The sequence below is a fragment of the Haliotis asinina genome, chromosome 9 (assembly GCF_037392515.1).
Source record: "Haliotis asinina isolate JCU_RB_2024 chromosome 9, JCU_Hal_asi_v2, whole genome shotgun sequence".
Taxonomy (NCBI): Eukaryota; Metazoa; Mollusca; class Gastropoda; order Lepetellida; family Haliotidae; genus Haliotis; species Haliotis asinina.
The window spans coordinates 33207070-33279158 of record NC_090288.1 but is presented as its reverse complement, the minus strand read 5'-3'; the positions used below and the strand labels follow the sequence as shown (position 1 = coordinate 33279158).

Sequence of the window (72089 nt, the reverse complement as noted above, 5' to 3'; positions counted from 1 at the left end):
GTTGGAGTATTGCGGCGTAAAACCATACTCACTCGTTCACTCGTTTAATGCTATGGGCCAGGGTGTGGTGCTGCCAAACATGGTCCAAGTGAGTCGTGATTCGAACTGGTGTCTTTCTAGCGTGCCTAAAGGCGCAAGTTTGAACTGAAGCACCTAGGGCGACGTGGAACCGATGGAATCCCATTATAAACAGGTTCGTCGACGATTATGATGATGGTGAAGATGATGGTGAAGATGATGGTGAAGATGATGGTGAAGATGGTGGTGAAGATGGTGGTGATTGTCCAAACTATACCAATATTCACGAGAAGGATTGCAATAGTATCATGGGCATGTGTTTCCGAATCTCTGTCTGATCACTGATCACCAGTTGTGTGGCTCATAAGATTCGTATCAGTACGCGAATGCTCGATGCTTACAAACGTATTGAATACGAATGAGATATTTACGTTTTGTTTATATATAACTGCAAGAAAATTTATGACAGTGATTTTCAGAAAGTTTCAGATGCTTATGGATTACGCACCTGTTTATCGTTTGATGAAGCAGGAACCCTAATCGGATCATTTGATATGTGTATGCTACCCATCAAGTATTGGAATGTCCAATAATTGTCATGCATATCATATATTGTTGCACGTTTCCTTACATGTGGAGACCCGTGAAGGTCCCGTGGTACTAACGGGCCTAACTTAGGCGACTAACGAGGTAGGGTGGTCAGCCTCAGACACATGTCATCGGTTCCCAATTACGCAGATGGATGCTCATGTTGTTTGTCACTGGATTGGCTCGTCCAGACTCGATTATTTACAGACCGCGGCATAAAACTAAACTCACTCACTCACCTTACATTTAAAGGTACCATTGTCTACATGTACAAAGGAATCCTGTCAGTCCATCTGGGGTCATCTCAATCTATGGCATTTATAGAAATATGTCATGGATATGGTCCATTCATTAAAAATGAGGCACCCTTCTCAGAAATAATTTGAGTCGTTGGGTGTTCTGACAACATCGCGTTACTATCACAATCATGGTTAACGTTTTCACATTTTCTGGTAGGCATTCAGAAGAAAGTACTAAGCATAACACTTTGCTTGTCACCATTAATGGTGACACTATGTCATACTATGACCTTTCCATTGCGCCTTCACAGCTCCTCACTCAGTGGCACTTGTTTGTTTAATTGACATTCTGTAAGTAGTTTGTTTCAACAGTAGACCGGGTCTTAGACGTATTTTGTACGCATCCGTTAGCAGAGCATTTCACAATTGATTTTCCAGTAAAAAAACATACTCACTCTTGAGATAGATGTGCATTCGAATCTATGGTTGAATATCTTTTGTAGCAATAACTCCATTGATCAAAGAATGAAGTTTGTAATATGGTATGGTGCCCCAGAAAAGGTGTGTAAACAAATTGTTTCACAGAACTGAATCTAGTTCTTTTCTGCAATTCCTAGAAAGTCAAGCAAAGATTTTTAATCCATTTTGACGAAACCACATGGCACTCAAATTGGGGCACCAAGCCCCTAAACATTTCAGTCAAGTTCCGGCGCATTTCGACATGTTTTAACTATTTTTGACAGTCGTCCATAAATGTTTAAATGAAAGTCGTTGTAGAAGCTGAGTGTAATAACAGAAGACGGGATACTCTGTGGATGTCAGTACCTTTATGTTCTGGTGCGTCGATTCGCTGGGATTCCCATACCGGTGTTAGAAACTATATCTCAGTGCCGCCGCTGTAATGAAACGTTCTTTGTGGGTAAATGATCTCACCAACGTTTTCAGTATAGATAGCATACCGTCGCAGCCACAATACAGACAACGTCATTTTTACAACATCCCACCTTCCTTTTTACTTTAGTCGGTCAGAGTCTGCCACGCTAGTAATCAATATCACCTGTAACGACCTATGTCGTCGGAGTACGACTGTACGTCGTCGGTGTAGAGTTGTACGCCGCTGACCGCGTCGTCGTGCCTGAGTCAATGCGTCAGCTAGTGGGCCTGAGTCAATGCGTCAGCTAGTGGGCACAACCGTCGTCTCTTTGCGAGAACTAAGGATTTTAAAGAAACACATAAAAATTTGAGATGACCCCCGACTCGAAATGCTTCACAGTGGATTATACCGTGAAGATTTTCGATTCGGGGGTCATTTCAAATTTTATATATTTATTTAAAATCTTTTATCCTCTCAATGACATGCTTTCCTCCTGTTGTCCGCTACTGAAACCGGCACATAATATAACCTGTTCGGGAATACCATAACATGCTAATGGTTGTCACATTCATCCCTTTCATATCCTCAACTTCAGGCGAAAATATGTTTCTCAAATCTTCACGTTAAGACTATTTTTAGACATTTCATTTAGTTGTAGTTTTCATGTACTTTTCCATGTGGTTATCGATGTTTTTTCATGGGAGGTTAGAGAACTCTGAATTGGGAAAAACACGTTAGGACAGATTCACCCAATCACATTTGGCCATGCTTATATACGCGGAAATTTCTAATGATTATCGTAATTCTTAAATATATTTCTTTTCCAATTATATACAAATTGAACTCATTGAAAGGATTCGTTTTTGAATGATTGAATCAGCCGATGGTTGATTTCCATTCTGAGGTGTGTTATTGGCAGTATAACCATCTGTTGTGAATTTTAACGGCGTTGTGCGTGTTCGCGGCTACAACTATCACCCAGTTACAGACTTCACTGAACAACGTTCTGTTGTCCTACTCCTTCCGGGTCGATTTGCGAAACGAAATGGTTCAGTCAGTAAATTACGTCACATGCAAACAACTTAACACTTGACTATAAATCTGTATTTGAATGTTCCCATAGTTCTCACCGTAAAATCAAGCGCTTGTATCCACTAGTAGGGAGTTATAAGGGCAGGATGAGTGAGTGAGCGAGTGAGTGAGTGAGTGTGTGAGTGAGTGAGTGAGTGAGTGAGTGAAGGAAGCTGGTTTTACGCTGCAGAGAGGAGTGAAAAAACATGATTACTCAGTAGACATGTGAACTAAATCTAGAAAACAAAACAATTCCAAAATAAATGAATTGTTAATTGTTCAAAAGTGAAACACGCGTTCAGTCCTATTCTATAATTTAAACTCTCTCATCATCACAGGTGTATGACAGAGATGTATATAAGTGTCTTCGGACGTTGTCCATTCCCGAGACGCACCAAGATCTACTTTCTCAAAACTCTTGCCAAAATGCTGACGCACGCACAGTGTTGGTTGAGATTACTGAAACATAACATCTACGATATACTGCTGCGGTTGGCGTCTAGTCTCGCCTGGCAGTAATGATGTAGTTAAGGGTATCTGTGCTCTGTCGTCAGTCTAGAAATAATCACGACCCTCCATTAAGCCACTGTCATATTCCATGATTATCTCAGCTTGAAATTAGATTTATAAGTATTTAATCAATATGCCCATGGTATGGTGAAGGTTAGGGTGACGTTACTAGTCATTGGAGAAGTGTTACAGTCGGCTTGTCCTAAATGCCTTCACAATCCTTTTTTTCCCCTGTCGTCCATTACCTTCTCCAATCAGAGTGATGCATTAAAACACACATCACCCGCCTCATTGTAACAGGCCGTAGACATAATAGTACAGACTGTAACGGCAGGTGCGTTTTCATTGACCTTTCATATGACGTCGAGACGTTAACGGTGGGACGACTGCAGGCCATCAGGCCGTAGAAAAACAAGGGATATTAAGTCATCTTGATATTGCCTCCGCGAGGCTCACGGGCTTAAACATGCACTTGTCGTCCTAACATGTTCTTAATTCACCTATGAAAAACTTTTGCGTTAGTAATGAATTTATTTTTTTATGTTATGGATTACGGATTTGAGTCTCTCGTGGTAAGTGAGACGTGTTTTTGTTCCTGCAATATCAAGACAGAGGACCAGGAATTAGGTTATTACATCGTACTGACTGCTTGCTGGTATTTGTGTACTAGCAGAATTTTGGCTCTATTTACTTTCAGAATGGGTGAATCATAAAACTGTCTTGAATATCGTTGAAAAAGCACGCTTCCAAAACAATTACTGTTTATGCAAATTATTCATTTATTCAAACAAAATACCATGCTAAGCGTCCATTTCTACATACAAGTTTCTGGGTCGCTCATTTGTCCTCATGTGTGCTCATTTATCTGTTTCACAAGAATTTCCAAATAGCATATGCGAAATTAATTTTGCTCTGAAGGCATTTTTAGAATTCGGAGATTCAGCAAAGAACACACGATGCAAGAATCTCCATCGGAGCGTCGCATTACTTGAAAAAATAAGTTGTTCGTCCATAAAGTGTGTGGCCCCTCTTCAGAAGACTCGTTTTTGCCCTTTCCAGTGACAACCAGAATATCAGGTTGACACCCGGTGTCGAAGGTGAAAGGACCCACTGAAATACTTCGAACTATCAACTGTCACGACAGCAAACTGATGACGAAACAAGTAGACAATCGTAAGTTCGAAACTTGTGAACAACGTACGAACATGTTTGTAACTAAGAGTAAAGTTCATACGTACACTTTCGCCTTTACCCACCCACTCACTCAGTCACTCTCAAATCGCAGACAGCGATTCAGTGGAGAGCAGGTACAAAGTGTTCCTTATTAATCCCTGAGTCTGATGTGTCAAAAACCAAATTTCCATCATTTTAAAGTCCTTTCCTCTAGTACTGTAGGAAATAGGGAGAAAAACTTTTTATTTCACGTTTGTCTCTACAATTTATGTAGTTGATATGTGAAAGTGTGAAATGTCTATTAAAATAAGTTCAGCCTAACTGCAGTTCCAGTGGCTGGGAGATAGGAAACTTGAAAAAAGGACTTAACTGAAGAGAGATTAGTGCAGAAATGAGCAATGCAGATTTTTTCAAAATCCAAAGCGACTTATTTGGAGCAAACCATGGCTTTATGTAAAATAATGTGCGATGATATTGTATTACAAAAACATTTTCGAAATGTCCATTTTGAAATTAGACTCTCTTCATTATTAGCGATAGCTGTCATAAGAAATAATCTTTCACGCCGAAACTATTAAGGATGTAGCTACCATGGAGTCTCACAATCACTATAAGGGGTTGTGGGGTCGCCTAGTGGTTAAAGCGTTCGCTCGTCACGCCGAGAACCCGGGTTCGATTCCCCACATAGGTAGAATATGCGAAGCCTATTTCTCGTGTCCCCTCCGTGATGTAGCTGGAATATTGCTAAAAGCCACATAAAACCCAGCTCACTCACTCACTCACTATAAAAAGAATCAAGTAGGAGGGGTCGTGTCAAAAGAAAAATCAGGACGGGTGAAGCAGACGATTGGTTTCGGCTTGGGGGATAAAGATATCAGCTAAGTTATGGTAATTCCACACGGGAATTACAGTTGGGAGGTACACGGCAGGTCCTAACATGTGTAACAATATCCAGTCCTGTCGATCTTAGGGTACTCGTGTATATTTTGAGATATTAATAAACAGATGCGACATAGTCAACAAACATGAGAAAGCACGAAGTGTCTTTGAGATGACCCCTTGCACCTGTAGGCGGCGCATGCATGTCATGCCAAGAGTCGACTTTCCAGTCGTCATACCTGGCTGAGCAACCTAATTGCCATCCATGGTCTCGATTGTTTTCAACAGCCCGATTTTACGTGTGAGTATGCTTTTCTGGATATAGATGATATCATATGAGTGCCCATGTCAAACTATGTTTACTACACACGTGCCGAAATGTTGATATTTTCCGAGAGTGAGTGAGTTTAGTTTTACGCCACACTCAGCAATATTCCAGTTATATGGCGGCGGTCTGTAAATAGTCGACACTGGACCACACACTCCTGTGACCAACATCATGAGCATCGATCTGCGCAATTGGGAACCGATGACATGTGTCAACCAAGTCGGCGAGGCTGACCACCCGATCCCGTTAGTCGCCTCTTACGACAAGCCTCGCCGCTATTTCCCGAGAGAGAGGGATGATTTAGGAACGAGTGTCGAAAGCATAGTATGTCATGGGCATGAATATTATATTCTGTCTATTACCGAAGTCGTTAAATTGAGAAAAATAAACCCAAATATACTTTCAAACATGGGCTGGCTTAGCGCCGTCGGCGCATGTAGAAGGCAACGTCACAGACGAACAGTGACGTCATGGCATTGTTCATGACGTCACGTTACCTTGACAAAGTGATATTTTGCCCAAGGGCATCGTATGGAAAATATGAACCCCGATATGTTCGCCCTCGTAGGTACTAAAACCTCTCACACTTCCCACTAAATGTTATATCGACATATCCCATTTGCAGTGGTGTAAATTTTAGGGATATACAGAGAAACAGCTTAAAACGTTTTTTCGACAGTACTTTAATATACGTAGTGCAGGCTATACTTAGAGGATAAATGTCACCTAGTAATCGTGTACTGGACTCTTCTAATCACTATCTGGAGTTTTATAGTGTCACGAAAGAGACATGTACAGAAGATTTCACAACACTCCTAATATCAGTGATTTTGAAAAATTACTTCAGACATCTTTCTAAGATAAAAACAGAGCACACCATCAGAAGCTGAGAAGAATTTCTGCTGAAACTACGTGAATATGTTGACAAGTGACATTTATGCAAATATTTGAATAATGAATGTACTGCAGACATGCAGAATATATTGGCAAAGCTAGAGCAATATATTTGTGTTTGAAATATGATTTTCAATATCTTAGAGAGTCTTAGATGACATTGATCGCATGTATGTGTTATTAGTCAGTAATGAACTCTCTGGACTAACGTAAGTATAAGTAACTGAATACTCATCCCTATATTAACTAGTAAATGATTATTTCATGTTATACCATAGTATACATCATATATCAAACATTTCTTTATGAAGAATCTAAAGTATCGAAATTTATTGATGGGTATTTTCTGGTGACTTTCGTGAAGCAAAATTGTCAGAAAACTTTTTTAGGAAGCTGGATCTGATGATTTTATGTGCTTGGTCCTTTGGAAAAATATATCAACAACGGCAATGGTCGGTTGTTAGAGGCCACTGCGAATTTTAATGATGGTTAATGATGGTTGGACACACTCACACTGCAAACAAACCGACAGTGACCCTTATGGAGATCACACTCTCATAAACTTCAACATAGTGTTCTGCGCGTGGCATCATGCGTGGTCAGAACACATAACTCAATAATACGTAATATCAAACATTAGTAATATTTTTTATGAAATAAATATTCTATTGCTGAATCACTACAGGTTAGGATAGGGAACCAGGGATTTCTTGCCACATTGATAATATATTACACATAAACTAATAGTGCAAAAGAATACGTGATGATTATAATCGTAACAAACAGATTACATCTGGTGCAGGCTGAATGAGTGGGTGAATGTATTTTTACGCCGGTTTTAGTTACATTCCAGCAATATTTGGGGCCACCAGAAATGGGCATCACACATTGTAGACATGTGGGGAATCGAACCGTGACGATGTACAGCATGACGAGCGAACGCTTTAACCACAAGGCTACACCACTGTCCCAGTGCGAGGAGAGGTAGCTGGGAAAAGTACATGAACCTGCCACTGAAAATTAGCGATCACACCAGGTGTTTGTGAAAAGGGCACCATGGCCTGACTTACCGGCAACACCACTATTCACTCTCCCTATAGTGGTACTCACAACCCGATGACACACAGTCGTAATGGCATGCTAGTTCTAAAACAAACCCGATTAGCAGGTTATCAATGGCCAGTAACTCCAAAGTCTAATTTTGAATTACGACTGCTGCGTACAAGTGCAGCGATTCCGCTCCCTACAATTAAGAAAAATGTTAAGGAAATAGATTTGTTTTACAACGCGTTGGGGGTCAGTTTTAATGTCTCTACCTAAACACATTTTTTCGTTGACTCAGCATACTTAGATGCGCAACAGAGCTTATGATGAATCTCGGCGACGCCTGTTCACAAGCAGAAACATCGGCCCAGTTCAAGTAAATGTAAAATGTCTTTGCACAGAACAGCCAGACATAACTGTCCTTGGTACGACTTGGCGTGAAGGTCCAAACAGCTAAGGAACTATTTGAATGGGATACTGAAATGGTTTGCATGTGTCCTGGCTAACGAAATGACGTTAATTAGTTAGTTTGGTTGCTTCGGTTGCTCTTTGTTTGTTTGTTTGTTTGTTTGTTTGTTTGTTTGTTTGTTTGTTTTGAGTATTTTATCTGACTTTCTTTCTTTCTTTCATTTTCACTTCTTCCTTAATCATTCATCCATTCAGTCTTTCATTAATGAGGTAGCATGTCCGTTAGGTAACATCAGAAACGATATAACCGGCAGTCTAAGTACACTAAGGATTAGTATTATTCATTCACAGTGCTATACTGAGTCTAACAAACCCTAGTAGAGGAATAGAGGATCTCATCTGCAAACCTTCTGGACTGACCAATCTGAACACAGCTTGCCAAATCGAGAAAGTTAGCATTCGCATACACCATTTGAACTTTTACCTGGAAAACTTTGTACATGTATTCGAACAATTCCTAATGCTATTTTCCTCACGATCCGTGATACAGATTGTTGTCATTTTGTCAGTTCCGACGAAACCCCTTGTCTGATTGGTTAGATCCGTCCGGTCGTCACGCATTTGATTGGAAGGTCAAAGGTCGCTCAAAGGATGGCTGACACGACCTTCTACTTGAGTTTGTTAGATTCAGTTTAGGAGTGTAACGAACAACTCTGAGACTAAGTTTAATTAGACTGTCATAACCGGGAATCGGGTGGCCAGGTTCTAGTGCATGGGAGACTCTGACGTCACACTTTCATGAGACACAATTGATCTCCAGTGCCTAGACACGATTATCAATGAACCAGAAGTCTCCTACTTACAGGCCGCCATGAGGTGTCCAACATTAAGCAGCAATTACTCTCTTATTCACTTAGTCTTTCATTGTACACCTTTTCACAGGAAGATCAATGAATTTAATTATATCAAATGAAAGTATGACACCGTTTTGGTCTCGTTTTAAACATACCCACGTTCTCCTTGTTTTCTTCTTATAGGATTATGCGACTAAAGCGACAATGGAACAGACGGTTTGCTGTGTGTTGAAAACCTCAAATATATGGGTGCTAACAGATCTGAGCCATAATTAACATAACAATCTAAAGATCCAGGCAGTGTAAAGGAATGCAGCAAGAATGCACATCCTTATAGTTAAAATGTTCCCTTCTCATGAGGAAAGCAAGGGTTCGACTCCATTCATGGTTTTAATCTGTCATGACTATTTTGGATTAACTGATAATAATGCCTGCGTTATTTTGTTCGTTTATTTGTTTGTTTGTCTTATGCCGCACTCAACAATATTCCAGTTACATTGCGGTGGTCGGTAAATAGTCGTTTCGGGGCCAGACAATCCAGTTAACAACGGCATAAGTATTGATCTACTCAATTTGAATAGGATGACATTCTTCAACCAAGATACCAAGAGTGGGCACTCGATCCCGTTACTCACCCCTAAGGACAAGCATTGGTTGCTGAGGACCAATTCCAACTCGGATCTTCACAGGTAATGTACTCAGCAGGTAATATACTGGTAAAATTAAACCTAAATTCACTGTTGATTTTGTCTTATTCATGAACGTACATACGGTCCTTTTCATATGCAGATATGATTTTAATGGTAGTCAGTGGCTTACGTAATACCTGCCACTTACATTCTCTGTAATGTAACGCATTACTTTACAAAGTTTCCAAAACCTCCCCGTCTTTCTGCAGTCAAATAAAGCCACTGCACAACATCATTGTCGGTCGTCACAGTAATAACCAGCCCTGACACTACATACTTGAGACGGATGAACATGTTGATGACATTGTTGTTTAGTATGTGTCAAGATTAAACGTGCAGATTTGTGTCCATGTTATATACAATGTACATGCAATGACATTGATAATAAAGGAACTAATTGGCAATTGGTGAATTACGTACATTTCCGTCTTCTCCCATTTCGGTTCATAAGGGAACAGTCTCACATACGAACTCTCACGATGTTCAACCGAATGTTTATTTCATTGTCCATATTAGTTGGAGACCACGATTTAATATTTTTATAATTATTATTATATGTTACCACTGCAACCGTGCTTTGTACACTAACGCGAAGACTAATTATTTCTTAAGAAGGAACTTTTCTATGCAACATGCACATGATAATGTCATCAGCAAATGCATGAGACATTTTTCTTCAAAGACGTGTGAGGTTGGCTATGAGCCAGTCTCAGCATGGCGATATGAAACCAAACAGTACTCCCCGGTTCATGGTTGGACGCAACGGGCATCATTCGCGCTGATATCGCATGTGCGGCACTAATCATATGTTTGCTACACCATGCCCAATTTCACCTGAAATGTCAAAGTTTCTAAAGTTAGACATTCTGACAGCTGTAGCGTTGTGTCTCGATTAGTCGTCCTCATGGACATACAACCACGCTTCTCACAACAAACTACCTGAAGTACATTGACTACGCTGTGTGAACCAAGGTAGAAGACTGCGAAACTCCGTTACCTCGACGTCATCCGCTGTCTGGCCGGCGATGTAACAAGCGCGAATGGTGGGAGCCTGTAAATGGCCAAATTACACGTGCTGAGAGTCCTCGAGGATTTCAAGAGGGCATTCCTGCAATTTCGTCTCATTTGTATCCGATTAGCGAAACTTGGCGAGCTTGAAATCATGCATTTCGGTAAACTGTGTGTTTTAAGCATCATTTAGTATGCAGTCTAGCTAGCACTTTCCGTTGTCTGAAAGAAAATCGATATAAAGGATGTACTACGCTACACTCATACCAACTCCTTCCCCGTCCTCTACCCTTAACTTCTTGTTTTTGTCTTGAAACATTAGTTAAAGTTCACGGCAGCTTCTGACATTTTACTTGTAATTGTGAAGAACCGTTTTACGAGACTGACAGTTTCTAATAAAGGATTCAAGAAATAGGGAATCACATTTTTCATTACTTGACTTTCTGTATACTCGTATAGAACGTCGATGTCCTTAAAGAATGGTCATCAGATACACTTGCGATTGTCTTTGGCTAGGTTTACCAGTGATACTATCCTTGTGTCTCTCCAGATCATACAAATACAATTACGGTAATGCATTTTGTTTTGTTCTTTATTTGCACAAGGAAACTGATTTCAAATATTAACATCTACATGTATATCGCAATTTAGGCATTATGATCCATTTGTACCATCTATGGAAGTGGAATAGAAAATCCAATTCCAAAGCGTCCAGGGAGACAAGAAATGGAAACCCGTTGGAGTGTTCTAAACAGTTTTGTATTTACATATATTTAAATATACATGTATTCTGAAGTTAATGCTCATTTATGTCACAAATGACGGAATATCATGAGCTACATGAAAATGCAGAACAACCGAGATGAAACTATTGAACTGTTCCTCACAAGCGATCGGAGTCACCCATGAATCTGTTATAAACAGAACCACCTGTACTACTTTTCAATATATTGTGCATCCCAAAATCTAGTACATGCTACCTATGAGCGTTGTTTACCTTGGAATTATATTACTGATCTTTCTGTGTCTTAAAACATTTAAGCATTTTATATATACATGCTTTTTCTCTGTCATAAACCCTGGAAGGTCGGAATTACAATATTAAGAGGTGGCTAAAGGGATCGAGTGGTCAGGTTCGCTGACTTTGTTGTCATGTGTCATCGGTTCCCATTTGCGCAGATTACTGCTCGTGCTGTTATCACTGGATTGTCTGGTCCAGACCCGATTAGTTACAGACCGCAGATATATAACTGGAGAGCGGCGTAAAACAAAACACACTCATTTGGTCACTATCTGTCATACAATCTCATCTGAATGTTGACTTACTGTTATTTTCATTCAGCTACATATGCTGTATAAAACTGTATCTCTGGTCAAGTAGTAAGTGTGTCTGTGGGGACATCGAAAGGTCGGTATTGCGATGTCTGGAAGCGTTTTACCAAACAAAAGCTGGAACTTAACAAACTCGTTAGCACAGCTTTAATGGGACAGATTGTTGGCCTCAGAACCAGTACTACATGGACACAGTAAGACGGGATTCAGTCCACACATGTGCAAACAACCACATGCCTCCACTCAACACTCTATAACACTTAGTCTAGTATTTTACCCATAACTCAATGCACCAAACATACAGAGTTCATTTACACCAGCACAAGGTTGTTTCCATTCCAGCTGATGTAACACTTACCTTTTAATGTCGTAAAAAATCCTCAGGAAAATATAAAAAATGAAATATTATTACGTGATTGTGGAAAGAGATATTGAAAAACAAAAACACCCAACAAACAAAACCTCAGAAGAATATAACACCTGAAAGGCGAGTTCAACGCTTTAACTCATTTAAATAATAACCTGTGTTCCAGATTTCATATAAATGACATGCAAGTTCTTTTATCTTCATCTTCAAAGTGTACGGTCCTTTTATGACGAACACAACTATCCAGTCATCCATAATTTCCCTTTTAAAGCAATTGGACAAACTTTTCACATGGTTAAAAAATTGGCTGTGACAATTACGTGTTCAGAATGTGGAAGCTAGTATTTGCCAGGAACCATATGTGACATTGGTGGTGAAAAAAGTGAATTATAGCTGTGTTGACTTGCAGCGATCCTTATGTTCGTCATCACGGTTGTGCTGATTAGAACTAACCCTGCGTGAACATTGAAAGGGTTTAATTGACTCACTACGTTCAACTGTCGTGACTTCTCCGTCAGATCCCAACTACTGAAACCACAAGGGTGATAGTCGGTGTTTGCAATTCATAAACGGGGGCGCTACTGAATCGCCAGATCGGCGTCATGATTCTGGTTGTCTGATATATTCTGATATATTCTGATATATTCTGATATATTCTGATAATATTCTTTTATCTTGTATTTAGTGATGAAATACCAAATTCATCTGAAAACAAAAATCGATATTTAACTCGTGTGACCAAGTTCATCGCGGACCAACTTCCACTCATCCACTTGATAGTACAAGTTGTGGACATGCTAGATCATTACGAAAATACATGACAGACAGGAATATTGCTTTTCATGTCAAATAACATCTGTGATTAATATTTGAAAAAGTTAGCATTTCAAATCGTGGTTTCACGTGTGATTATACATATAAAACATGTTTAACTGTTGCGATTAACGTTTACGGCAATATTTAAATAAAGATTGTCTTTTAGGTCCAACTGGAAACAAAGTCAGGATTTTAATATTCATGTAAGTATCTGAACGCATGACATTTGGAGGTGGAGGTGGGCGTGAGTGTGGGTGTGAATATATGTGTATCCAATAAAAACAGTAGTCAGTGATTGACGAGAAGACAAAGACACAAAGACGTGTTGCATGGGTTTGTACTGGAGAGGGGAACGTAGGTTGCTTCTCGGCTGTCAAATTGGTAGACATGGATAGAGAAGTCCACCGTACAAGTTGAGCAATAAACCATTTCACAAGGAGTAGAGGTGACAACTTGAATGGCTGAACAGATAAACATAACAAAATATGCTTAACTTGTAACGTATAACTTAAGCTATGATTGGTTTAAGTTTTCAGTAGAGTAAAGATTAGTGGACGTTTTCAAGTTCGGTTGCATCTAGGATTCCAACCCACAGCAAAGAAAAAGAGAAGCAACAAATCACCAACACAATCAGCGATCAACCCCATTCAGCGTTTCCCTAAAATGGAAGTCAGACAAGCTCAGAGCTATATATATGTAATGACATAACTATATATATGTAACTGTTGCAAAGAAAGAACCATTACATATCTAGAGGGAATAGATATTAAATACATAGAACGTGCCATCTTTACATGAATAGAGCATATAAACCTTCAATATACAGAACAGGTGACCACTACATACATACAGCATGTATTGAACATGTAAATGTTAGATTTGCTTACTATGACATATTTAGCTCATGTAACAATTGCATTTACAGCACACATATCCATTACATATATAGTACATATATACAAGGCATATTTAGCCCACATAAGCATTTGATATATACTGGACAAAAATAGTTAGGAACATAGAAAAATTTTGAAATTATAAATAATGATGTATTTATTCATTATGCCTTGATATACTGATAAAATATCTTTTATAAGAATACCAATATCCCCAACTTATTTTGTCCAGTATATAACACATATAACTACTACACATATAACACATAAAACCATTAATATGTAGCGTATAGCACATAACACCATCACAAATATAGCACATCCGTTACATATTTAGTACAGATAACTATTTCATATATAACACATGTAACTACTACACATTTAACACATAAAACCATTAATATGTAACGCTTATAACTACTGTACTACAGATACAATACATAACACCATCACACAAATAGCACATACATTACATATTTAGTACAGATAACCATTTCATACGTAACACATGTAACTACAAGATGTACAACACATAACACCGTCAAACATATAGCATCTTTGTTACATATTTAGTACAGATAACCATTTCATACGTAACACATGTAACTACAAGATGTACAACACATAACACCGTCAAACATAGAGCATCTTTGTTACATATTTAGTACAGATAACCATTTCATACGTAACACATGTAACTACAAGATGTACAACACATAACACCGTCAAACATATAGCATCTTTGTTACATATTTAGTACAGATAACCATTTCATACGTAACACATGTAACTACAAGATGTACAACACATAACACCGTCAAACATAGAGCATCTTTGTTACATATTTAGTACAGATAACCATTTCATACGTAACACATGTAACTACAAGATGTACAACACATAACACCGTCAAACATATAGTATCTTTGTTACATATTTAGTACAGATAACCATTTCATACGTAACACATGTAACTACAAGATGTACAACACATAACACCGTCAAACATAGAGCATCTTTGTTACATATTTAGTACAGATAATCATTTCATACGTAACACATGTAACTACAAGATGTACAACACATAACACCGTCAAACATAGAGCATCTTTGTTACATATTTAGTACAGATAACCATTTCATATATAACACATATAACCACGAAGTAAATGTATATTGCACAAACAACCGTTACATATATAGCAAAGGTAATCATTAAACATAATGTACAATTAACCACTGCAAAAACAGAACAAACAAATATTGGGTCCTGATGACACATTAATTTCATATGTATGAACAAAGCGGTTCTTATGTCAAGGGACTAAACAATATGAATTGTATTCAGGTGAATGGTACATATATATGTTGGTAAGTGGACAGAGGAAAATATGAATTTGCATGCGCGCCTGTTTTACTTTCAGAGATATTAGGCCAAATTTGGATGACGATCGATGGTGATCGCAGATTATAGGATATTCATCTAGCGCACATATCCACGAAACTAGTACATGCTCAAGGCGCTCTTATCTTTCCCCTCGATCATTGGATGTCAATTTCAACGCTCTGGGAATCATAATACTCTTGCAGCCACTAGGCGGTCCGAGTTCATGTAGCTTTTCCGTCCTTACAAGGTACCCACTCACAACTGGGTGGACTGAGACTCAGTCACAGTACTTTGGTCATGTTTACTGCACGTTGCTGTATCCGCAACTAGGTGTTTTCTCATATTCATGTGGCCACCATCTGGTCACATACCAACAGATTCGTAGGTTCTTTAAGTGCACAGGGTTGTGTACTGTACACTAGGGGTTGTGACAACACTGAAAGGGTCTGCCCACAAAGGTGACTCCAACGTTTGTTTGTTTTTGTATTTTTACGCCAGGTCACAGGTAGGCTCGATCCCGACACCTGTAGCTCATTCGACCATACCCTGGCGCCTTAGACAGCTTGTACAACATGCCCTATAGACAACATCCACGTTGTTTTATACCCTGTGAGCAGTATAGCTGGAACTCGGCACTGTCTAAATAAAAATATCATTATTCGTATTTTTCGCGTGTGCATTACTTGGACATTGGAGTCAGTTTGAAGGCAGGTCGTACACAAATGTAATCGTGAATTTAATCTATTAAATAGACTATTCATTTTGTCTAATATACAAAACAAGAGCAAATCATTGCACAAAGCGGACAACGGATGGCTTCTTTCCATTTGCACAAATTTATCTCTTTATTGTCAGTTGCGTTCACTTTAACTGTCAATAATTCCCACTTGATGAGAGTTGCGTGTTACCTGTTAAACGTCAGAAATAAATTGCAATAAACAGCCAAATGTTGTAAGAACATGGCATTACACGTGTATTCAGGACATCCAGTCGGATGTACAGGATCTTCCAACAGGTAGTCTGCCTTCTACATCAAAGACTAAGTGTTAATTGGGCAATTCGTTATAGTTTGTAAAGTATGTTCACGGAAGGGACGGAAATGTTTCATCGTGATACGGTGAGGAAGGTCGACATTTTTCAAAGGAAGATGAATATAGTCCGATCATCTGAATCTTTTGATATAGTATTTACTAACCCCATCACAATAAATTAGATGAAGTTATGTTGATATTGTGACCATTTAATGTATACAAATTTAAAGATGAATGATTTACAGAAGAAGAACTTTTATGCACTGTGTCACATCAAGCTCAGAGTTTATCCGGGATATTTGTTCGGTTCGTTCGATTGTCATTCGTTCCTTCGTTCCATCCTTCGGTTTGCTTAATCTCTCTTTGATTAATTTTATAACTGATTTTCCAGGAAGTTGGAGAATTTTGTACCTTACTAATGTTTAGACAAAGAAATACAGTAAAACATACAAACTGTTACATGTAAAAGTCACAATGTGTTTCATTAGTAACAGAACGATTAAGAGAAATGTAGTTAAATGTGGAATGATAGTGAGTCATCACAGCTGGATACTAATTCATAACCACTTGCACATGACATGGTACAGTACAGATGACTCTGCCTTTGTGAGAGATTCCGTATGAATATGGAATGGTGTTTTTGACTCAAGGAACATGGAACGTATTTTCATGACATTCTCACTGTTGGACTCCGACTAGAACATTATGGCTTCGTTCCGAAAGGTCCATTGATACTATGCACTATATCCACCATAAATGTGGAAATACTCTATTCTGACTTGCAGATAAATGCTTCCAATCGTAATGATTATCTATGATGAAAACAGAAGATCTAACGACGATCATCAACCAAGAAATTACATTTTTAGAATATATCTTTTTGCACAGTCGTTATTTGGCATTTTCAATGTTGTCTGCAATAATGTGAAGCGTTTTGGTTACATCATCCAGTATGTCAGTAGATGTTAGGCGAAACACCCAACAGAAACCGACTAAGAGAGAATAATTGGGAAATAAATGGTTAGTGCCTTTCTCTATTCTCCTGTGACGTCATATATTTTGCGTCACAACAAACCTTGTGACGTCATGATAACGTTTAGTGTGGATCAAGGCGTTGCATGTCTTGATTAATTTTCTGATTGAATGGAATGCAAATTGTTGTCCAAACTTTCCCAATAAACGTCCTATACGACGTTGTTTTGTACTTGACATCTTACAGAATCTCTGAGCGAGCAAAACGCTTCCTGAAACTTAAGCGACATAACTATATATGGAATGGATCTGTATGCTAATGCATAACGTTATACATTCAGTATAAGAACAGGGTTGCTACAATGACGAAACACGGACAAAATAACTCCGCTGCATAGGCTTTGCTTTTGATGAGGACAATAAATGTTTTGCTTACAAGGCAGTGTACTATTCCGTTTAAAAGATCCACATAGTAACCAAATATATTTTGATAGAATTTCTAATACAAGAAGTTATGTAATTTTACTACATGAAAAAGAAGTGATAGCGAAAGGGACAGCTGTATCTAATACGTAAAATACTTCTTAATATCATCATCATCACTCATAGCTGTTACCGGTAGACGACGTACGAGTGATGAAATTAAATAACATAATTTCACTTTTTTTGATGATGTCATTGTTTACTTATTGTCTTTTACTTCGAAGAAAGACTACCTTGTTATGTTGATACATAAATATCTGACCTATTTTCCGTTCTAAGATTAAAAACTCTAGGTCAGTTTATGGGAATTTGCCGTTCTTTAGAGAACATAAAACGACTAAGAGGTATATAACGTCTTGAATTGATACACAACTGGGTATTTTCGTGTATCTTAATTGGACTACACCTTTTTGGTGTGTATGTGTATGTTTCTTAAAGATGCTATTCCGCGCACGGTCAAACCCACTCAGTTTACTAATGACTTCTGTATAGAGTTCGCTTCTTCAGTTATATGCAACATTCTGGTAAATCGACACGTAAACAGTTCTACACTGAAACCTCCATACCTTCATCTCAGACATGAAACGACGCTTGTTGTTAACACTTCAAGTAAGCATATTCAGATCTGGCTGGTGTTACGTGAACACCAATGAATTTAACATCTTTTAATTTAATATAACTGCATGTACAGTTGCATATCAACAGGTGTCAATGTTAGTACAGTGTAACGGCCAAGCCATATCATTTTGGTTATTCTGGTTCAGTCCTAGAGAAACACCAATTCCATATTTCAAGCCATTACAATCAACCCTCTTGCCGCAATAATCTGTCCCCCAAGTTTCTGCTTCTGTGATGGGATGCACTCATAAAGACATATAACCAGAATAGAATTGTGACAAGGTTTGAAAAGAAGACATCAAGCCAAATAAACCCAACGTTAACATCGATGATATTCAGAAACTATCAATAGATTTCTTTTCCAAATGGACAATAAAATGATTCATCCATTCCAAGGATTCCCGCAACTATATCAGCATCATGCATCATCTGCCGATTTCACTGCCTCCAACTTTATTTGCAGTTACCATATCCAAGTCGAGGATGACTTTAGTGCACATTCATCAATATTCCAAGTGTTCCATGTTTTGAAATTTTGAAAAAAGAAAGTTTAAGAGAAGCTTAATTCATTTTAGCATGTGAACATTTCAGCATTGAAAGTTTGAAATAAATCGCAGTAGATTTTCCTCTTCGCAAGAGATTGTGATTTAAAGGTTTTAAATCGAAATAAACGAAATTTCCAGCGATATCCAAAATTTGAAAAAAAACGACGACACGCAACGTTGTAAAGGGATCATAGAAGTCGACGTCGCAATGCCTATAGTAGGTTGAGAGAATATTGCCTGACTCTGCCATCGCCTGTATCTTCAACAATCCATTTACTCGAACCTCCACGGCCTACGACGGGAACCCAGTGAGATTCACAGTGATATTTCTAGTCAATTACCGGCGTTGACAGCGCGCCCATATTTACTGGCCCTAGGGACGACGTTCCCTTCGGCAGTGCTGCTACAGGTCGTGGAGATAGCAGGAGCAACACTAGCTAAATATACGATGGGCCAGCTCCGGTCAAATTTAATTAGCCCGCATTAAACTTTGATTTGCGTCGTTTGTCCCGAGGGATACTCGCGTAAACATTAGCCTTGGGATAAGTAGCCCTCAGAATGAAACGAGCATGGCTCAATCGTCACGAATAGGCTATGAAGGATTGTTAGAACTGTTATCGTACATTGGAAATGCCATTTGGTACGAAATTTCCTTTCCCATTAAAAATCATTGCTTAATGATTCGTCACATTCTTGGATGAAACATTTTCTGAAATATGGGTATGTATTAACTTCAGCAATTGAGTGGTGTTTGTGAATTCATCACTGTGGAATATTACACTCAAACACGTGAACACAAATGTCATTTGGCCATTAATTTCTGTTTCTGTCAGTGGTACATTCAAATGAGACAAAAACAACAAAAAACAACAACAAAAACTTTAAACCAGTCGAAACATATTCCGGGCTAAATTAACGTGTAAAATCTTGAGGAAATTACTGTTTTCCGCTGAACTGATTGTGTTCTTTTCAGTGGTGAATGTTATTTGTAGCTCAGTAAACGGAATTCTTTCTTATGCAGATGACTGAATAATGCGATACGGGTTGCATTAAGTTAAATCTACGTCCATAAAAGAACAAAACAAAATCATTGATATTTTGTTTTAAAATGTATTGAGTGTTATTCGGGGTAACGGTAATAATCTTGTGCGCCATGAACATGTTAAGGCATGGGTGTATGTGCGGTACAAATGTGCCACCATTATAGACAAGAATACCAGGAACGTTTCCTTAAATGTTGTCTAAACGTGTATTTATGTGTTAATGTTAGCTTATGTGTGTTTACACTGAGTGTTATTTTTGTAAATACCAATATTACATATGAGTAAGTGTTTATGCATTTTGAAGGTGAATGAATGTGTGCATTATAACAATACATGAATGTGCATTTTATTTCAAAAGTGAAATAATGAATATGTATGTTTCAATGTGTGTGTGTGTGTGTGTGTGTGTGTGTCTGTGTCCTTAATGACTCAGTGAGTAAGTATGTGTGTTAATTATGAAACAGTTTGTGTGTATGTGTTAATAATGAAACTGTGTGCGTGTGTGTGTGTGCGTCTGTGTCCTTAATGACTCAGTGAGTAAGTATTGTGTTAATTATGAAACAGTTTGTGTGTATGTGTTAATAATGAAACTGTGTGCGTGTGTGTGTGTGTGTCTGTGTCCTTAATGACTCAGTGAGTAAGTATGTGTGTTAATTATGAAACAGTTTGTGTGTATGTGTTAATAATGAACCTGTGTGCGTGTGTATGTGCGTGTTTGTGTGTGTGTGTGTAATCTAACTGTGATCTGTTTTAATAGTCGATGTGTGTACTTTAACAGTGATATGTGTCTGTGTCTGTGTCTCTGTGTTTGTGTGTGTGTGTAATCTAACTGTGATCTGTTTTAATAGTCGATGTGTGTACTTTAACAGTGATATGTGTCTGTGTCTGTGTCAGTGTCAGTGCTGCGCTTCATATTGTGCTCGACCGGAAATTCATGACGTGGTATTTCAATAAGATGTTTTAATTTAATAGTGATGTGTGCACATTGCCTGAGGATGTGAGATATATTAAAGCATGGTCACGAGTCTCATTCTGTCTCTCTTTCTGCCTCCTACCTCTTTTTTCTCCCCTCTCTCTGTCTTTCTCTCTTTTCTCTCTCTCTCACTTACTCTCTCTCTCTCTCCCATGTGTAATTTCGTGTGTATTGATTATCTGCTTAAATTTAGGTGAAAATGGACATGATGCAAATTGACAATAGCGTCCGATTTCACCAAGGGGATTTTAAACATTCATATTCATCTCCAATCTTTCTGTAAGCCGCTAAATGAGGCCATAAAGCATTTCCAGATTAAGAAGAAATGTCTGGTTGTAGAAGTGTCCATTTTACCATTCTGTCTATATCATTGCCACATAATGGTAGCAGCAGGTGTTCACGAAAATGTGGCAGGTTATGCAAAGGATCAAAATCTTCCCGTAATCTTCCCGTTTGCGTTATCTCTTTAGGGCCAAAACAATTTATGTTGACGTAAAGGGATATGCTACACACAGTAATAAGGTCTCTGAAATTCAATAAACTAGTAATACATGCTAACATACACTGAAGTGTGGAATCCAAGAAGGAGCATTATCTTACCTCACACATAAATGTCGTTTTCTGATTGGCTGAGCTCTCTTCTTTTATTTTCAATGTACCCCACTTACAAGCGAGGTACATTTCAATGGTCCCTTCGAGGAATCCATACTTAAGGCCAGTTTTTGCTACTCATGTCTTAAACCATTTCTTAATTTCATCTTGCATCTTAAATGAAAACGACCATGAAAGTTCCAAAATGTATACAAGTCACCGAGTCTGACCAAATGATCATAGCAAAAGAAAAGGGAACAGAAGATATGTTTTAAATCATTTTACGTTGGTTTAAATACTGTACTTCTCCCAACCATGATCGTTTGAGGGTAGCCCCTTCTCACAGTTGGTGATTGAAGTTCATTTCTGCCGTTCCTGCCGTTCCTGCCGTTCCTTTGAGTTTAAATCGGCATAAAATCATATTCACTCACTGCATTTACTATTACAATAACCGTCATCCTTTTCTTCACTATTGTTGTAGGCTACTAATAACTGCACTACGAAGGACTTTCGTACCCCATTAACCCGACACGTCGTCATATTGCTCTATATCGTTAAACAAGAAAGGAACTGAGCGTTAAAGCGAACTGACGCTCTCGACTGGTGTTAAGGGGGCGACGAGGTTGCCTGTGTTTAAACCCACTGCCTCTTCAAGCTTCAGGCTTCCACATGACGTCAGTCTGTAAACGCTACTATGTGTCTCTCGCAATAATGTGGCTTGAATATTGGTGCAACAGGTGTCAGGAATCACTCATAGTAAGTAGGCTTCAGACATGTGTGGGAGACGGTCTATTCTGAACGACATCGAGAAGGAGCTACAGACATGTACGAATTAGTGGTAATATAGGAGAAGACAGACAGTTGATGATATAGCTTCTCCTAACAAGATACATATATTTGACATCATCCTTAGGGCTAAGAGTTTGTGTCCGATAAATCTACATAAACCAGAGATACAGACAAAGCCATAAGTATAGCGATCAAGAGAGTTTTGTAAGAAATATATATTCATTCCACGTGTGGTTGGAAACGGTAATTTGAAGTTTCAAGTTACTTTGGCAGCTTACATGAATTGATTGAAAGTCGTGGGTGTTAGTGAATATGACACAACTAAACTAAGTCCTCGTCGTAACTTGGAATCAGGCAACGGTTTGCTTGAGTGAGCATGTGCGCTTGATGATCCCTGTCGCCATAAGCCGCAGTGCACAGTTGTGTCCCTTCCCTTATGTCAGGATCTGCAGACTGCATTCTTCCTGCTTAAGACCTTAAGTACTTTCTCTCGAAAAATCCCCAACAGTGGTGACCGATTGAGCTTAAGATGGTTCAGAATCTTGCTAACTGACTCATTGTCCTTGCAGTGGGGTAGCTGACCTGGTTCGATTCCCTCATTAAACTTAACAGTGCCTAACCCCAACTGATGTTGGACTGGGTGGATGTTGTATTAACGTCTAAAACCTGCAACTAGAAACCCTCTTCCTATACCATTAAAGCTTGTTGCTCACAACGCTCGTTGCTCACACTAGTTTGTCTTGTGCAAGCCATCCGTGGTTACCCAAGGTACAATATCCCTCTATATTCTATTATATTACATTTCGTGTGCTCGTTCGCGATGATCGCCTCGTTTTCATAGTCCTTTTTCTGGTGCCCAAATTAAATGTAGCCCGCCTATCAAATTCAAAATGTTCTTTCGTGACTGAACCAGTACACGACTCGCAATGTTGCGTGTCTTGTCATGACGTGAAACTTCCAGCAGCAAGTTAAGGGTTTTATACCCCCAATGTCTTCTGTATAAATACTACAACTATATTTTAAAACAAAAAGTTCAGTTTTAACACTCTGTACATTCGATTAAATATATCGAACTTCTTTCTTATGTGTCCGTGATTTTGAATGTTAAACTTGCATTTTGATGTTTAATTGTTTGTTTCAGTTATGAGGTGGAGCTAAATACCGTCTCCATGGTTGCTATTAAGAGAGATGGTATGCAGGTTTGAAATTTGACTACGGTGGTTCAGGGTTTATGGTATTTATAATTAAATTTTTATTGTGTTCATTAAAATTCTGGCAATCTGATTGGTTAACTGGGAACATTTCTTTTGAGTTCTTTTGTGAGAATCCGCTACGCGGATTCATACAGTTTGCACATTGGTTTTTAGTTTCATACTTCAATGCAACGAAAGAAATACACAGTCAATCCTTAAATAAAAACAGATTTGTTGTACAACTCAGAATATGAGGGGATGGTGGATCCACGATATTTCTTGTTACAACTGGGGGAAAGTAGAATGAATTATGATGGGTCCGAATACCGTATTTCTCATAATAATGAGCTAGTGAGTATGGTTATACGTCGCCTTTACCAATACTGCAGTAACACACAAGTAAGGAGACACTAGAAATGGGCTGCTACTACTTCGTCACAACATGGCTGAGATATTGCCGATGTGACGTTAAATACTAACTCACTCACTACTACTACTACTACTACTACTACTACTACTACTACTACTACTACTACTACTACTACTACTACTACTACTACTACTACTACTACTACTACTACTACTACTACTACGGCATCGACGTGTTTTTAACCAAGATTTTTTTTCGCATGAAAACGAGGTCACCTACTTGGAACACTGTCACATAAGCTCCCTCCATGCCTTAACTAAACGCTGTACTATGATTGAGCATCTGTTGGGGGCAATCCAAAGGGGCTTAAAAGCATTCAGAAACTATAAACTTTGAAAGACGGCCTCCCCAACCTTGAAATTGCCACATTGGCAAGTCTGTCTTGTCAGTACAGTCATGAGTATGAGTGATGAACAAACACCTTTTCCACTACTTTTATTGATTAATCCTAAAAAACGATTGTAACGTCGCTGAGCACAGCGAGATCAACAGCGAGGACGTTGTTCCCATTTTTTTTGCATAAATGCGCAGCAATATATTTTCAAGTAACTATGTACACGGTTCATGGCATGTTATGACCTTGAAGGAAGTAAAATAAAGGTTATTGTCTCGGGCTGCATTAAAATTTTGTCCCGTTGAGGTTATATCCGAATATTATCAATCCCGTGCATTAGTTTTATGTGTTTCTTCACGACTGGAAATGACCGTCAGGCAGACTGATCATAAATCAAATATTTTAATGTTTATTTCTATTTTGATAGTGCGTTATTTCTAGGCAGGGACTATCGACCCTGGTCTCTGTGCCATTAAGTGGTCGTGGCACGGTGAGACTCCCATACTTCAACACTGACACGGAACAATCGTAGCGCTAACTACACTTGGGTTCCATTGCCCATGGAAAGTACTCAGTTTCGGTTCCATTGCCTATGTAAAGTACTCAGTTTCGGTTCCATTGCCTATGTAAAGTACTCAGTTTCGGTTCCATTGCCTATGTAAAGTACTCAGTGTCGGTTCCATTGCCTATGTAAAGTACTCAGTTTCGGTTCCATTGCCCATGGAAAGTATTCAGTTTCGGTTCCATTGCCCATGTTAGGTACTCAGTTTCGGTTCCATTGCCCGTGGAAAGTATTCAGCTTCGGTTCCATTGCCTATGGAAAGTACTCAGTTTCAGGTTGTTTTATACCACCCATCCACGGTGGTACATGAGACAGTCAATATAAAATTACAATCAAAATGACAGGTGTATAAAAAAAAATACATATTGTGAATGTGTTTGTCAATGAAATATTATGAATTAGTGAAGAACTAAGTGATATGAGTCTCATACAAATGTGACTAACCAAAAGATAGTACTGATTAATTTTGACAGTTTTGTTTTTACAATGTTGGCTCAGGTACTGGATAAACATCTTTTTGATCTTTTACATCTTATGCCATTTGTGGAGATCTTTAGTATGCATATAGACCGTGACCAAAGAAGGGCTTCACACATGAAAAGGTAGTGGAACTCGTCACCAGCCGCCGGGGAATTACATAAATCCCACAAACGTTCCGCTCGTGGGATATCAGACCATCGTCGAGTTTCAAGTCGTAATTAAGTTGTCGAGTGTTGTTCTAAGTTTCAAGACTGGGCAGTGAACGTTATATGTAGATGAAGTTGTTTTTTTCAAAACTTATGTTTTCTTGAAACATTTTACAGTACACACCTTTGTAGTTATTAGTAAAGGAACTATGCCATTTCTGCAAGACCTGGACTTTTAATATTTCTTCAAAGTTAACAACGAAGAACACATGAACGGATGATTACATAATTCTCTGATTGCATAGTTGTTTAATGTTTCTTAACTTTTGCCAGTGAAAGTATTGGTGTAAATATTTAAATAATATTTCTTGGTCTTGGAATGTTTTCCCTTACTTTATTGTCGAAGCGTTACGATCGTTTTGTGGAACGCAGTCATAGCGTTTACGCCATATCGTAACTCTGCGGTGTCTAGCTTACGACTGTCGTAGCATTACGATCGCTTGTCGGAAGGAAGTCAAGACACCAGATCCAGAGAGTATTCGTATCGTTACAAGCTATCTTAAACGTACAGTTTATCTCACTGAAGTGAGTTGTGCTTGTGGTGTGTGTGATGTGTGATGTAATGTGCGTGCGTGCGTGCGTGCGTGCGTTCGTGTAGCTTGTTATGGACTTCTGAGGTGAGTTGTGCTTGTGTGTCGTTTCGAATCATAGCGCTGCGAAAGCTCAGCGGATCGATATCCTGAGCATTTTTTTTATTGTGGGAGAATTTAGCTTTCTGTGACAAAATAAATGCAAATAATTCCTTGTTGTACGAAGTATGATAACTAATGAACCATGATTCACCATCCAACACTAATATGTGTATTATACCTGGGGCATGACATTCTGCCTCAATTGTTTTGTTGCGACAACAGAACGTTCTATGCAACTGGTCTCACCTAAGAGTCTTGGCCCTCTGGTGCCACAATTGCAATGCTTGTCGTTAAATATGATACTTATTGCTAGCCTGCATGGCGATATTCATTACGGGGATAAGTAATCGGCCGTGTCTGAGCTTGTTATTCGCGTTGCATGTCAAAACTCATGCTGAACTCCATGCTCCTGGTGTGATGAACTTTATTATCCTGGATACCCAAAGCTGCACGTGAAGCGCTAGAAGGTGAATATTCGCATGGGACTTATCCCACTAGGTACCCATTCACTAGTATCTAGTATCTGGGCGAGAGAGGACAACCTCACGGCAATTGGTTTGTCCCATCAAACCCGCTAACCTGGTTGATGCATGTCATTATATCAGTAACATGTAGGTCCATGCTCTTGTGACCTGGAAATAGAACCCACAATAATGTTTCTAATGCATCCAAGGTAAACAACTTTGCATTGCCTTTAGTAGGCTAGGCCACTCATCACCCAAAGGAGATCACAATTTCGCGTGACATAAAGTCGAACAGCAATCACTCTTTAAATATCTGTTAAACAAGACGGTCGTTGTTTCAGTTCAAGAAATAAGGAAATTGACATATCCCTTCCTCGTTATTGTCATTCCTGGTCAGGCGACAAAAGACATGTTAGACCAGGGTAAATGGGTGCACCTTGGGATTAAGCCTACAATGGAACAGCACATACTGTTACCCCGAGTTGGGATCGACCCCGAACAATGACAACGTTTAACTATGTGGGCAAGAATCTGCCAATCGTTTAGGTCAAAAGGATGCGGCAAATACGGTAAGGGAGGCGTTTTCGTCATGTCAGATCAATCTTAATGACTGAAAATATTCAATATCTGGGGACATTTGTTCGGATACGTTTGAATACTAAAGAACTCTCTCTCTCTCTCTCTCTCTCTCTCTCTCTCTCTCTCTCTCTCTCTCTCTCTCTCTCTCTCTCTCTCTGTGTGTGTGTGTGCGTGTTGCGAAATGTATGGGGTGGGTTGTATAAGGAGTGTGTGGTGATAAGAGTGTGTTGGGAGGATGTCATGTTTGTGATGCGTGGAGCGTTCAATCGTGTGGAGAGTGTCTTGGGCGTATTGGTGTGTGCAATATGTGAAATGCTGGGGCTATAAAATGTGCGGAGCGTGTTGATTCCGTTTGTTTTTGTAGATTCGCAAAAACAAACACCTACTGCGCAGCAAGTTAGGAGTTTCTATGTATTCATATCCATCAAGGTGAAACGAGTAGCTCTGGAGAATATTACTTACACTTACGCTAAACATCCCACCCACCCACCCCCAGTTTGAAAATCTGCATTGGTAGCCAACAAATACCAGGAACCGGTTTTAATCACGATCCTGTGCTTAACACACAAAAATAAGTTTGGTCTCGCACAGCCATATACCTGTTTCTACCTACAAACCAGTCCGCAGCCTCAGATCGGGAAACCATAACATTCCGTCTGGTTTTTCCTCGTGTCCAGCTGAAACAGGCTGGACCACACAGTAGAACATACGAACAAATCCTAGAGAAACGCCCATTTCTGGGCTCCTTTATACGTTTTTTTTATTTCATCAGTGTAATTGCAACATTATCCATAATTCTCATCAATCCACTGTAAGCATCAATGTAGGCTCTTGTTGCAGCGCCCATACAACGAACGCTGTAGCGCTTTAACCGTGCTTTGTAGAAAAACAAACATGCATTCATGAATGATTATTGTTGCTTGTTGTTTAGGTGTGTGTGTATGTGTGTGTGTGTGTGTGAGAGAGAGAGAGAGAGAGGAGGGGGGGGGGGGGGGGGTGCGCAGTGGCCAGAAGCTGGTGATGATGATGAATGTGTGGTGTGTGTTGAATGTGTAGGATATGTGGTCAGTGGGGATTGTGCGGGGGAGTGTTTGGTGTGTCAGCCAAGGATATTGTAGGGGTTGCGGTGTGTTGTATGCTTTGCTGAATGCCTAGGGTATGTGGTGAGTGGGGAGTGTGTGAGGGTGTTCGATGAGCCAGCGGAGGATAAACGGGGCTTTGGGATTATTTTTGCTTGCCGAATGTGTTCCACTTGAGCTGGATGTGTTAGCTCTTTTGTAATGTCAAAACATTGATTACAGAACAGTCTCGTTTCCTGTTTACTTGGTTCTGTCCTATTGCGCAGCTTAATGCGATAACCAGTCCAGTATTTTTAGACGCTCTGCCGCTAGAAAAGTTAAGCGATCTCTGACGGAACTGATATTACATCAACCTCATTGTTCGTTACAGAACTACGCTCAATAAGCGCAAAACAACACATAACAGGTTTAACCAGTGAGCCAGATGCATTGTAAATCGTTTAACGACCTCATCAGACAGCTAGGGATGGATGGATGGATGGATGATGTATGTACGTACGTACGTATTTATGTGTATGCATGCATGTATGTACTTCAGGTTTGTCTGCGGTCTGTGAGTTTAGATTTTTCTGCAATAATCCTACAATATGGCAGCGGTCTGCAAAATTTCGAGTTGACCAAACAACCCAGTGATCGACCTACAGGGCTGGGATAGAATGAAACGAGTCATCCAAGCCACTGGTGAGCCTGAGCACCCGATCCCGTTAGTCGCATCTTACGACAAGCACGAGTTACTGGAAACCAATGCCAGTCCGTATAATCACGCACAGGCAAACTGTAGCGCAAATGGGTTGCGCAGCATAGGGAAAATGACCAGTTTTCTTGCGCCACAGTTTGCTTGTGATTCACTGAGATACGAAGCGTGTGTGATGTGTCAGTGGTGTGTGGACAGTATGTGTATGAGAGTATGAGTATATGAGTATATGCGTATCAGCGTTGTAATCATATGAGTGACTGGGTCTGTGGGTTGTGTGCGCCTGCTGTGATGGATGGTGGAGAGAACTGACCAAGAAGAGTTACGGGTGTAGCGCGTCTTGTGTGTGGAGCTTTGGAGCGAAAAGCAGTGTGAGGAGTATGAAATGTGTGGAATGTAGCACGTCGAACGAGGTTGCACGAAGTGTGCATGGAGCTTGGTAGAGTGATAGTTTTCAGTCCCTTTAAATCCTGGTTGTGATGACGTGGGATATTTTCTGGCTACAAACGTATGTTTCTGCTATTTAAATAACAACATTCAAATGACTCTCACACACACAATCATATTAATGTTCGTACTACGATCAATTTTCCTCCCGCGTGTTTGTAAGGACGTCGCTAAGCAAAGACAATTATACCATTTAGATTTAATCTTAATGAGCGTGTATAAACACACGCTCTTATCAGTTAATCTACATCACGTACCGAAACTTTGATGACAATTAGAAAACGCATTTTCTTGACATGTTAACCTAGCGGCCATTTCATAAACAAATTAAATATATAAACAGACATTTCAGCTGAACATTAACAAATTGTTGTTTCTTATATTTTGTAAATTACTATTACTTTAAAGTTGTTTATTAGTTCGAAGACTTCCAAGTTGTACAATTGTTGTACAATTCTGGTATTTAAACAGTGATTACTTCTGGGTCTTATAGCCGCCTACGTAATGGTACGTATACGTAATCATCTACGTAAACCATACGTACATCTACCGAGACTATACTTACATTTACGCAAACCATAATTGCATCCTACGTAGGCTATACTTACATCTACCGAGACTATACTTACATTTACGCAAACCATAATTGCATCCTACGTAGGCTATACTTACATCTACCGAGACTATACTTACATTTACGCAAACCATAATTGCATCCTACGTAGGCCATACTTACATCTACCGAGACTATACTTACATTTACGCAAACCATAATTGCATCCTACGTAGGCTATACTTACATCTACCGAGACTATACTTACATTTATGCAAACCATAATTGCATCCTACGTAGGCCATACTTACATCTACAAAGACTATACTTACATTTACGCAAACCATAATTGCATCCTACGTAGGCCATACTTACATCTACCGAGACTATTCTTACATTTACGCAAACCATAATTGCATCCTACGTAAGCCATACTTACATCTACAAAGTCTATACTTACATTTACGCAAACCATAATTGCATCCTACGTAGGCCATACTTACATCTACAAAGACTATACTTACATTTACGCAAACCATAATTGCATCCTACGTAGGCCATACTTACATCTACAAAGACTATACTTACATTTACGCAAACCATAATTGCATCCTACGTAGGCCATACTTGCATCTACCGAGACTATACTTACATTTACGCAAACCATAATTGCATCCTACGTAGGCTATACTTACATCTACCGAGACTATACTTACATTTACGCAAACCATAATTGCATCCTACGAAGGCCATACTTACATCTACCGAGACTATACCTACATTTACGCAAACCATAATTGCATCCTACGTAGGCCATACTTACATCTACAAAGACTATACTTACATTTACGCAAACCATAATTGCATCCTACGTAGGCCATACTTACATCTACCGAGACTATACTTACATTTACGCAAACCATAATTGCATCCTACGTAGGCTATACTTACATCTACCGAGACTATACTTACATTTACGCAAACCATAATTGCATCCTACGTAGGCCATACTTACATCTACCGAGACTATTCTTACATTTACGCAAACCATAATTGCATCCTACGTAGGCCATACTTACATCTACAAAGACTATACTTACATTTACGCAAACCATAATTGCATCCTACGTAGGCCATATTTACATCTACCGAGACTATACTTACATTTACGCAAACCATAATTGCATCCTACGCAGGCTATACTAAGTCTAGCACGTGGACCACACTTTCATCCACGTGGGCGATATTAATACCAACATATATCGAATTTATATCTACATAAATAAACACGTTTATTACATCTACGCAGATCACACTTTCATCTACGAAGACCATACTGTCATTTACATAGTCCAAACATACTCCTACGCAGATCACACTTTCATCTACATAGACCATACTGTCATCTACAGAGACCATACTGTCATTTACATAGTTCACACATACTCCAAGGTAGATCATACTTTCATCTACATAGACCAAAGTGCCATTTACATAGTCCACACATACTCCTACGCAGATCACACTTTCATCTACATAGACCATACTGTCATCTACAGAGACCATACTGTCATCTACATAGACCATACTGTCATTTACATAGTCCAAACATACTCCTACGCAGATCACACTTTCATCTACATAGACCATACTGTCATCTACAGAGACCATACTGTCATTTACATAGTTCACACATACTCCAAGGTAGATCATACTTTCATCTACATAGACCAAAGTGCCATTTACATAGTCCAGACATTCTCCTACGCAGATCATACTTTCATCTACGTAGATCATACTGTCATTTACATAGTCCACACATACTCCTACGCAGAGCATACTTTCATCTACAGAGACCAAACTGTCATTTACATAGTCCACACATACTTCAACGCAGATCATACTTTCATCTACGTAGACCATACTGTCATTTATATAGACCAAACTGTCATTTACATAGTTCACACATACTCCAAGGCAGATCATACTTTCATCTATATAGACCAAACTGTCATTTACATAGTTCACACACGCTCCTACGCAGATCATACTTTCATCTATATAGACCAAACTGTCATCTACACATACACATACGCAGATCACACATTTAGAATAGTCCTTCAGCAACCCATGCTTGTCATAAAAGGCGACTAGGCTTGTCGAAAGATGCGACTAACTGGATGGGGTGGTCAGGTTCGCTGACTTGGCTGACTCATGTCATTGGTTCCCATTTGCGCAGATCGATGCTCATGTGGTTGATCACTGGATTGTCTGGTCAAGACTCGATTATTTACAGACCACCGCCATATAGAGTAAAACTCACCTCACTCACTCACCGTGGTGCTGAATGCGGCGTAAAACACCAAATGTTCAGTCTCCCTGTTTTGACCGCCTTTGGCCTTAGACAACATAATGTACATTGACGGCTCACGTCATTTAACTGTTGCTGTCTGAACGTTGGATGCATCTCTGGTAAAGAGACACGTCTCATTAGCAATTTATAGACCAGACGTTGTAATAGATTCGATTAGACATTTAGCTTTAAAAGTTCAAATTGAGATCCATTTGTCTAGTTTTCACTTTCATTTAAACGATTTTCAGCTTAAGGTGGATTACTTTCAGACTGGATTGATTCAATAAATTTCCAGTTAATTAGGTCACAATTGGGTGACTACCACTGACAGCAAAGTATCACTACACAGTATACATCTGTATGCCAAGTTTCATATTGAGCATGGCATTTTAGCTAGCAGTCAGATGCCCTGAATACTAAAGTTCAATTACTTTGATATTGTACAGAACGTTATGTCGTATGTATGTACTACCGGACTCAAGGACTTTGATGTCTTTGTTTTGTTTTGTTTGTTTGTTTGTTTTGGGGGGTTTTTTTTGTTTTTTTGTTTGTTTTTTTTTAGTTTTTTTTTTTTTTTGTTGTTGTTGGTTTGGGGATTTTTTGGCACTCAGCAATAGTCCAGTTGTATGGAGAATCTGGACCAGACAATCCAGTGATTGATGCCATGAACATCGACCTAGGTAAAAACTGCGATACGAGTATATGCATCAACCAAGTCAACTTGCCTGACCACCCTACCCCGTCAGTCGCTTCTGTACGTGAGCACCTACATGTGCCCGCGTGCCTGGGTGTGTGCGTGTGTACTGGTCCGGGCTTAAGCCGTTTTCTGTGTTTTGCTGTTGTGACGTGTCGATCTCTTCTGACGATATGACACTTTTAGAAGAGACAGACGTTTAGTAAAATTCCATCTGCCGGTTCATATACGCCATATGTACTCTGTGGCGTGTAGACCTTACCCGTGTCTAAACCGGAAGCTGTCTAAACCGGCAATCACTGGAACTGTAGAAATAATCCGGTTTAGGCAACAAGTCTGCCTGTTGAACTGATGATAAATGTACATGCCACGGACGGGACTGAGATTTTATGCTGGTGTTTACAACTTGCCGGATTGGGCAGATGCTGGTTTTGTCAGCTTCCATTGTACATAGTGCATAGACTCCATCCACCCCATTCCCCGACTCCACCCCAGCTTTGTCCTGACATTTTATCAACTGAACATTGAAACTCTTATGGAAATGACTTGTGTACCCCATCTTTCTCAAGAATGCACGACCCCCACCCCACTTTCTTAAAAAGCTGTGTCCGCCCCTGCAGTAGAACACACATTTAGAGTGCACGTACTTACAGACAAGGTAGACATGTACATTATGTAATGTTACAGGTCAGGATAACAGAGAGGATTACAGATTCATAAGATCTAGAGGTTTCTGTGATTTCAATGCCACATTCAGAGAACGCTTTCACTGTTTGTAGGTCTTTACAGTTCCAAAGGATAACAACACTCCTGGATCGAGTGTTACTGAGTTTATTTTTACGTCGCTTTTACCAGTATTCCAGCAATATCACGGGAGTACATGTAAACATATGACAGACAATATATGACAAACAATATATGACAAACAATATATGACAGACAATAGATGACAGGCAATAGATGACAAACAATATATGACAGACAATACATGACAGACAGTAGATGACAAACAATATACGGCAAACAAAACATGACAGACAATAGATGACAGACAACACATGACAGACAATATATGCCAGATAATATATGACAAACAATGTATGCCAGGCAATATATGACAGACAATATATGACAAACAATATATGTCAGTACCCTTATGGTACCCGGGTCTTCGACGTGACGCGAAAACGCTCTAAATACTTGGTTACCACCACGGGAAGTGCATGTAATGCTTTTGTTCTCTGATAACCGACGTTATTGCTGACCCGCGGTGTTCGTAATATAGATGCTGGTCATGGTATAGTAATATGATATTCTTTTAGATTTTATTGTCCAGGACACCTACGATTACATCTCTCAGTCGAGAGAAGGTTTTTAAATTGTGCATGAAAATTTTAGCTTGAAAGCGTTGCTCACACTCACCTTCATCAGGTCTGATGGCTTTTCATCACTTATCAGTTACACGTTTTCATCACTAAACCTTGCATTGCAGGCAGCTGTGTACAGTAAAATACTTCAAGCAGGGAAAAGGATTTTGAACATACAAAAATGTAATTAAATCGATATTAAGATTACCTCACAGATTCACCATGATCATTTACAAAATTGTATAACCCGTGTCCTCTAGGTGCTAACTGGAAACAATTATTGCTTGGCTGCTTAAATAATTTGTGTTCAGATAAGACATCACAAGTTAGACGTGGGCTGTCAGTGAACTCGGAGCATGTTGCTCATGGTCAAAGGGAGGTAATTCAAGAAGATATCGCAGTTACAAATATAAAGCGAGCCTCAAAGATTGTGTATTAGAGTGAATGAGTGAGTGAGTGAGTTGGGTTTTACGCCGCACTCAACACTATCCCAGCTATATGACGGCGATCTGTAAATGATCGAGTCTGGACCAGACAATCCAGTGATTAACAACATGAGCATCGATCTGCGGAAATGGGAATCCATAACATGTGTCAACCAAGTCAGCGAGCCTGACAACCCGATCCCGTTAGTCGCATCTTACGACAAGCATAGTCGCCTTTTATGGCAAGCATGGGTCTATCCCGAACCTTCACGGGTCGATTCATTCCTTAGTAATAGTTACGGTGTGATATAATTTTTTTTATTTATCTAATGATAGATAGTTCTCAGTGACGTAACATACTTGATCCAATCATTGGTAATCGGTATAAAATGATATCTTTTTTTTATTTATCTAATCTTATTAGAGACCGTCTCTAAAACCAGTGGATAGGGTGTGGTACTAATCCATACATATCATATCACCGCCCTCACTGAATCTACAGCTAGGTACAGTGGACAACAATGAGAACACAGTTACACAATGTAAAACCCCGCACAAAAAGAACTTGAAGCCTTTATTAACCCTTACAGGAGGGTAGGAACATTCGAATGTTTTGTTAATGAGTCAAAGGATACGACTTTCATTTAAATCTGGATTTGAATTTAAATTTCGTGAAAATGAGATAACAAAAACATGTTACTGAGTTACAAAAAAAATGCAATTGATTGGTTTTAACTGATTAAAAACTAATTACAAACTATCGGCATCCTTTGCAAAATATACATTAACAATGCGTTAACAGCCACATGGACAAACATAAAATACATTTGTACTCCATATATGGATATTCGCAGTCGTGTGTCTATTATCCTACGAGTATATTACTTGCCATAAGATCAACTGGTTAGTAATTTTCTTGCTAAAACCTATTAAAGAAAATGAGACTTAGGGAGCCAGAGGTCACACGATCCCAACGTTCCAGATGCGTAAAAACATACCCCATATCTTTTGAAACGGTCCCAGCAGAACGCCAAGGAAATAATTATGGTGCCATTATGGCTGTTGCTGTTTATAATCGGATTAATCGTTTATGAGAATCTCCCTCAGGTCATGTGACTTGCAAAACTTCCGGGAAGTTTCACCCCTCGGTTGAGGCGGCTGTTATTATTTACTTTTCAAGTTTTTATCAATACTAGATATGATCGAAAGTTTGCTTTAAGTTTACTGGATTGATTCCTATAGACAATGAGAAGACGGAGACGCCATGAGTTCCACTGAAAACGGTAAGTCACGAGCTGTCAACTGGAGACCGCGAACAGATCTCGACATCTATTCACAAGTGAGAAAACCGGAAGTAGGTTTGCATCGGGATAGGACGCTAGATAAATAGAAATATTACATTTATGTTTGTTGTGACGGATCCGTCAGACTTCTTACGCAGATTTTGGCATGTTTAGAATGCAAATAAATAGGTAGAATATATTTTTTTGCAATCTAGAATCGTTTTTATGAACATTTGGTATTGCCATTACCAATGACCCACCAAGTGATTACTCACTGACTCAGTAACTGAACAGCTGACCCTTTGTAATACAATAACAACGTGATATGTCAAAAGAGGGTCAAAGTTTAATCATTAAAGCTCCACCATGCCCATTGTTCACAACCATGTCTACCGACATATTTGGTTTTCTCAGCATGATGTAATTCAGCTGAATTTTCTTGTGACAGATTGTAATGACTCATAGATCCCAATCAGGCCAGTGTTACAAGTGCCACAAATGTAGGAAGAAGTCTCCATGCTGAAGATTTTTTTCTTCCTTCTCAAGGATTTACTACTGTTATTTGTATTGATTATTGATCCTATAATCAGGATATTGCCATCAGAGGAAGTCATGCCTCACAACCCGGCTTATCTACAGCTGTAATATTAGTTGTTGACTACGGACAATTGTTCCTGTTATTGTTGAAGGCTGTTGTGAGTGGCAGGAATATCACCAGAGAACCATAAATTACAAGTATATGTGCAATGAACTGCTCAAATTATATTTTAGTGAAGGTTCAACACGCAAGAAATTGTAAGAAAACTGAAGAATATGTAATCTGAACATTATGTTTGACAATGATATAGTCTCAAGGTATAAAAGATGTTCTTTTAGGCTGTATACGATATATATATGATTATGATGATATACAGCCTTTTATTACTCGCCCGTTGAAGATACTGCAGTGTAATATTTTCACTTCAATATTACACTAGTGTAATACCGCTTGACGTATGACGTCAAAATTCAAAGTTGTGACGTCACAACGCTAATGTTGATGTCTTGATTTTACTAGACCTTGCTTGACTTGAAAGCTGAGAGTTCTCACACTGTAGGCAATTTCACCGCAGTTTTCTGTCAATTTATGTTGGCGAGTAATAAACAGAGTAATAAACTCGCTTCCGTGAAATATCATTTTTATTAAACTCGTTAAAGATTTAGTATTAAACTTGCATTCGCTCGTCTGATACCAAATCATTAACTCGTTTAATAAAAATGGTATTACAAGGAAGGTCGTTTAGTATCCTCTATATTATATCAACATTTACAAACTCACTGTTTGTTGCAAATAATCAAACCATAATTTGATCTCAAGCTGGCAATATTCATTCTCAGATTCCTACTAAATAGCTGGTATTTCTAAATCGAAAGAGCACATATTTCAATATGTTACAATAAATTATGCAGTTATTCCATTTTGCATGTTCTGGGAATTTACTAGTAACTCCAAAAGATTTGTGTTTAGTGTTTATCAGTTATTGTTCGTTAATCAGTAATTTGTTGACAATGAATGTTGACAAGCTCAAAGCTTCCAACCATATTATCACCAAAGACATTCATCATATCAGTTTTTTCCTCCCACATCAAGCATGCCGTGATACATCTCCTGTTCAAAGTGACATAATTCCCATCTTACTGATACTTTTTTTTACCTCCAGAATAAACATTTTCATCACGATCTCATGTTTTATTCAGTCAAATTGAGCTGACAAAATCTCTTGTCTCTGTTGCAAGGTGTATTTTGGATCAGCATGAATGGAACAGTAAATTATCAACAATGTTTTTCTGGTTTGTTTTTTTGAGCTGATAGTGTCAGTTTATTCTGTAGATAAACAAGTCACTAAACCATATCGTTTTCCATTCCAGTTTTTCCGCCCACCCACCCTTAAATGCAAACTGGAAGTTAATGAAACATGTCTTCCACACCACTGGTTTTGTGGGGTTTTTTTTAACCGTGTACATCTTCATTAATCTGTAAATAGAACAGCAGCATGAATGTTAACTGCAGGAGGATTTATTTGTCAGTGAATTATTGGTGTTTGAATGGAGACTTGTAATGCATCAACAAATAGTCAAATGCTGCTGCACAATTAATCATGTTGACAAGGTAAACTTTATAATTACTTGTGAATACTTAACATGGTTAGAACACGTTTCACAATGAATTTTGGTTAGGGATTTATCAAGACCTACACAGATGTTGAGGCACAAATCTACAGTAAATATCAGTAAACATTCTCAAATTCGAATTACAAATTCTCAGATAATAGATTATCTTCCAAAAGAGGTTACTTGTCATATCTTCCTACAAACCTCTGTTCTAATACGACTCTTTCATGGTGCATGTGTTCAGGATTCATGATTACAGTCCATTTGAGTCAGAAACAGACCGATGACTTGCAAATTTTATCATTGTACAAAATTGCCACATAAATATACAATAGTACACATGTTTATCATTTATTAATACCCAACAACTTTCATATATTTGAACATTTTTCAGACTCCACCAAAAATGTTGTTTAAGATACTATCATCTTTGAAAATGCAAAAGTTGTTATCTGTCGCGGCAGGGTGAAACCGCAGAAACATCTCAAAATCTATTCCGGGAAACCTGTCGGTTCCTCATCTGTCGTAGTGTCATAGTCACTATTTAAAGGGATGACAAGTGGTGCCACAGTTGTCTGTTGTAAGTCATCCCGAGATCAGTAACCTTGTTCAATGATATTAGCTACCTTGTTGACATACTTTTACCAAGTTTCAGTCATGATTTTCTTGAGGCATGTTTTAATCAAAACCTCTATGTCTTGTAATCTTAAAGTTGTGTTTGATCTGGCAACATCTCCTTTGACAATACCTCACATCATTTCAATGGGGTAAAGGTCACAGTGATAGGGTGGAAGTCATACACCCTTTCTTTTTATGTAACTGTCAACTTTGTTGAAAGGTTCACCTCTGTGGGTTTTTATGATCTCATATAGCTGAGGCTTCTTTGCCTTTGAAGACTGTGCAATCTGAAATTTGTCAAGCCATGATATCATGTCATCTTGTCAACTGTTCAATGTTGGGACTTTACTTGTGGGCTCCTGCACGTTGTGGTATGGGGCCTTGTCCATTACGATAAAAGACTTCTCTGGCAGTGCTGGTACCAACTTGTTTTTGATCCAATTGAGGAAAATTGCACCATTCATCTCGGGAATGGTAGTCTCTGTTATCTGTGGACTTTGCCCTGAATACCAAGCGGCAGCCTGGGAGGAAACATTTGCTGGAGCAACCAGCATCGAGAATGATTAGTCTCTCTCCATTCCCTAGAGGCATCTTTCTACGTGACCCCTTATCACCCCCATCTGGTACCCACTGACTGCTTGCAGTGTGTAAGGCGTTGACCCAGGTTTCATCCATGTACACTGGCTTGAACCTTTCCTCGCGTTTCTTCTTTATTACCCTGAGAAAACTATTTCTCAATCAAACAATTTCGGGGCGTTCAAAGAGTACTGACTTATTCTCACCCGAAAGTTTCTAATAACGATACCCAAAAGAATGTAAGAGTCGCCAGAGTGTGTACTTTGATACTCTGAGGTTGTGTTCTTGATTCAAATGCTTTTTCAAAATTTTCAGCGACGTGTATTTTTTGTTCAGAATGGAGCTTGTTGATAGACTGCCTTACAAGGTTCTTTTGAAAGTTGACACGATGCCTACCTGCTTCGCATCACCCTTACAATGTTTGTGTTCCAGAACATTTGTCAGTACCTTTGCTGATACTTCTAACGCTTTTGATGGCCGCTTACAGAATTTATTAATGGCATAAAATGGTTTGCCCCTTTTTGGCCTCAGCACAGAAAAAATCGTACACTTTAATCATCAACTGTTTCAGGATTAAACTTCATTTTTCTTCAGGCATGTGTATCCCGTGCATGATGAGATAGTGGCTGTTCAGTTTCTGCGGTTTCACTCCACCACAATAGATAACAATCTTTGTGTTTTCAATGATGATAGTATCTTAAACAACTTTTTGGGTGGGGTCTGGAAAATATTCAAATATGAGAAACCTGCTGGGTATTAATAAATGATAAACATGTGTACTATTTATATTTATGTGGCAGTTTTGTACAATGATAAAATTTGCAGTTCATCAGTCCGTTTCTGACTCAAACAGACTGTAGTTGTATTCATATTTAGTTTTGCAATCAGCAATTTTGTTTCAAAAGTGATCATTCGTAAGGCCTCGGTGATTTCCGTATGCTTTGGGAAACCTAGAACCTCTTCCCCAGCTCGATGCGCAAATATTTCTTCAAGACACAACTCAGTCATGTGATGGTGAATGAAACTGCGGTCTACATCACCCTCATTAGCAACTGAGAAGCTGGCCATTAAATGTCTTGTGTGTCACATCAACACATGTCCCTGGCAAAAGAGGGTTTTTTGTATCCCAACAATTACATGTACTTGTATTAGTCAAGTTTTATCTTTATCGATGTAACTCATGTTCTGATTGTATAGAAAAAAGGGATATAACTGGTGTTTTTGACTGTTAGGGGATTTCATGAGAACCGGGAAATATGGCCATATTAGAACAAAGGTTTGAAGGAAGACATGACAAGTAACCTCTGTCGGAAGGTATTGGTTATGATAGTGAAAGTATTTTTGAGTGTAGAAATTATTTGTATTTCACTGACTATTTCAACAATGTAAGTGTTTTCCCTGGTATCTATCTCCAGTGTAGAATCATATCGAATCACTGTTCAGTATTATGTGTAGCTGAAAAGGAGTCTTCATTATCATGGTTTGGAATTGAAGTGAAGCAGCCTGTTAGTACTAACACAAGAGGTCATCTGTGCACATGATGCATGTTGGTGACCTGAAGCGCATGTCTGGAGTTACATGTATCTGTATGTTCCTCTCGCTCATTACTAAGACAATCTCTTAGGTAATAATAATAATAATTCACTTATATAGCGCCTAGTATCCATCTGACTATTTACTCACTGGACGCTGGAATCAGATTCTGATTATCATTACCCTGGATAACCCAAGCTGCCTCATAGTTGCTCGAAGGTTATAGTCACATGACTATATCTCACCGGGTACCCATTTTCTGCTGGGTGAACAGAGGTCATAGTGACATGTGCTACCTTCTCATGTTCCTCCATCAAATCATTTTTAATTCTCATGTCATCTAACATAAGATCACCACATGTGATTGAGTGTCGGATTACGTGTACAGCTTACATCCTTACACATATACAGTGGTGTACAAATATATGTATGATATATGTGTACAGAAGCATTTTGTTTTAACTTTGTAATATCTCTTTATCTTACAAACACACATGTAAGTACAATTTAGTACCAGCATCACCACGTGAGATAGTGCTGATGGTGCACAATTACAGTTGTGAAAATGCTGTAATCAGCTTGTATTAGATGTCTTGGTGGATCGCATAAACAGTTTTATAAATTTATAAATCTTGTTTACAGTCGATTGAGACTTGTTAAGACATGGATACCCAAGACAGAGAAAATATACTTTCTCCAGCAATTCAGGGGCAGTAGGGTAGCCTAATGGTTAAAGCATTTGCTCATCATGTCGAAGGCCCTGATTCAATTCCCCACGTTGGTATGATGTGTGAAGCCCATTTCTGGTGTTCCCTGTCGTAATAGTGCTTGAATATTGCTTAAAGCGGCGTAAAACCCGACTCGTTTGAGCCTTCTAGTCGTCTTAGCATTAGGCAGGGTATTAAGTTTATAACATCTGTTTGTAACATTGCATTCAGCAGTGTTCAAGCGTGTCACACATAGAAAGGAGCATACTGGTGTGTGTTTGTGTGTGTTTTTTTGTTTTTGTTTTTGTGCGTGTACGTGTGTGTGTGTGTTTATTATTCAGCAATAAAAAAATCTGCAAGTACTTATATTTTCAATATAGAACGCATCAAGTGACCTATTAATTAATCTTTAAATCCCATATGAACTAGTGAAAAGATAGATGATGTCTATCTCTAGATGTTTTGTATCTCTGTTTAGTTTGGCTAGTAAATTTTCCTTCGGGCTAGTAACTTTTAAAACTTCCTAGCCCGGGTTACTAATAATCCTGAAAAATTATTTCATACACTGGTAGAGTATTATGTAGAGACATCCTGTCAAACTTGACATTGAATAAGAGTATTTGCTTTTAGCACATCGTAATAAACTGAAATCTCTTTCAGCAGTTCGTTTCCTTTATTAATGTTGTTTAGTTCATTTTATGACATACTCTTTTTTCATGATCATTCTATGCTTCAACTGTGATTTGACCTTTGTGCTCTTGACCATGCTTTTAAATTCTCAATGAATACATCACCTCAGAAATCACCTGACAAGTTAAACTGAAACTTCACAGACTTATATCTACGAATGGCAACATCTACAATCGGTTTGAGGTTTCTACTTTGACTCAATTTGGCCAACGTAGCTGCTATTCTGAAAAGCAGTTTAAGGCTACTATTTGAAAATATAGTGCTGACGCCCTTTAATTCAACCAGAAGGCATATTTGGCCCTTCAGATGTCTTCTTCATTTGGCGTCTGCTTCTCTCTTGATGATGATCTTTGCCTTGAACAATCTTCAGCACTTTTTTGTGTTTTATTTAAAATTTGTATGGCATTTGAAGAAAATGTTACTTAAGGCTAAGACCTTACAATAGTTCATTCATTCTTGCAGATTTATAAACATTTCAGACAAATGTTCGTTCTTTAGTTTTGTGCTGGAAAAATTTGGGGAGAGGGCTGACTTTTTGGTTGCCATCCTAAGCATTCTTTAACGTGTATGAAGATATGTTAAGTTAGCTGTATATGAAGAAGGGTACAGTCTTGGCACTACCATTGTAACGAGTTCGAATGTTTAATATTTGTATTTTGTAGATCTTGTTATTTATCAATTCTCTATTCAAGACTTCTACAACAGACTTTGTATGGTTTCAGATGTTAGAGCAGCTCCACCTACATTGGGGGACAGCAACAGCGATGGCCCGATTGCTTCCACAACCTCACCAGCCAACTCACCCAGGTATCATGTGGACTTTATCTCTCATTGATTAGTTCGTTAATTCAGTGATTTTGATTATTTCATTCTTACCATGGTCCATCACTAGTATAATTAGTTACTAGGAAATGATAGCAGTTTTTCTGTGTGATCAAACAGTATTACGATGACAGACAAGGTTTCACATGCTTTGGGGCTTGTTAATTTTTTAGAAAATCTGATACGTGGTGTGTATGGCAGAATATGAGAAGTAAATGTTACTTTTTACTGAGGTCTGGTACTGTTTGTTGGTTTGTTTGCATATCAGGTTGTTACAGACATAGAAACAGAAGAGAGAACAAACTGCATTTTCATGTTCTTGAAACAGTCACTAAATAGTTGAATCAGTATGGTATGAAAAACAAGTGTTAACCAGTGTAGTAGCTCCTTTCAAGAAGCAGCCTTTACTAACGTTAACCTTAACTCCAATTCTTTAGCATTGCACTAAGTTTACCTAAGTCTAAGTTAACCTTAGTGCAGTGTTAAAGAATGGAACTTTTTGGTTAACCATAGTAAAGGTTTCTCCTTGAAAGGGGCCCAGGGTCTGAAATGTCTTCATCACTCCCTAATCGTTATAACAGATTGTGATATAATCAGAATAACGCATGTACACATGCATGCACACACACACATGCACACACGCATGCTTGCGTGCACACTCATAGTCAAGTGCTTCACAGAATGGACCCACATCACATACATATCGTCTTTGTCAGTTAAGAGTGGAAGTCAGGGGTCTTTGATACAACACCAACAACAAAAACTTAGATTTATGCAGCCCATTTATGCAGTCAAGCTTTAAGGTGTAATTAAGAAAATAAGCACTGGTTTGATTTGCTTATGTGTTGTGACGCCAGTCTGCAGATAACATGAATACTAACTGACACTGATGATATTGGTTGTAATGATACTGCAGTTTATTACTCTTAAAATAAGTTTGCTAAATTCTGATTGGTTGTTAGTCAAAGCATATGAAACCATGTAGGTGGATTTGCCAGGTGTACAAACCGTACACCTGCCATGTGACACACTACACAGGTCGTATGAATTACCTTGACCTCAGATGGAATGTGGATGCCAAACCGCTGATTGCTACGAAATTTTAGAGTAGGCATATACAATTAGAGGTATAAACAGAGTAAAAAAACTGCTGCCATAAACACTTATTTGTTTGTGTCAATAATTATATTAAAAAAAGGATGTTCCTGTATTTCACTTCTCGTTAACAAAACCTCAAATGCGATGATTTTTTTCATAAACTAAGCGATCCTGAGTTGTCTCACTCTATGACTGTTCAGGAAAAGTCATGACTAAACATGTTTCGTCTCATTCTGCCAAAAGTTGAATGTTGTTGTTTGAAGATAAGCTAAATTAAACGATCTTAACAGTGTTTTGAAAGGGTGTACGTGACTGTAAGTCCCTTGTAAATTCAATATTTTCTTCGGCTGCGTGTTTCAAAACACTCTGTTACTTATAATGTAACAAAGCTGGGTCACGGTTGTTATTCAACCGATCTCTGACAAGATAAAGCATAGATATCCACTTTCTCAGTAACAAAGATTAAACCTGATCTACCTTCAATGCTCAGATTAGATGATATGTGTCAACCAAGTCAGTGAACCTGACAACTCTTTTGACAAACATGGGTTACTGAAGATCAATTCTAACCTGGATCTTCTTTGGTAAACATTGTATAAAGGGAAATACACAAATGTTCCCTGTCAAAATCAAAATCGAACCCATATGAGTGAGTGAGTGAGTTTAGTTTTATGCAGTGGTGATGCTATGGTGGTGTGTTACAAAAGCACCAAAAAGATACCTGTGTTTATTGCAGAATATATCTGTAAAGGATCAGTAAATATAGATCTATATGTAGGAAAATATCTATCATGTTATTCATCACACTGAATAATAGTGCTCACTAATGTTGCAATATTTAGTTTAGGAAAATGTTGCTGCATATAGTAAATGTGCTAAAACAGCTCTGAATAATTGGGTAATGATGATTCATTGTTTGTATTTCCTGGACTATGGAAGTCTGTGGTACTTCAGTACAGTTTCCACATTGCTGCATAGCAATATACACCTTGTACAGTTAATATTCCTGATATACTCCGTACTCAACATGTCACAAGCCGACAGCTGTAATGCACAGTTCAGGAAAAGCGCAAGGATATCTTTTTAACATTTTGACACCTGATATTCTTCTTTCTGCGTTTCTTATAGTTGTCAAGACTCATCGAGTATATCGATCACAGTTGTTGCCTATACTGACACTCAAATACCTCTTATCTTTCCTCCATGATTGTGACAGTTAACTTCCTTGTTGCAGACTATAGGCAGATAGTGTAGTGTCTGTGTATAGCTTGGTGGGTTTATGGTGAGCTGGACATTATACTATCAGGCCTTTTATCATGGTTGTGTACAAGTATTTGACACATACCACTGTTAACAACCATTCAACAGTATCAAAGCCTTATGTATAGTGACAACTTTTTCAGACGTGACTAAGTTTTTGTAGGTTTGATTTTCAGACTACAAATCAGTTCCATACAACTATCATTGTTAGAAGGAATTTGAATGTTAGACTTCGGACTGCGAACACTTTATGTGATGACTAACTACTTTTCTTATTCTGGGCCACAAACAAAAACTGCAGCCTTGTATAGGCAATATGGGGGCATTAAGGGCTGAGATGGGTCAAAAGTTTCTACCCAGGAACCCCACCACCTATTACCCTGTTGCAAGTTACTTTCTTGAAGTCACTTGCCCTGTGGTGAGTGGCTTTTCAAAATATTTTTGAACCCCTGTGTTATCTTTCTTGGCTGTTTATCACTTTTTGATAAATTTTCCAGTTAACATCTGTTATCTGCATTGTCATTTTTGCTGTTGATTCATCTGTGTGTTATTTGTTTTACAGACCACCCCTTCCTAAAAATAAGCCCAGTCCAGCTGGGAACAAGCCACGTCCACCATTGCCTAAAAAGCCACCTGTGGCCAAGAAGCCAGCAAGGTTGTTGTCCCAGACAAGTGTGGAGGACAGCACTGAAACAGGTAATTGTAGGTGACCATTGATGGGAATCGGAATCCAAATCCACCATCAGTTATTGGAGGACATGTAAACATGTATTGATCATCATCGAAATATGTACATTTTTGTCATAAACACCAATTTTAAGGGTTTTCTCACAGTTTTCTTCTAATTAATGTTAATGTAAATATTCTTTTTATTTACACAACAACTATTTATCAATATACGTCATTACATTCCAATACATGTAACATGCAACATTTGTTTATTGACAGGTTACAGTAATATTTACCATAGTGACGAATACAAAACCATGAATACAATGCATATAGTCTTAGGCTGTTGAATATTTGTCAAATTAAATGTTTAGTTTACTGCATTAAAAAAAACAACACAGTTCTTTTTAGTCGAACATATGCTTTTTCTTTTGATTGATTGTCAGTTATTTTTTATTGTCGAGTAACTAGTAACAATCGGTGCTTTTGAAAAGCTACTCATTTGATTGGATTTTGGTCTGCTGATTTGGTCCCAACTGTGTAGATTGATTCTTGTGAAGTTGATCACTGGATTGTCTACTCCAGACATCCACTGTATTGCTGGAATATTGGTGATGGTGGAGTAAGAACAACAAACAACCACAAGATGGTTAGGTATTTGGGTTAAAACAGATCCTCACTCACCATGCTGGTTGTAAGAGGTTGATTGAGACTTAAATATTTGGCATCGTGCTGGAAGAATACTCAATGCTTATGATGTCAATACCCTGTTTCTCTGGTCACTTTTCACGGACTGTTGACCTTGAAGGTCCAGATAATATGTGATCTTGATCGACACCGGCTTGTCGTGAAAGACAACTAATGTGATCACATGGTCAGGCTCACTAATTTGGTTGATTCATGCCATCATATGCCAGTAGCATAGATCAATGCTCTTTATGTCAGTCACTTGATTGTGTGATCCAGACTTGAATATTTACAGACTGCCGTTATACAGCTGGAATATTACTGAGTGTGATATTAAACAACAAACAAATTTTAGAAAGCTCCATTTCTTGAGTGCCTACAAAGACACTAAATCGTCAATAAAGCAACACTTGCCAATTTTCAGGTAGAGCAAATGCACTTTAACATACATTTTTTGTATGTGATCATGCAAGTCAGGCATCTTGCGTCAATGTTGTTTGTTCTGTTTGTTCAGAAGTGTTTGTTGTGATAACAGTCTGGCTCAGTTATTATTGTCATTTACTAACTGGTGTTGTGAACATGTAACGGTAACCATGGTAACATGTAACACTGTTGTTTACAATGCATGAGTCAATGGTGTGTCAGAAGACTTATCTGCATCACTTGTTTCATTTCTCTGGCTCTTCCTCAGTGATCAAGGGTATTTTTTTTGTGATGTCATTGTGATGAATTCATGGTTCCATTTAGCACCATGGTTCTGTGTACGAATCCTCTTATTCCTAACTGGCTGCAGATCATGCCCTACTCATGAGCCACCAGCCAAGCAAAACTCTTCTGATCCCAGTGCCAAAGCTGGTTTTAAAGTTTCAACTACTTGAGACAATAGTGTTTATGAGCCTGTTTGTATATATGAATATTCTTGATAGAAACAAATAAACAAATTTAACTTAGACATCAGCCCTAGTGAGAAACTGGGAACCTGATTAAATCTAGACTTGCTTTATTTAGGGCTTTATCATTGCAGGGAGGCCTAGGCAGTAGGGAAAATGGGGTTCAGGGACTGTGAAATACTGCTGGTCATTGCCGTGTAGCTGGCTTCACTGAAGTGTTAGATGAGGTCAAAGCTCATTAAGCTGATATGGCCAGCCTGTGAAGATCCCGGTTCACATATTGGCCTTCAGTAAGCCTCGTGTGTTGTATGAGGTGACTAATGGGATCAGGTTGTCAGACTTGCTGACTTGGTTGACATGTGTCATCGGTTCCCAATTGTGTTTGTTCAGTTTTATGCCACACTCAGCAATATTCCTGCTATATGGCTGTGGTCTGTACATAATCGAGTCTGGACCAGACAATCCAGTAATCAGCAATCGATGTCCACAATTGGGAACCGATGACATGTGTCAACCAACTCAGCGACTCTGACCACCCGATCCCATTAGTCGCCTCTTACAACAAGCATGGTCACCTTTTATGGCAAGCATGGGTTGCTGAAGGTCTGTTCTACCTTGGGACCTTCACGGGTCTAGATGTCAAGAAGCCGTCAATTCCAAATGTATCCCCATGCTTCAGATACTTTATAACTTCCAAAAATTGGCCAACACATAATTTGTATCTCCTTAATCCAGTACAATTGCAACACAACCTATTTGAATGACTGCAATCAAAAACTTTCACAAAGGGCCTTTTTACATGCTAGTGAAATGCATGGCATGTCACTTTTGTAATCCTGATAGCAGATCCTGTTATTGTTCAGGGAGGCAACTTTGCACATTAAATTGCAGCACCTTAGACTATGGGCCACATATGTCCATCCCATGAACTAAATAATATCATGATAATGAACATTCTGTAGGTACACCCCAGATCTACAGATTGCCCTTCTTTTAGAATGAAAAGTACAACACTTGTTTGAAATTCCTCCAGAGAATAATTTTGTATTTTGTGAATGATTGCAAGGTTGATGTGCACTGCTTGTGTTTCTAGGTTTGTCGTGTTCCCCTGCCCCCCAAGCACCCACGAACCCCAAGCATGTTGCCTGCTCACCTGATGAATTGTCCAGCTCACATCAAACCGCCCTCACCTCCCAGGACAACAAGTTGCACAACAGAAAAACTAAATCAGCCAAGCGTACAGTAGCTGAACTTGGTCTGTACGCTGCTGGGAAGAGCTTGTTCTATGTCGATCAGTCTCCGACTGATGAGAACGCACCTCCCTCCAAAACCGTGCCTTCCTTGCCTGCTCAGACCCCCAGCACAAGCACTGTAATGTCCTCAAATGATGACAAGTCTGAACATGTTTCTGTTGTGCTAACCAAAACCTCAAAAACCCCGCCGAAAGCCACCAAGCGTCGGAGCTTGAGGTCGTCTATCAGTAGTCCTAACCAAGTGAACTCAAATCCTGTGTTGAATGATGTGTATGATGGTAGAAGTAGATGGTATGTGTCTTCTTCAACAGCAGCTGTGTCTGAACATGCAGCTGTGTCTGAGGAAGCAGTTGTGCCCGAAGCAACAGCTGTTCCTGAAGCAGCTGTGTCTGAGGAAGCAGCTGTACAGGCAGCAACAAACTGTTTTCCAGGAAATGCAACAAAAACAGATCGACAGTCTGCTGATACAGATGGAAAGTGTGCTGAAGTGTTGCAGCAAAAACCAGCAAGTCCACAGCCTGTACCCAATGGCCAAAAGAAAATGGGTCCAAAAACCAGTCCCAAGCCAAGTCCTAAACCCAGTCCACGACCAGTACCAAGACCTGCACCAAAACCCAGGAAACGCTTGCTCTCTATGGATCATATTGACAATTCTGATCCAGTTTCACCAAACAAAGAATTGTCAGAAGGTTCACACATGAAATCATCATTAGAACATACACCATCAGAACTAACATCACCAGCATCAGACAAGTCAACTGAAAGTAATCTCAGCTCATCAACTGCACATACTGACGAAGGCTCATTACCCAATACTACTGGGGAGGTAGAAGCTCAGACTCCATCTCAAAGTACAGAAACTCCTCAGTATATTGGCATGAATTGTAAAGGTTCACACACACCTACCCATAACACAGGACTCAACTGTAGTCTTTCCAGTGATAAAAGTGGGAAAGAAGGAAGTGTTTGTGTGAGGACTAGTCCTAAGTATACATCAGGACCAGCTGAGATGGAACAAGAAGAAAGTATTACTGTTGAGGACAAGCCAGAAGATTCTTGTGATAAAGTTACCAAGCCAGCAAAGGTTTCCAGAAGTGATGACGATGATCCTTCAAGTGAAAACACATGTGAAATGTTGAAGGAAATTGAGGCACTATTAAGCAAAAACTTTGGAGAGAGTGGTGTCTTGGCTGCAAAACCAAAAGTTTTGAATGTTAGTAATGAACAAAACCTACATTCTGAACTAAAGAAATCTACCAATTCTTTAGAAAGACGAGGTTCAAGTGACTCGGTCAAGTCGGAATCTAGTCCTTCAACCCCAGTCCGGCCCCCACGACCACGCCGCGTGGCATCACAGCTTCTTAAACAATTAAGTTTTGACAAACCCGTTCTACTTAAGGATAATGATTCAAGTGGAGACAAAGCGGCATCCTTCAAAAAACCATGTCCACCCAAACCAAAGAGAACTAACCTGTCACGATTTGGCCGTAGCCAGTCTGACGTCAGCGGAATGTTAGGCCTGGTAGAAAAGATAGACTCCCCAGAAATTGAACCTTCCAGGCCAAATGTTCCCGTGAGGCATCAGTCGTTCAGTCCAGGTGATGCTCCTCCACCACTACCACCCAGAAACAGTGTCAGATGTGTTTCTATGGAGGAGTCCGAAATAGTCCAACAGCTCCAAGGGGAAGTGAAACAAGATAAGTCAATGCCACCTGTGCCAGCAAGAACATCGATTCCACCAGGTTCACAAGCACCTTTTGCTAAACCACCCCGAGTCCGATCTCGTCCCCGGCCCAAGCGAGAAGCACCCCCGCCTCCTCCTGGTCACCCACCAGCAGTAAAGACCAAGTCCTTGGATCGGACTGGTTCGTTAGAAAAGTCGTCAGTACAAAACAAGATGGCTGATTCAGAGCACCGAACCTCAAAGCAGTATCGGAAGATTGAAATTTCTGATTCAAAGAAGTCATGTGATGTGAAAGAATTTGTTGAAACATCGTCAGACAAAGATGATTCCTTTGATCATGATTACCATGAGATTGGCGAGCATCCTCCATCGGAGAGACCATCTCCTGTAAAGGAGGTGACCCCTCCCCCATCACTTCCTCCCAGGAGCTACCGACATTCAACAGCATCGGTCAGGCCTGAGGAAGATGGCGATGTTGTTGCAGGGGAGAGCAAACAAGACAGCTCAGGCGACAAACAAGATGCTGATCTTCCTGATAGAGCAGACGTGCCTAGGAAGGACACTACAGACAATCTCAGCTGCTCCAGTGATGGCAATCAGAGTCTTCTCTCCAGCAGCAGAGAGGAACATTCAGATCTCCTCGAGGTCTCAACCCCAAAGTGGCAGAGGTCAAGGCCAGTCAGTGATACCAGTCAGTTGAGCACCACCTCCAGTGGGTCAGGCGACAACTTCTCAAACCTGGTGGGACAAGACATTAGCTCTGACTCTGATGAGGATCAAGAAGATGCGACCTATCAGGTAAATACTGGTCATTTGTAAAATTAGTTGTCAAGGTTATCAGAATACTGTATATCATCAAGAATGAATTATGGATTTTCAAATTAATTATTTACAGACTGACAGATATTTCTGGAATATTGCCAATTTTGGTGTTTAACAAACATCCAAACAAACTTGAACATATGTTATTTCGTGTGCAATTAAAAGAGAAAAATCGGCTGTGTTTGTATTATGGGAAACTGTGTCAACAAATGCATGGCCATAGTTGCTGCCTTGTAGAGTATATTTATTTGTTTTCAGAAATTAAAGAGGGCTCGCAAGGTTTTCTACATTGCAGAGGAGATAAAGAAATCAGAGGAGGTGTTTGTGGATGTGTTGAAACTCCTGAACATAGTGAGTACCAAGCTGACCAGAGTTCATTTGTAGAAATTAACATGAGACCATTTTAATGCAATTTTAGCGTGAAAGGTTGATTCATACATAGGTTAAATATGAATGTTAAGCCGTTTGTAGTTTAAAACTTTTACTGCACCAATTGCATCAAACATTAATCACACTTGATGTCAAGTTCAAAATGTTGTTTTGAAGCACCTGAATATCTGCAAGTAGATTTTACACTGGGGCACAATGTGTAAAGCCTATATTCAGTGGTCATGTAATGATACAAGAATATTACTAAAACCAAGGTAAACATGCACTCAATCACTCACCTGGGATTTTTGTCTCATGAACACCTAATGCTCAGTGTTTGAAATTCATTTTGAAATGCCCTTGTCGTAGATCTAAATTATATGTTTTAAATTGATGGATCCCTAGCTCCATGTATATGTTACTCATATTTGAAACCACCCCCATTTTTTCATATTACTGAAGTTAAGCTGTTGAGTAAATGAATAAATTTGGCCTTTCATAGCTTCGATTTAGTGGCATGCTACTATATAGTTTTAACTTGCTTAACATCCACAGGAACCCATTTACTAATTTCATAACAGTCCTTATATGAAATGAATAGATGACTAGGTCATGTAAGATAACAAAATGATGTAGTGGACTGTACTGTAAGGTTTAGTGATATATTTAATTATATGCGTTTTATGTTTTTTGTTTGCAAATTTTGAACAGTGAATATTATTGGGTGTCTAAGTCTGCACAGTGTATATACTGAACAGCAAAAAAACTTAATGGGTACTTTTATCAGATTTCATTTTTTTTGCACTTGTGTTTCTTTCTTTCTTTCGCTCTTCAGTATGTGGGTTCCTCCATCCATTTTACACATTTGTGATTATCGGATGTACATTTGTGTATAGGGTGGTAGAATAGGTTGCCGCCAACCCATGCTTGCCATGAAAGGACTATGCTTATTGTAAGAGGTGAACAATGGGATCAAGAGGTCACACTCTCTGACTTGGCTGACACGTCATCGGTTCCCAGTTGCGCAGATCAATGCTCATGTTGTTGATCACTGGATTGTCTGGTCCACACTCAATTATTTACAGATCGCCACCATATAGCTTTTAGTATTGCTCTGTGTGGCACAAAACTAAACCCACTGACTTCTGTATTGTGTCAAACCCTGTTTACAACATTGCCGTTTGCAAACCCCCATCCCCACTCAATCATAAACACTGACATCTGTTTAACTACACAATGAGGGGTAAAAATGTTCATCCATTGTTCAGGACTTCCGTAACCATGTGACCAAGGCAGCAGAGAAATTAGATCACGCGGTGATTCCGAGCGAGATGCTGAACAAGATACTGGACTATCTGCCCCAGCTGCACAACTTCAATGAAGACCTCCTCAAAGACCTAACGGAACGGATAGAGAACTGGTAACTGCATGAATGATTGGAGGAAGGAAGCAACTGCCTATTGTGCCATTGCTATTATCTGGGTCAGGCAAACTAGTTGTGCTTGTGAAGCTAGTTTTTGTGCCCCCGTTTCATATTTATCCTTATCTCCATGTTCAGTGAAGCTTTGATCTGTTGATCACCAAGTCCTGGATGAGGAAACTGAGTTGGAAAAAAAATAATGTATAACAAATGTGGAACTATTACCACTTGGGGAAAGGAAATATGAGGAAATATATAGAGAGGATGTCATACGAGTGGGAATGTCATACTATGTTTACGATAGGATTGCCTAAATGTAGGTATTTATATACCGGTATACCGACATTTAGGCATAAGTGTCGAAGACAAAGTATGTCATCGGCACAAATATAATATTCTGTTTATTACCAAAGTCATTAAACTGAGGAATATAAACCCCAATCTACTTTCAAACATGGGCTGGCTACCAGCCGTCGTTGCATGTAGAACATGTCGCAGGAGAACCATGACATCATGTCATTGTTCATGACATCACATTCCCATGATAAAGTAATATTTTGACCAGGGACACTGTATGAAAAATATTAACCCTGATATGTTTGCCCATGTAGGTAATAAATTGTGTTTCTACATGACTGTGATAACGATGATAGCTGTGGAAGTAAACTTGGAAAACAAGTCTTGATGAATCCTGAGATCGCTCTCCGACACTGTTAAGTCAGAATTGAATACTTTGAATAGTCCATGGTTTAGCACAGCTGCTTAATGATGACTGAATATGTAGGGCCATTTCCTGAATTCAAGACAGCCATGGTGAAGTTTGACTTCATTATCGTTAGAGATGGCCAATAATTGTTTGGAAATAGACATAGCCACAAAAGAAGGACTCTGCACAATATCACTTGAAACATTCAAATGTGGTAGTTTACATATTCTTGTGTTGTGTTGGTACTGTTTATGTCCATTATGTCCATTGAACTTTGTCAAAACTGTAAGTACTGGCAGTGGTGTAGTCTAGTGATTAAGACTTTTCATGCAAAAGACCTGGGTTCGATTCCCACATGGGCACAATGTGTGAAGCCCATTTTCTGGTGTCCCCTGCCATGATATTGCTGAGATATTGCTAAAAGCATCATAAAACTAAACTCACTCACTCATAACTTAAATACAGTGTCTTCAGTCTGGACTGACACAACACTTCCAGAACACGAACATTTTCAGAACTGTTAACGCCAACATACACCATATCATTTAAGTACAGTTTGGAGACAAGCATCATAACAAGTTTCACAAACTGAATGAGCTATACTTCCTCTTGAGTGAGTGGAGGGATTGACAGGCCTTTGTGTGTCTATTCCTGTATAATGATATAATTGTCATCACCACATCTGGAATGTTGACCATCCCGTTGATCGATACTATATCATAGTAAGAGGTTGAACATTGTTATTTTATGACTGATACATACATGTATCTTAAAAGCAATGACTGAAATAGCATCACAGCAGAATACTTTTTTCCTGCTACAATATTAGTTTGGGATATATTTCATCTGATGATTGCTGTTAGAATCTTTTGAAGTTTTATATTGTGAGTTGTAATCTGGTTGATAATTTTGATTTTTCATCATTATATCATAACAACTGGTACTCAAGGAAGGAAGACTTCACTTTATATTATACTTTCGGTAGTTATGCACGTAGTTGACAGTATGTTTGTGCTTGTTTGTTAACAGGAAGGAAAACCCGAAAGTAGCAGACATATTTGTGAAGAAAGGTCCATTTCTCAAGCTCTACTCCTCATACATTCGTAACTTTGAGAATGCCACAGCCATGTTTGAGGAGTCGTGTAAACGATATCCTGAATTTCAGCGTATTGTCAAGGAATTTGAGGTAGGACTTCCATACTTTCTTTGAGAAATGGCTCAAGGGAGATAACTCTGACATTATACATGTTTTCACATTGACGCTTGGCTTAAACATTGTTACATTTGCAGTTGATCATGTTCTTGAGTTAAAAGACTCTGTTATCTTGTTTGTTATTATTGTTTGATGTTTATCTGTTTATAATGGTGCTGAAATAACTTAATCTTGCATGTTTATAACAACTCTTGCTAATACAGGGAAGTAGTAGGTTCTCAGCACATCTAACACAACTTGAGATGGTACAGTAGGATGGTGATTTGCATTATATGGATCACAGACACCTGATTCCACCATGGTGTTCACTTCTGGGTCTGTTGGTCCTGGGTTTGAATCCTAGTATTGCCCTGTTTATTATCCTTTGTTTGTTAGCACTATCGCCCGTCCTGTTGGTTTTACCAGCGTCTGTGACCTGTGTCTCAGTCACTGCCACCTGTGTCTCTGTCACTTTGACCTGTGTCTCAGTCACTGCCACCTGTGTGTGTCAATGTGATCTGTGTCCATGTCACTGTGACCTTTGTCGGTCTCACTGTGACCTGCCTTAAGTCAGTGTCACTGCGTCCTGTGTCATTAAACTCAATTCACTTACCCACTGCTTGATGTTGCCAGATGTCTCCGCGCTGTGCCAGCCTGGCACTCAAACACTACATGCTCAAACCCATCCAGAGGATTCCACAGTATAAACTCCTTCTGCAAGGTATGAACCCACATAAATGTGCCCTTTATGTCTGCATGTATAACCAATTGTAGAGATTCCACTTAGATGTACATCTAGTATGGTGTGGGATTAGCCTAACCCTAATGTCCCGTTGTTACAAAGCACCAAAGACATCATTCAACACCTTAGGGTCTTCATGATAACAGGCAGCTAAGTGGATTGTGTTGCTGACTTGATCTTGCACAAATTGGTCTTAGTTCTACGATGATCACATCTCAAATACTTGACTTTGGACCAAATGGTTAAAGTGTCTGGCGATCACACGAAAGACCCAGGTTCGATTTACCATGGTACAATGTTCGAAGCCAATTTCTGGTGTCCCCTGCCATGATATTGATGAATATTGCTAAAAGCGTTGTAACACCTTACTCCGTAGTGTAGACTTAAGATGGATGTAGTGCTGAAATCACATTTTTCGCAAATGGCCTTGGTTGATTGCATTTGTTCATGATATCAACCCCTGATTTGACTGATCCAGAATATTTCCACCAACATGATATCACTGTTATGTTGCTGAGTGCTGTGATAAGCAAGCAAACTTTAACAGGATTTCAAGTATTTCATGAATGTTTGTAGTGAAGGCACTGAATAGGATTGTGCTGTGCCATGTAACATATCATATTGATACTTTTCAGACTATTTGAAAAACCTGCCCATTGATTCACCAGACTACAAGCATACAGAAGGTAGGCTGTTACTTGGTTGGAGGATGCTCTTCAGACTGTATACCAATACAATAGCCACCATGGGTTTTCTGGCTAGACTAGGTTCACCTGCAGCATAAAGGGGTTGGATGGTCTTGTTACTTTGTTGATAGAGTGGATTTTATTCATAATGTCAATCATTGGATTCTTTGCCTAGTTCAGACTTGATTGGTGCAGATGTTGTCTTATGGCTGAAGTGTGTGTTCAGCATTGGTCAGTGAACACGCGAATGCACTTGTTCACATACACACATAATATATGTAAAGACAAGCATGCACGCACACACATGGATTTACAAACACATGCACACACAGATATGTATATGCACATGCATGCAGACACATGCACGCGCACACACACACACACATTCTTTTTCTGCCTTTTCTGATAATTGTTGCTATGTTTTGTTAATGATGGGATGTTTTATTTCCAGTTGCCCTAACCATTGTCAGCGAGGTGGCCGACCATGCCAATGAGAGTATGAGACATGGGGTATGTACAACTTCTGATGCATCAAGATGTCCATTCTTGGGACTCACACAGTGTTACAGGGATCAGGTCCAACAATTAAAAACTGTACCTTTTGAGGATTAATCAACTTGGGAAAAGCAAATATGAAAAGTTCTTCCCTGTGATAGTCATGTTCTTTTTGTGATGGTCATATTGTAGTTTACATTTATCATCATATTTGCCCATTTATCATCTTAGTGGGGTGGTTCAGTGATCGAAACCTATTTCTTGTGTCCCGTATCCTAATTTTGCTGTAAATCAGTCAAACCCAACTCGCTCACTCACTCACTCACTCACTCACTCACTCACTCACTCACTCACTCACTCACTCACTCACTATCATCTTTGGTATGTTAAGTAATCATATATTTGTGTAGGATGATAATCTTAAGTAGGTAAGAAAGTCTTTTTTTGTTGGACTCTCTGAAAGTACACATAGATCTCTTGCTTTGGCAATCTCTATGGAGCAGTTTGCCTTCATCCAGACTCGTGATCATCTTTCAGGACACGGTACAGAAGCTTCTGGAGATACAGCACTCTCTGATTGGTCAGTTTGAGGTGATCCAGCCAGGCAGAGTGAGTACCGCAGCATCTTATTACCTTCCATCTTTCTCCTGCCCATTTACAATTTAAATGGAATTAATTGTTTCTTTCAGCGTACTATATTTTGGAGACTAAGCAATAGTGTAGATGTTAGTCGTAGTTTGAAGTCCTCGAATCTTACACAAAAATACCCCAGTATCAATTTTGACAAAAATGATTACACAGAGTAACATGTTATATTTGGGATTACACTTCGATAGTGAAGTACAAATTCAGGTACTTTTTTGGAGTTGAGCCCCATCTGGGATTTGAACCCACACACTCAGAGACAGGCACCTAATCGGCAGCACACAAAGTTAGCCACCTAACTAGTCACAAAAATGAATGTCAGAAAACTGATAGTCTAACTGCGGACTTTGTGTCCCCCTCTGATAAGTGTTAACTGGCACGGCTCTCAAGGCCCAAAGCTATGATTACATGTGCCATTTGACAGAAATGTTTGCCTGTATTGTTTTCAACATCTTAACATCCACTGATATATTGTGTCCTGTGAAAAAATAATAATGAGGCCACGCATACAGGACTGAACTCAGGAACATTCTCTGCATGCAGAGAACATGGTGGACAATATTACTCTGGATAACCCAAGCTCACTGTAGGGTGCAAGAAGGTTGATAGTCATATGATGAAGTCACATGTACCACATGTGCTTCAAGGTGGGGCAGGACTAAAGTCCTAGAAACTCTCAGCTGCCAAACATGGTCACCCATCCTGGGACTTCTTGAAACAAACTGAAGTCTGAGTTTTGACTTAAGTTAGAGTTTTTAGTCAGATTGGAGAATATCCATATCCCAGAATGAACTGAAACTGATATTGAACTCAAACATTGTAGACAGTTTGTGTTTAGTGGATATATTACTTAAACTGTTTAGACTTATTAATTATAAATATGCAGATGAGTTAAAAATTCACCTGTTTCAACTGTCAAACACATTATGAAAATTGAGAAAAAACATTAAGTTTTTTTGGAGAAATCGGGGCCTGTCGTTCCTTTCACGGAGCAACCTTTACTCAGGTTAACCTTAAGTCATATATTTTAACATTGCACTAAGATTACCTTAGTGACTTACGATCACCTTAGTGCTTCATGGAAGGAGGCTCTTCACTCTGTACACACAAGCACACATCTCAAAGAACCAAACCAAACAATCATTGTTAAATCTTATTGACGAACGTATTACCAGTACCACTGATGTTAGCATGACACAGTTCTGAACAGTGGTCGTCTCGGATCAAGATCACATTGACGAGGAATGAGTTGTTGTTGGGATGATGTTTCAGAATCTCATCAAGCATGGGGAGCTGCAGAAGTCGTCAAGGAAGGAGCTGCAGCCGCGAATGTTTTACCTGGTTAGTTAAACCACTGCTCACCTGACAATATAAATATGATGCTCATTGAACTACAGATTTATCTCCCCTTATTAAAGTTTCCATTTCTGAAGCGAGTAGAGGTTATTATGAACTCAAAAGGACCACTGGTTGTAGATAGTTATGGTCACAGTTCAGTATACATCTATTGACTGCTATCTGCAGCAGGTTGTCAAGGAAAATACAGTTTATTATGAGTGATTAGCAGTGGTGTTCCATTTAATTGAAATAATTGAAGATCACAGTGACCAAAAAACTAAGCAGTCGATCACATTTTTTCATAATTGAACACATACGATTTTGGAACTTCTGCTTTAGTGTTTGAAACACTTGACAATGGAACATATCTTTGCAGTTGTCAGGGCCTGAAAACATGGTTATATTTTTTAAAACTGACTTCACTATCTGAAAGGTCATGACTGAATATTTCTTGAAGAGTCCAGGAAGTTTACATTTTCATGATATATTGGTCATCACTTTAAAGTAACAAGATGCATCATGTTATATGTAGCTGCAATAACAACCTGGATTGGAAAGCCGGAAAAATGATGCTAATTTTTTTTAATGATTGCTTGTTGGTAATGAGGCACTCATCAATGGAGAGATATTCAACCAATTTCCAACTCTAGTGATCAGGGTACATGGACAGACTTCTGCATGTGCTTTTTTTTAGCATTACTGATGCGATGGACTTTTCCTGTTGATCTGAGTTTAATTCAGAAGGGTGTGTACATCAGGTTCTGTGAATATTACGTCTATGTAGTTTGGTGCTAGAACAGATGCAGACATTGACACTGAGGGCTAGACTTAGAACATCTGTTGGTGGCCAGGTGAATATATGTACACATTTCCCTTCCAGTTCAACGATGTTCTCCTTTATACCACCCCAGTCACCGGTGGCTACAGACTCAACAACATACTGCCTCTTACTGGAATGAAGGTGGGTTGAACATTCTAAAGGGTTCACAAAAGCTCGGAAAATCCTCTAATGTTTATTTCTTATCCTAAATTGACTTGAAACAGCTGTCTTTGCTAGTGGCTAGGCCTAAAATGCTTACGTTTAGCAAAACTTGTCAAATTATTATTTTACAGGAAGCAGATACTCCAAATAACTTGCAATAACAGTTTCCAGTGCAGCCGTCTAGCTTATTTCCCATGGTTGGTCTCATTACTATGCTATATTCCGTGTGTCTCATTGGTTGATTGAGCTTTAAAAAGCCTCTGAAAGGGCTTTGAATTTGATTACAATCAGTACAAACCCTGCTCTACTTGTCACTGATACAATGGTGGATATTACACAGTATATACTCAATCACATTTACTCAATAAATTACACATCTGGGAGTAGAAAAAACATATAAGAATCACTTACAACCCAACAGGTCTATAATACCTTGCGTACATTACTGAAATACTAAATTGGCTTGTGTGTAATAATTTGTCGTGGCTTCCTAATGCTACAACAGCGTTAGCAAATGTTATGCAATGTATATATATGCACATACTATTATAGCTGTAACCACTGTCCACAGTTTACTGTCGTAGTCATGTGACTTCCACGTTGAGTGTGTAATAATGGCTGCCAACTGTTTAGCAATTCAAGAATTATTAAAAACTTAAGACTATTGAGAATCTCTGCTTTGTGATACTATTCAAACCCACTAAGTGTACATACACACATGTACGACTGTGTGTGTGATACTGATTGTTGTCAGGGCGATGGAGTAGCCAAGTGGTTTCAATCCAACATGGGTACAATGTGTGAAACCCATTTCTGGTGTCTCCTGTCGTGATATTGCTAGAATATTGCTGAAACCAACATGAAACTAGACTCATTCACTAAATGTTGCATTCCAGATAAAGTTGTAAATGGAAATTTTGCTACAGTGTCTCTTCGTTAAGCTGGATTTATAGACATGGTACTAGTGTTCATTTTACTTGTCTGTCTCTGTTTCAATTTGTGTTTTACTGATTTGAGATACAGGTATTTTGTCGTGTGTCTAATGTGACAGTTCTCCATGCAGGTGTGCACTCCGCAGCAGGAAGCGTTCAGCAATGAATTCAGCATCATCAGTGTTCAGCGCTCATTCACAGTGGCTGCCAGGTACTGTTATACTGCTGTAGTTGGTTTCTCTGCTGTATTCTATCTATATGAGATGTAGTGGGATAGCCCAGTGGTTAAAATGTTCATTTTTGATGCTCATTCAGCTATGTGATGCCAGTCCATCAACAGTCAAATCTGGAAACAGATTATCCCGTGATTTCAAATCATGAGCATTGATTTGTTCACTTAGGAAATGATGACTCAGTTAAGTCAGCGAGCCTGACCACTCTGTCCCATTAGTCACCCCTCATCACATGCATTGCTGAACACCAATTGTAACCTTTATGTTAGATATTCACATTATTGCCAAACATGGTCCAACTGATCTTTGTGCTATGTCTGGTATAAATCTATGTTAAAGTAGTGAAGTTGTGGTGCTAACATGGCCTGTGCTCATGGACCGAGGTCATTTCTCCAAACTTTGACAATCATTGCAATGTTCTGACACTTTAAGATGATATATTCAGATATATTTATGTATTTCTTATCCCATCTTTCCAGTACGCCAGAGGAGAGAGATGAATGGCTGAATGCTCTCACGGCAGCCATCACTGAGATAACGTCAAGGAGACACACTTTTGAAGCTATGCAGCATGGGCCACAGGTAAGGGAGATTATTCTGCCCACCATACTGATGTCACTTGTGTTTTATCCAGTGATTATGTGTTATAGTTAGAGTATGTAAAAAAATCATCACAGTCACTGTGAAGTCTGTCAGATCAGCAAAAATATAGCTGTATGTGAACGTGTGCATGTGTTGGAGACAATCCACTCTACTAGGGAATGTTGAAAGGCCTTCCACCAAGTAGTGGAACCTGACCAACGTGACCACCCAGTCCACTTGTTCAGATCCTCAGATGTCCCTCAAACTGCCATTTTTGATATTATCATGACAAGTGAAACGAACAAGCTAAACAAGATCTGATGCTCACAATATGAAATAAATTTAGATACTGTTCATGCTTTATTCAAAACATCAGCAGTCTTGCAGCTACAGACTACAGCTACAGCTACAGCTACAAATCAAAGTTATTTTTTTAAATTGGCAATGGCACAAATAAAAGTGATGCGCAGATGCCCGAGAAACATTTCACCTTCTTATTTAGCCTTGTCAAGTCACATAAGATATACTGCTCAAAAGATGTTTAGGACAACTATCAGGTGTTCCTTACCGTCTTTTGAGTAGAATACATCATGCCGTGATGGGATTTTAAGTTAACGATAAGTTTTGTTTTATCTCCTGCAGAATTTCGTGCTGGACAAGGACTTTGTGTTGGGTCACAAGGCACCTCTGTGGGTGCCAGATGCCCGTGTCACCATGTGCATGCTGTGTTTGGGCGAGTTCACCATCACCTGGAGGCGACACCACTGTCGTTCATGTGGGAGAGTGAGTTGTCTCCCTTTACAAGGAATTTTAATCTTTACATTGTAGCATTCAACAAACTCTTTTTTACTTGCTGTTGACACTGTGCGACAAATCCAAATTTACGTCATCAGAGTAAACTTTTCACAAGCCTCAATTGTTACATGATATGTTTGTTGTTTCAGAAATAATTTTTCAATATTGGTCATTCTCCAACAGTATTCTTTAGTTTGATATTATGCGTAAAACTTCATCTCTGCATGACGATGACCGATTTTGTTTGACAGGTAGTGTGTGGCTACTGTTCAGACAATAAGGCACCATTGCGTTACCTGAAGTATAAGCCAGCTCGTGTATGTGATGACTGCTTTGAGAAGTTAGAGAAAGGTAAGTCTTTGACAGATCACTCCTAATTTGGTGAATGTCCACTCATAATATTAATCCTTCTTTCTCCATATATAGTAAGCTGTGTTTGCTTTGTTTCTGATTATCTAGTGTCTGTTACGTTTGTTCAGGTGTAGAGGAAGAAGACCGTAATGTTGAGCCTGAGGAAGACGGAGCTCAGCCCTCTAGAATCAGCCTCAAGAATCTGAAAGAAAGGTTTCAGAAAATCAGAAAAAGTGGTCGAAAATCTCAGATGAAAAGACCTGCTGTACTCAAAGAAGTGAGTTGGATAGTGATAAGATTATGATATACCTGTACATATAACTACACTCTGTCCGACAGCATTCATCTTCTAACAAGCAGGGTATGATATCTGATAGGCATGAGTGCTGTCACTTTTGGGTCTAAATATTTTGCAGAGTTGGTCAAAACATGAAGGAACACATATCAACTGAATGTGAATCCCTTTCCTTTCACCTTAACAAGGACCTGTTACGATGAGAAAACTAGGGAAAATTTCATAGGGACTAAACATGATTCTTAAAGTGTGTGAAGGAATGGACTAATAAACTCTCTCTTAATCTAATGGTAACTCATCCCTATGGTAGTGTAATACTACCTGTCGTTTTCCAGTAGAGTCTGAAACAAAAATACTTCACGCACATCGTCACATGTATATTTCGTAAGGGGCACCTGTATCCCAAATGCTTAGAACAATGCTCATGTTGTTGATCACTGGATTGTCTGGTTCATTCGCATTAAATAAAAGATCTACCACCATATAGATGAGTGTGGCATTCAACAGCAAACAAACTACACATGCATTCAACAATGCACTTTATGCACCCACATTGTGCATCTAACACACCAAAAGTAACAGCTCTGAAGTCTTTTCAAGAACTTGTTTCATTTTGGAAGACTGTTTTGTATCAGCATGTTAACAATGAAGGCTCATATTTCTGTAAGATACATTGCTAAGTGTGTAGCAGCTGACAAACGATTCAACGTAATACTGAATGTTGTCATTATGAACACAGAATAACCTAGGAATAACATTGGCATGGCTTCATACAGCTGTAATGCTAATGTCTGTGTTGGAAAACAACATTGTGGGCTCAGAAAAGAAGGCCCATACAATGATAACTACATTTTCAATGAGGACTGGTATCAGTTTTACCCTATCTGTGTTGTTCCCAGGTCCGGGCCAATGATGAAGGATCGGTGATGAGTGGATATCTTCGTGTCCTGAAGAATAACAAGAAATGGAAGAAACTGTGGTTTGTGGTCAAGGACAAAGTACTCTACACGTACAAAGCTAGTGAGGTGAGGGTTTCACATATAGGTGGAATTGTTTGTGTCAGGAGACTGTATGCTGTTGATAGGTTCAGTCATTTTGAAAAACTATCTCTCCCCTGCATATAGTAATTTTGTTGTATCATTAAACATCAAGAGAAAGTTAGTTACAGGATAGTTACAGGAGTTTTAGCTCTTTATGTCAATTCAACGTACGGACACAAGAATATGTATCCCATGGGTTCAGCTTTAAGTTAATGCGGATACATCCAGACAGAATATTCCCCAGAAATTGTATTCTCTGGCCACGTGATTCAGAATGGTCAAGTGCAGCATCAACAAAAAAATCTAAATCGCTGTTTTACTTACTGTGTATATTGTAGGACATGGCTGCTATAGAGAGTCTCCCCCTGCTGGGCTTCGAGGTGTCAAGGACAACTGTGGTAGGTGTTGCTGTCAACATGTATATTATCCTGTTGAGTTCAAGTCTTGTGGACATAAGGTGTCCTTGGTAATTATCTGGTGTACAGATTACGTTTGGTTTACTGGCATTGATGAAAATGTACATATTTTTTAAAATCTGTTTGCTTTGAGTGACCTTTATATATTTTTTCTTCTGTGGAGTTTGGAAAAGAATGAATAAGATGATATTGATGTTAAAGCACCTTGCTGTTCTGATGCACTTTAAATTATTAATTAGATCAATTGTACTTTTTGAGAAGAAATAATCACATATTTGGAATGTCATTAATATTTTCTAGGTCATAGATTATATATCTGAAAAAGGACTACTGATTAAACATTATTTAAAGAAACTGATACCATTAATCCCAAGACATAACTCCCACATTCTAATGAAGTCACTGTTCAAATACATGATATGGTGCCATGATCATGTAAGTTACATTTCATAGCACAAAGATGACATCACCCTTCGTCTGTGTCTGAACTCACTGGGAGCAGTGTCGAGGCTTAGTGCTTAAAGTGTTCGCTTGTCATGTAAAAAAATCCTGAATACAAAAAGCCACATGGGTATAATGTATGAATCACATTTGTTGTGTCCCCAGATATAATATAGCTGGAATATTGCTAGTGGACACGCTAGATCATGCTCACATTCTCACTCACTCATATACACGCTCACTCACTCACTCACTCACTCACTCACTCACTCATTCACTGCATTCACTTGAAAATAAGAAAGGGTCTGTCACATTTTAACACACTGGACTTAAGATATGATTATATTATGAGGCATGCTGATCTGACAACACCTCAAATATGAGGGTTTGGAAAGCGTACTCACCATGTGTCGATAATTTAAATTTCAACATAGTGATATTCTGTAAAGATTTTATTAAAAGGAATGCAAACATTTTTTCATCTTTCCTGTTATGATTTATGGGTTTTAGTATCATTATGTGTATTTTATGTTTTCAAGTGTAACAGAACAGTTCATCATGAAGGGATGTATAACATGTTACATTTTATACGGTATCTGAATGGCTATATTTGGTGTACAGCAGAAAAACATGTGTATATTTGTTTTGGTTGTCTCCATGTGCCTTTACTAATATTTTTGTATTCATCGATGTCATTGCAAACTGTTTGATTTCCTTATGGCCATAATAAATGTGCTGAATCTTACTTACATGCTGCCACAAAATAAACATTTTGTATATACGACATGATCAGATTCATGTGTACAACTTCAATTTAAAAGTGTATTGTTGCATGCTGACAATTCCCTCTTTACAGGATCACTTAAAAACGGGGGTAAGACAGATAGTCGGTATTGTGTCAATCCACACTTTGCTTCATGACTTCCCACTAGCTATAGCACACTGTTTAGGTCTGATTTCATTCACCTTATCGTAAACAGTGATTATCATGGGTATCAGATGGTCAACATACGTGCCAAGTATAACTTGTTTATAAAATGTCTGCCAAGTATGAATTGTTTATATTATGACTGCCAAGTATGAATTGTATATGTAAAGACTGGTCATCTGGCAAGACCAAACCTCGGAGTATTTGTTGCTCATGATGGTATAGACTTTACCATAGATGTCAACCAGTGAAGATCCAGGGTAGAATATGTCTTCAACAACCTGTGCTTGCCACAAAAGGCAACTAAGAGGCGACTAATGGGATTGGAGGGTCAGGCTCCATGACATGATTTGACACGTCATTGGTTCACAGTTGTGCAGATTGGTGCTTATGCTGTTGATCACTGGATTGCCTTGGCCAGACTTGATTATTTTCAGACCACTGTCATATAGCTGGAATATCGCTGCGAGAGGCTTAAAACTACACTCATTCACTCACTCACATTAGAAGTCACCACCGTCCTGTTAATATGCTGACGTCAGGAAACAACATCCTTCCTCTGATATTTATTTACATGGATAGACTGCATGTCCTTCAGCTTTTTTTAAATGAGTAGAATTTGTCAAATCAGTTGCATCTATACTTTACAGTTTGTTGAACAAGCAGAGTGTGTATTTTCACCAACCTTACATGAGATCTTGAAGAGAAGTTGATAATTAGGGTAAACTATGAAGGGCTGTTGAGATGGTTTTATATTGACTATATGAAGCATTTATGCTTCGTTTCTCTTTTTACAAAATAACTGAGTACTTTGGATGTTATGTTAATCATATTCATTGTTTGATTGTTTTTAAGAAGTAAAATTATATTTTTCTCTCTATCATTGCTGTGGCCATTAAGTGTAGCAGTGAAACCTCGTTATCAAAGCGCACTCACTGACTTGGATGACACGTCATTGTATCCCATTTGCATGTATCAATGCTCATGCTGTTGATCATGGGTTTATCTGGTCCAGATTCGAATATTTACAGACCGCCACAATATTGCAACAATAATGCTGAGTGTGGCGTAAAACTAAACTCACTCATTCACTCTCATCATCTCAGTTTCCATTTGACTTACAGAGATTGACAGCAGCAGATAAAGATAATGTGGTTTCATTGCGTACTAGGTGTTCCTAGCAAACGACACTCTTTATCACACTTGAAAACTGTAGGCCACCTGCACAGTCTATTAGTTGGCCCTCTTTTTGTTTGTTTGTTTGTTTTAGGCTAGTATCTATTTTGCTTATTACTCATGTCACACTCCCGGTCGTCTATGTTGTAATATTAAAATGTGTTTTGATGGAGTGTCCACTCTTCTGCAGAATTCTGTGTTCTCTGTAAGTATTATGGTTCTAACCAACACCTGACGATAACCGCCTTCACTGAGGTCTTTTTTTGGTATACCTAACTCATAACCACGTGTACATGATCCCTACTTTTGTATCTACATATTGATTCCCTATAATACCAGCATCCCTCAATACCATGGTGGATGGAGGACCCTAGTTTGTATCCCATGTACTGCCAGTATACTGCTTCTCATGGAAGATGGGTTTCATATTTTCATTTGTCAATACTGTTACAACCCTCGTGGAAGCGGGATATGTTGTGATGTTATAACTTGTATGCTTCTCTTGAAGGCAATTTGGTCTGATGTATGTGTCTTTGTGCCAATGTCACCCAAGCCTTTACCCAAGCGAGGGATAACACTGTTTCAAAAAGGCATACATCAGACTGTGTTACCCAAGGGAAAAAGATGTAACTTATTTATCTTACTGCCATGTTAAAAGTACAAAATATCATTTTATTTTATTTTGGGGATCAATAAGCTCACTACCAACTAACAGACTTGACTGGATATTTTGAATCAGTGAAACATATTCTGACATGTTTAAAGCTGGTATAAAAATGGTTAATTATGCTTAAATTTAGTGTGCAAACAATTAAATGTACAATAAAATGGTTTATATGACGTCATACAATTATTAGCATCACAGTTTCTCAGCAGTGAGTTTGGCAGGTACTGCAAGTAATTGATCATTGAAATTAAAGTATTTTACATGACGTTGACATACCACTTGAACGCACCCCTCTCATTTAACTGATAGACAAACAGATCTAGGATGTCTGCGTCACGTGACCAAGTGTAAAGTATGTACATGTCATACAGGCAACATAAATGGAAGATCTTTTGGACAATATGAGAATGGGTGTTTAGAGGTGTTTGGCTCATGGTTACAACCACAGACTAAGATATAAACAGTAATGTAGCCAATTTTATTCCTGAGTCCAGCGTTAAAAATGAATTTTAGACTACAAGATCATTGATTCCCACATTTATCCCTGTCAAAGTAAACTACAGGTATTACGAACTCAAAGAGACCACTGTTGTTGGTTCATTATGGGTCTGGTTGGGTAGTCTAGCAGTTAAAGTGCTCGCTCATCATGCTGAAGACCTGGGTTTGATTCCCTACATCGGTGCAACACATTGCTGTTACCCCGGTGTGACTTTGCTGGAATATTGCTTAGTGTTGCTTAAACTCAATCTAATTCATTCACTCACTCATGCATTCTCTCATTCACTCACTCATTATAACCATCGTAATCGTTTTGATAAAATATACAAGTTGCATGGACCAGAGAAAGGTTTGATATATTCTTCAGTATATTACAAATGTGTTCATTATCAACATGAGAGAAATACTCATGTCACATATTTGTTTTGTTTTCTTCAGAGAGTTATATAGTTTCTGATTTTAGTGATGTTTTGTTCTGTTCTGACCGATTCCCCAGGTGTTTGTGACAGTGATGCTGTGTGGAGTGTGATCACCATGGCAATGTTTGTGTTTTAGTGGATCGAGGGAGCAGAGCCTGACCTGGTGTTTCAGCTGACTCACAGCAACACACAGCCACACATCTTCCGTACAGACAGTGCAGCTGCCACTGAAAAGTAAGAACACCTTGATATGATCATGCTTATGGTGATCACATCCCTGTAAATGCCTGACCCATGAAGGTCCGGGGTAGAATAGGCCTTCAGCCATCCTTGCCTGCTATAAAAGGTGGCTATGCTTGTTGTAAGAGGTGACTAACAGGATCAGGTGCTCAGGCTTGCTGACATGGTTGACACAAGATCGGTTCCCAATTGTGCAGATCGATGCTCATGTTGTTGATCACTGGATTGTCTGGTCCAGACTCAATTATTTACAGACCTCTGCCATATAGCTGGAATATTGCTGAGTGCGGCATAAAACTCAGCTCACTCACACATACACTCACATGAAGGTGAAACTTTCTTGATGTCAACTATGGATTAATGCCGAAGTAAGAATATCCTCCAAAACATTTCCTTCTTCAAATTACCGAATTTGAATTTGACAAATTTTCACATTTGTGTACGTGGATTCAAAGCTGAGAGGAAAACCTATATGTGTCAGTGATGTGGTTGTTTAGACTTGCATTAACTGATAGTTCTTCACGTATCCATACATTGCGGCTTACTTACAGATGGCTGACAGTGATGAGAGAATCCTCTGTGGCCTAGAGAATGACAGAACAATGCACAGATATAGATGGTGAACAAGTCCAACGGTACCTTTATGTCATCAGAGGCCAAGCTGTGGAAGTCTGACCTGGAGCCTCAGCTGACAGCCCCAGTCAGGGACTGGATACAACACCCTGGGTTTGATGGCAAGAGTTCCAGTCTCATTATCTATAGACACAAGACAGGAGTCTGGGTTCAAGTCCAAAATTTTTGTGTGAACCATGGTTGGTCAGCACCATACTCACGTTTGTAGCTTTGACAAACATGTGGGATGTTTTTATCTCTTTGATCAGATCAGTAGTGTTACAACACACATAGTGTTCATAGAGGAATTAAACAAACATTTGCTCAATCACTGAAATGTTTGGACAGAACTTTGAATCATTAAGTGAAATCAAGAATATATGGTTACCTTCAGAACATTCAGTTAAACAGAACGTTTTGTTAATGTAAGAACCTGTTGTTAAATTAAGAAAAAATAGTTAAATTAAGAACATTGGGTAAAGTAATGAACATGCAGTGAAATTAAGCATGTTGAATTAAAGTAAGAACATTCAATTAATGTTAGACCATCCAGCTAAAGTAAGAACATTCAATTAATGTGAGACCATTCAGTTAAAGTAACCACATTCAGCTGAATTAAGAAGAAATTGTTTGTAATGCTACATGGAATCGACAAGCAGTTTCTATGGTCATGTTGAGTGGTGAACAGATAGCTTATAAATTACAACAGAGAGGAGAGACATGTAACTTGATGAATATTGCAGGAAAAATAATATATGTATGCTCATAATTATTTCAGAAATATTGAAAGAGGTTCTGACAACATCAATGTGAAGTTGACATGCCACGATATAACTGAAATATTGTTCAGAAAGATATGAAAATTCACGTACTGTTGATGATGATGATGATGATGATGATGATGATGATGATGATGATGATAGTAACAATGTTACTACTGTTAGTAAAAGATGGGGCTATACTGATGCTCTTTGTCATGATGTATGTGACATTAACATGTGACATTAATATGTGACATTAACATGTGACACGTGATGTGTTGTACAGCAGGATTGAGTTTGATGATCAAACGTAAAGACAATAGAGTCATCAGATCAGAGTATGGATTGAGAACATTTGTATATACCATCAAAAACTGAAGTTTACAAACCAAGAGCCTTCGTTTTATACATTATGTTGTTTTTTGTTACACATCACCTTACAAGATGAAACATATGTTTGTATGTCATATTGTACAGCAGTTTTACAACCAACGCAAGCAACTATACTTGTCTTAACTGTTGCACGTAAGTTGCCATTACAATACTGATGAGATCCAGGGTTGGTTTTCAAGGTGTGAAACCTCTGTTGGCATCATGACAGAACAGGGTGCCGATGTACATTGTACTCATATGTTACCTTCAGTTCAAAATCTCACGTTTGTAAACATTTAAAAATACAACAGTGTGTAAAAGTGAATTTGTTTGCATGAATTTAAGTGGGGCATGTAATTAACGTGTGAGGTGAGTCGTGTCAACGTGACAAAGAATGGAATATGTAGAAGAGATCATTCATCAAAGTGAATGTTTCTTTTATTGTAGCGGAGTTCAACTTTTGTTTTGTAGAAATATGTACCTTTATTTGTCTTTGATAAAGTTGATACCAATGCAAGTTTTGTATTAAACAGTGTTTAGGGGCAAAGTTGCCATTGATATTCAAAGTATACAGCAACTATGCAGTTTTAAACTTACTGTAATCAGCACCATCTTGTGCATAAAGAAGTATTACCAGAACTTGCCGTTATGGGTTTATTGAGTGAAATATACCTTGTAATGAAAGATGAGTGGTGTACAAATATCAACATCATAGTTTTACTGTCAGTTCTGACCTGTGTTCATTTATGTTACTTCGTCATCACTATGAACTGTGTAGAAGTTATTTCAGTTTGATTGGAATTTGTTTAGTGATTGAGTTGTCTATGTTATGTAGTACTTAATAATTCATTATTACTTATAACACATAGCTTTCTGTTAGTGTATTTGTCTTAGTGTCATTGTTGTAACATCTACAATCTCTAGTTCAGAGGAAATATATGCAGGCAGGTTCATCATATACCAATGAGATTACATGCCACGTATACTGAGGGAAATAAAAAAGGTATTACATGAAAGGATAAGTGTTTCTATTCAGTAACTATTCAGCATCATGAGCATATTCTACTAAAATCCTTGAATCTCATATCTGCGATATCAGTT

General features: G+C 38.8%; 1 protein-coding gene across 2 annotated transcripts; it reads left to right on the top strand.

Annotated features, from left to right (window-relative positions):
• The first annotated feature begins 36080 nt into the window (after positions 1-36080).
• LOC137296286 (FYVE, RhoGEF and PH domain-containing protein 1-like) lies at positions 36081-70310 on the top strand. Of its 2 annotated transcripts, none has more exons than XM_067828048.1 (22): positions 36081-36195; positions 43193-43277; positions 46213-46346; positions 49581-51631; positions 51914-52006; positions 53293-53444; positions 55180-55336; positions 55976-56063; positions 56720-56770; positions 57222-57280; positions 57803-57874; positions 59183-59251; positions 60129-60209; positions 61294-61373; positions 61875-61977; positions 62620-62760; positions 63024-63123; positions 63252-63400; positions 64318-64443; positions 64797-64856; positions 69140-69237; positions 69795-70310. In XM_067828048.1, exons 1-22 carry the CDS (start codon positions 36177-36179, stop codon positions 69829-69831), a joined length of 4005 nt encoding a protein of 1334 aa, XP_067684149.1. In that variant the 5' UTR covers positions 36081-36176; the 3' UTR covers positions 69832-70310. The 2 variants fall into 2 exon arrangements, with proteins under 2 accessions (XP_067684149.1, XP_067684148.1); XM_067828047.1 differs by having other exon boundaries at positions 48990-51631.
• The last annotated feature ends 1779 nt before the right edge of the window (positions 70311-72089 follow it).

What these genes read in the sequence shown, in the direction of transcription:
- LOC137296286 (XM_067828047.1), top strand. An exon ending in AGGTGATCCAGCCAGGCAGA is followed by an intron (nt 57,875 to 59,182) that starts GTGAGTACCGCA and finishes ATGATGTTTCAG; the next exon opens with AATCTCATCAAGCATGGGGA. An exon ending in CTTTGAGAAGTTAGAGAAAG is followed by an intron (nt 63,124 to 63,251) that starts GTAAGTCTTTGA and finishes ACGTTTGTTCAG; the next exon opens with GTGTAGAGGAAGAAGACCGT.